The sequence below is a fragment of the Polistes fuscatus genome, unplaced genomic scaffold (assembly GCF_010416935.1).
Source record: "Polistes fuscatus isolate 324 unplaced genomic scaffold, CU_Pfus_HIC Scaffold6, whole genome shotgun sequence".
Classification (NCBI taxonomy): Eukaryota; Metazoa; Arthropoda; class Insecta; order Hymenoptera; family Vespidae; genus Polistes; species Polistes fuscatus.
The window spans coordinates 12,831,071-12,903,159 of NW_025113140.1; the positions used below are offsets into that span (position 1 = coordinate 12,831,071).

At 32.1% G+C, this 72,089-nt stretch overlaps 1 protein-coding gene across 3 annotated transcripts; it reads right to left on the reverse strand.

The window, feature by feature from the left end:
- Positions 1-551: 551 nt before the first annotated feature.
- LOC122523166 lies at positions 552-55,560 on the reverse strand. Of its 3 annotated transcripts, XM_043644796.1 has the most exons (7): positions 54,580-55,279; positions 35,897-36,080; positions 34,272-34,357; positions 10,737-10,960; positions 4,307-4,447; positions 4,061-4,198; positions 552-2,840 (listed from the first exon to the last, which is right to left on the reverse strand). In XM_043644796.1, the coding sequence occupies exons 4-7, from the start codon at positions 10,935-10,937 to the stop codon at positions 2,625-2,627; spliced, it is 696 nt and encodes a 231-aa protein (XP_043500731.1). In that variant the 5' UTR covers positions 10,938-10,960; positions 34,272-34,357; positions 35,897-36,080; positions 54,580-55,279; the 3' UTR covers positions 552-2,624. The 3 variants fall into 3 exon arrangements, with proteins under 3 accessions (XP_043500731.1, XP_043500732.1, XP_043500730.1); XM_043644797.1 differs by lacking the exons at positions 35,897-36,080; positions 54,580-55,279 and adding an exon at positions 55,292-55,560; XM_043644795.1 differs by lacking the exon at positions 35,897-36,080.
- Positions 55,561-72,089: the final 16,529 nt, after the last annotated feature.

Consider the following 72,089-nt stretch of genomic DNA (forward strand, 5'->3'; position numbering starts at 1 on the left):
CGAACTTTCTCTCTCTCGAACTTTCTACATCGAATCTAAAGAAAATTGTTTGATTGTTTTTTAATTTACTTGGAAATATCATAAATACGATTAAATGATTGTGAGGTACGAACAAATTTGTACTGTTAAAGTAATAATTAAATAAAGTTTGAATAAATAATACACAATTTCATCTATTTTTCTATCAAAAGAAAAATCACGAGTTATTTTTATTTTTATTTAGATCCGATGCTTAGAAACATCCATCGAGATATTAAATAACATTTCTTATGTTAAATAAAATAATAGAAAAAAAAAAAGGGAAAAAGACAACGATTTGTTTCGCGAAATGAAATTTGCGTATAGTATGAATAGAAAAGAAAAAGTACTAATAAATTGGTAATTGTTCAATTGAAAATAATATACCAAATGTAGAGTTTCCAATGAAAAAGGAATAAAATTTTTCTGTGTGTTCGATAAGAATCCGAAATTGAAAAAATAATTTACTACGACGCGACGAGAAAAATTAAAAGATCTTCAACATTCTCATTTCATTTCGTTTTCTCTTTCCCTTTTTATGCATACAAGTATGATAACTTGTTTGACAATTCTCTCAGAGACCTAACCGTCACTCATTCTCTCATATCATCTTTTTTCTTTTATTGTTAAACGTATTTCTATAATACCCTAGGACAATTCGAAAGCTCAGTTAGACACTTTAAATAGAAATAGTATAAGATCATTACAAAAATAAAATAAATAATCTGAATAAATACAAATATAATAATATATATATTGTGTGGATGGAGGGGGGAGAAGAAAGGGTGTTAATGTTAGTTAATAAATTATTATTATTAATATTATTATTATCATTAATGTTATTACTATTATGTAGGATTATTGGAATATGTGTATGTGTATGTATGATTTATGTTTGTAATATGAATGAAGGATGTTGTATAGATGTGTTACTTGTACGTATTTTTGTATGTTTGTATAGATATGCGAGGGCGAAGTCATGACACGTATTTAATAATTAATAATGATAAAGATAAATAAGCGAGTTCGATTAAGAAAAAAAAAAAGAAAAAATAAGATTAATTCGACAAAACGATCAACGATTTACGATCATAATGGCATTCATATATTATGCCACTCGCGATTGGCATTTAAAGGGTCAATTAATTTCCTATCGTTTCATTCTGTTACACTCATTTCTTTATAATATGATGGTGTATATCGATTAAAAATTAAACAAACACACTAGAAAAGAAAATAATAAAAATAAAAAAATAAAAAGAATTAATGATATATATTACACGCATTCACGTTGACGAGTATCAAAATTTATAAGAATATTTAACAAAAAAAACTAAGAAAAAGAAAATAAAAATAGCCCAGCTGGACGTACGTGAATTTCGTAAAAATAAAAAATTAGTATTAAAACGTCGTCCTCTTATATTTAAATAAAATCGAATTCGAATGTTTTCTCGGCTTTGATCTCGTTCCGCTTTTTTTCCTAATCGCGAAATAACGAAATTCATTTGAAGATTATTCCCAATTTCGAAATGGCGTTATTAAAAACCCTTCCGAATTTATTGATTGATTTTATTTTCTTCTTCCTCAAACAAGCATGCATTTCATCGTCTACGATAGGTTACGAAAACGTAACGAAAGTTTATGGGAAACCGAATCGAAACTCGTCGAAAATGGTTCATTTCCCTTCGCGTTTTCTTTTTCAAGGCAAAAAATCTTTGGAATCGTAACCGAGAAAAATTCCGACGTGCATTTTAAATGATTAAAAATACTGAATATAATTATGATATTATAAAATTACAAAAAAGAAAAAAAAATATTATTAAATGAAAATCCGCAAAAAAAAGAAAGAAATAAAAAAAAGAAAAAATAAAACAAAAGTTCGATAGATTCTTTTGCGTGGAAGAATAATTTAAGAAAAAAAAAAAGTAAAATACACCGTATTAAAAAAAAAAGATAGATAATATAAAGTTCGATAAATTAACGAACCTAACGTTACGTTCTTTATTCACGTCTATTATCATTCTCTCCTAAATTTCTACGAGTTAATTTTAATAATTAACTATTAACTAACAACGGCGGCGAAAACCGACGAACTCTACGATCTGCCCCGAGGATTAATCTTTCTTTTTTTTTATTTGTTTTGTTTGAAATCCTTATCCAAATACTAATTGGAAAACTTGAATAAGATGATAATAACGAACAAGAATTGCCTTTCAAACGTTTACGATTCTTGTCATGTTCATATTCAAATCTATTGATGAATATAATTCGGACAAAAAAAAATCAATCCAAAGGGTCAAATATAAAATCATTTTATATTTGATAATTAACTAGCATCCTCGTGTTTCCCATTGGAAAAGTTAAATCCTTAGTCTCGCACCGATTTGATTTTCTCCTTGGATAACGGAACTTATTAATATTATCATCATTATTATTATTATTATTATTATTATTATTATTATTATTATTATTATGATTATTCTTTTTTTTTTTTAATAATGAAGAGTCTGATTAAGGGAATATCTTTGCGAGATAAAGTCAGTGAGTTTTTTCGAATGGGCGAGTCGTCGCCTCGTATCCCTTCTTCGGCTTCCGCCTTGCCGTCCTCATGATGGTGGTAAAGTAGTGCGAAGGTATTCGCATAATTGATTGACGAATTCGAGACAATTAATATAGTCCCGTAATATCAAAAAATCGCGCAAATTACGGAAAGTAGCGGAAGATGCTGTCTTGCGAAATTCATCCGCCATTACGTCCCTTGTGACGTCTTCACCCAAGGGAACGGCACGTTCCACCAAAGCGGCTTGTACTTCGCACAGGACCTGTGAAAATAACAACGATAACAACATTTTTATATTATTTTGATATTATAACGAATTTATAAATGATAAGATTATTTTGCAGATAATTTAGACAACGTTTAGATTGATTAAATATATTTATATGCTTATGACAATAATTTACGGTTTGTTTCGACGTATGGCAAATCATGGTTTCGAAGATTTTTTTGGATGGAACATTGAGATAAAAAAAAGTCGTATGATATCTGGACAATTAATAAACCCTCGAAAAATTTTTCCATACAAAACAGTTTGTCAAATATCATTCAACCTACTCTTACTCAACGTTGACATATTCATATATATATATATCTCCGTTGTCAATGCGACCATTTAAAAATAAACTTTTACCAAAAAAAAAAAGACGAAGAAAAGAATCCTTTTGCGATAGGTAAGCACTGAGAGGGTTTGTAATGCAATTAAAAACTTTTAAATCATCAGCATAATGCAGAAACTTTAAGTTTTGAAATACATTATTCACAGGAACTATGAGAAACATCATAAATTACTTAAATTTCTTTACAATATAAATCCTTAAATTTAACAATTTCAGATCTAGAAGATAACAAAACTAATCATCCAAGACAATAAAAAACCTGTCCTGGATACAAAAATAACAAATAAAAAGCAAAAAATAAACACGCATTGGTACAGTATTATATATAAACTCGTTTATAACGGAATTTACTCGGAGTCAACGATTCGAAGGGTGTAAAAAAAAAAACGAAAGGGGGAGGGGGAGGTGGTTCGATCGAAGTTATTTTTTTGTACACGCGATAACTACGGAATTGAGGTCGTTGGATATTATCGAACAGTACAGAGGAGAGAAAAAAAAGAAAAAGAAAAAAAAAGAAAAAGACAAGACAAAACGAAAAGGTGGAGAAAATTGATGTGGAACACTCGGTGTTCTGAACACCGGTGATCTGACGAGAAATGTTTTGCGGTTCTTTAGAGATTCTGTACTCGGGGGACGAGGGAGGGGGGTTTACGTAAAATTGCTCGTAAAACTACTGGTTAAATGCTTTTTATATCGTTCATAAATCGGTTAGCAAATAGTGATAGCAGCAACGTTATATTTCAAACCATGATCGTTTGTTAACCATTGTGAAAGTCGAGTACAAGAACGTTTAATTATTAAAAGGAAATTATGATTATTTTGGAGTAAAAAATAAAATAATTCTTTCTTTTTTTCAAAAACTCACCGCACGTAGTTTCAATTCGGCCTCCCTAAAGTATTTGTAAAACGGTAGCTTGTAGTCTTCTTGATCCCATACTATTTGTTCTAAAGCTACTGCGAATATTTGCAGAAATCTATACGCTTTCAATAACATTTCGTCCATCTGCATTATGAAAAACAAAAGAAGAAAACAATAACAATTAAATTATCATAATTTTTTTTCAAACGTTTTTAATCACGATATAAATAAAATAATCGATGAGAAACTTACGCTTAAGCCTTTCAAATATTCGATATCCAATTGTTCCCCTAATCGTTTAGGTATTCTCGGAAAATTGGGCAACCAATCGTAATACATTTCCTTCCACTGCGAGTGCAAATTCTCAAAATCGGATTTGAAACATTCTTGGACCTGCAATTATCAACAAATATTTTTTATTAAAATTTAAAAGTCATTGAATTCTAACGATTAATATATACAACGTTTTCTATGTATTCTCCTCCTTGTTTGTCTACATTATTCTACATACTTTTTCTACCTTTTACGAGAATGTAGGATAAATAATACAAAAATACGCATATGCATATCAGTTGAACGCTTTGGTAACGTTTAGTCAGCGATTACTTCGATAACCCTCGTTCCAGGTATCGGAGAACACGGAGATGAGTGAAGAAGTGAAGAGGGAAGGGGTGGGTGGATGGGGGAACAGAGGGGGAAAGGAAGAGGATTATAGGACACGTGAATGAGTAAGCCTTACTCTCGTAACTAAACACGAACAAAATTATTCGCTGACATTTTGGGGAAATTACTGTGCCGATGCACGCAAATACCCCCGACTATTAGGTTTCTTTAAACAGAAATTACTAGGAAAAACTAGGCGCCGGGTTAAGACACGTTGTCAATTGTCCTAACACGGAAGAGTGGATTATGAATCATTCATTGCGTTAACTAGTCAGCTAGGAAAAAAAAAATTTTATATATAAGGAAGAGAAGAGGGGGAGAGGTGAGGAGGAAGAGGAGGAAGAAGGCATCGAAACCCTCGGATTTGATGGAATAATGCGAGAGATGGTAAAAACGTTCCGCGAATTTTTAACATTAGCGCCGTTCGTTCGTACGATCGTTTAGGAAGCACAAGTGCATCAAAGTGCACATCAAAGCATCAAGGTCGTTTTCCTTTAATGCGATACATTAGCGTACGTTGGATTAATATTCAACGAAATTCGAGGATAACAAATACTAACGCGAATTTGTACGATTCGATATAAAATTCATGAACCCAATGATGAACATAAACTACAACAACGTGAGATAATGTAATCGATTAACGAGGGAAAGGTGAGGACAAATTTAACTATCGAGCGCGTGCGTCCCTTTTCGAAGGATGGAACTCGCGTATTTCTCACGATCGATAATTTCCTGTTTTGTTTCTTTTCTTTTCTTCTCTTTTCATTCTTTTTCTTTTTGATTTTATTTTTTTGGGTGCTCCAAGGTATAATCGATCGGACGTACCTGAGCTCTCACCGTTCCTGCTCTCATCTCTTGTCTCTTCTTTAAAGATCATCTTCTCTCCACGCCCAGATCATTACGAAACAGCTTTCGAATACGATAGAAAAGAGAAGTGCCGTTCCGTCTTTGCCTCCATTCCATTACTTTTAGTTGATACTTTGTTTTTATGCCGCGGAATCTATCGGAGAACAAACATCTAATTCGAAAATATTGATTGCGTCACGCGTTTCTTATTAATTTTTTACGAATCGATTTAAGGGCTCACCCAAAACGATAAGAGAAAAAAGTATCGTGAACTTTTTTTCTGGAAATACTTTCGCGCGTTACGAGTTATTTAATTGACACTTTGTATGGTGTGGGCGCATATATGCGCCCCGACGAAAACAATCCATGCTGATTTAGGACGCATATATGCGCTTATATCAATTTTTTTTCTATCTACCTCACCTTTTGATTCGAAATTCTTTTCTTTTTATCAAAATATTTAGTTCAAATTAGTAATGAAATTATTCTGTTTCCGCGTTCAAAAGGTTAATCCTTTTGATTACTATGAACGGATATTATATATAATATTATAATTGTTTGCGTATTAATAATTCTTTCGACTTTTGTTGTTTCAAAATTATACTGTAAACAAACAAAATTAAATTCAATACACTTTTTGGTGTTATTTTATTATCAACTGTAATTGATATAATTACACGCTAATAATATACAATTGGTTCATAGTCAATTATTCAGTACTTAAAGGGTTTGAAAGATACATTGAAAGGAACCGGAAACTTTGAATCAATTTTTAATAAAAAATATTAAACATTTGTCAAAAATATTGAAAACTTCTTTATCTTTCTCTCTCTTTCTCACACGATTTATGACTAGTTAATACTATTCTATAACGATCCTAAAAAAGGAAAAAAAAGAAAGGAAGAATAAGCCTAACTTTCGAATACATTTCCGAGGAGTTTGCTATAACGGACGTTGTTGCTGTTGCCGACTGTTACACCGGACCGGAGAGAACACAGTGTTCTTTTCCTACGAGACGCGGATAGTCTAGCATGAATGAGAGAAAGAAAGAAAGAAATAAATAAAGAAAGATAGAGAAAGAGAGAGAGAGTAAGGAGAGGGAAAACATAAGGAAGGAAGGTAGACGAGAAGGGAGGAGAAGGAAGGAAGGAAGAAAAAAGGAAAGGAAGAAAGGAATTGTCGCTGCTGCTGCTAACAACCAACCAACCAACCAACTTGCCGGCGAGCAAAATCGTGGCGCGCGGGTTCTTTTGTGACTCGTAAAAGTTCTCTCCTCTGAACGGGCAACCACCGGTGCACGAATAATCGTAAAACCGGGCTGCAAACTGGCAGGAAGTAGGTAGTAGGCTGCCAAGTTAGAGTAGGTAAGAACGAACTGTGTCTTTCTCTTTTACTCTTTCATTGGTCTTCCCTTCTTCCTCCTCGAGATCTATAAGGCGTTCCACTCGTGTATAAGTGTACGTGAAAGAAAAAGATAGATAGATGAACCCGTCAAAATCAATTAACCTTCTAGATCTTTTTTTTCTAGCATCTGTTACCACTCGGTTATTAGGAGTTGTAAAAATTTCGGCAAATGTAGTCGAATATTTTCGACCGAGAAAAAAAAACAAAAAAAAGACAAAATCTTACCGATCGAGATTTGGACCTATTTCGAGAATGAATGAAGAGGAAGAAATAATGTGCGTGCATCTGTGTGTGTGATAGATAGAAAGAGAGGGAATAATAGAATGAGTAGGTGGTGGTGAGACGAGACGAGAGGAAAGTCACGCGCAAAGAGAAAATATGTCAGCGGGAGGGAACCTTACACGACGACAATGACGACGACTACGAGTCGATATGCAAGAAACAGCAGCAGCAGCAACAGCAGCAGCAAGCAACAGGCACCTTGCTGCCATGGGGTATATATGTCGTGGTGTATATATCGAGGAAAGTAGTAGAATACGCTGGCGCGTTGTATATCCGGTCTTGTCTTTAGTATGCAGGCGGTGTATTACTGTGGCGTATGGCTGTGTCCCGTCCGCGGTATGGGAGAGGAGGAGGGGGCAGGCAGCTTCCGATTCTGATTTATTGGAATCCTCCACTTCCGATATTTTATCCGATACCTTCACGTCCTTAAATCCCTTTCTTTCCTTTCCTTTTTTTTTCTATCTCTTTATCGACCGATCGTTTCTATATTATAACGAATTTTGTTATAGATAATTCGATCATTTTTTACTTAAGCATATCGGATTTTATCTTTTGTTTTCTTATACGATAACTCTCTATCTTTTTTCTTCTAAATTCTTATCGGTGGTCAACTGTTTTTGCGTGATTCTCATTAAGTTGTAAGTTGTTTAATTATTTTATTCACTTTTGGTGTCAATATAAAATTGATTAGAAAAAACAATGCTATACAACTGAATATATCAATTGCACTGTTACGGATGCATAACGGATAAAGAAATTCTGACTGAATTTTGCAAAATAGCACGAGTTTTGACATATTAAGAGGTTATGTTACCTATCACGTGACTCTACGACCGTACCGCCAATGTACCGTTGTCACGTGATATATGACTAAACGACAGATATAAAGGGTTTCATTTATTTATAATTTATCTTAATTAATTCGCATTTGCATCTCCAACCATCGTCGCGTCGTAATAATCTAAAGTATTTAATCGAGATCTATTTCTCACTTCCTTTCGTTCAAAAAAAAGAAAAAACGATAACACGAGTTGCCAATGATGACGTCAGTGGACCACCAGACAGTATGTCGCCTGCAACTCGTTATCAGTCAAAGCCGCACCTGCGTCTTTCTACACCGTGAAGCAGTCACCACGGAGAAATAAAGAATGAAAGTTAAGCAAATTGAATCTTCTATTCTACTTCCAACCTCTCTGCTAACGTCCGAAACGAATTCGATATCGAATTATGCGCTGACTTAGAAAACAACGGTGTCGTGTATCGGTCGTACCGATGATGTAACGCGGCTCTTTCGACGCGTTTCGAACCGCCGTCATCCACCCCCCTCAAACCCCCTCGAATCCCACTCCAACCCTTTCTCCATGTCATAATCACACAGCCGGAACCAAGGCCTTCACGTAAGCGCCCTTTGTGGTCGTGCATGAAATGCGCTGACTTTTTTTCGCGGACCCCTGCCCCCTCTACTCTTATTTTTTTGTTCTCTCTCTCTCTCTCTCTTCATACACCTGATCATCTTGAGATCATCCGACTTTCTTGGTATTTCGCGATAATAATCAACAACATTTCTTTCCATTTTCTTAAGCCATTTGAAGAGTACAGAAAGCGCCTAACAATTGCAGTAGCTGGAGAAAGGGAATTATTTTTATTGCTAATGTTTAATTATTTTGATGAGAAGAAAAGAATTTCGAATCAAGATGGGATAGGTAGACGAAAAAATTGACAAGCGCATATATGCGTCCTCAGTCCACACGAATTGTTTTCGTTGGACGCATATATGCGCCGATAGCATTCAAAGGGTCAAGTTAACTGTTTTCTCGTAGTTAACATTTGGAGACTTTGGACGTTGGAAAATCGTTGAGAAACGATTAATAATAATTATCGTGAATTTTTTTAATCAAAAAGTTACGTAAGAAGGCGTATGTTTTTTGGAAAAGAATATAATTCTCGAAGCAGGAAGCGAAGGTGTTGAAAAATAAGATCGATTTCGAACTCGAGGGCTCCGAGAATTGGGTCGGACAGCGTAAGGACGTCCAGTTACAGACCCGGAATCGTGAGGACGCGTGTTCATGATGCATAAATCGAGGGAACCGAGCCTAATGTATGATGAAAAGGTGAAGAGAGAGAGAAAGAGAGAGAGAAAGAGAGAGAGAGAGTATAGTTTCACGTTTGACCGCAGTTTCGTTGTGACTTTGCGGTTTACCCGAATACGCCTATCCTCATTTTTCAGATTTACTTTGTGAAGGAAGATGAGGGGGAAGTGGAGAAAGCTTAAGGAACGAGGTATGTTGTTTGGATAGATAATAAACCACGTTTTTTGGGAAGGATTCTTCCTATTTGTTATTCGATAGGCCTTCTCCTAATTCTTCCTATTATTTTGTTCGTTCGTTCGCGTCAGGTTATAATGAAAATAATATCAAATAACAAAATACTTATTAGTTTGATGAATTTTCAATAAGAACCGTTAGCATTAATTAGTGTAAAAATAATGTAAATTAATGTATATAATCTATATCACTTTGTTGCTTCTCAGCGTTCATATCATACAAATTCAAATATTATCTATATTTTTTGTAACCATCGTTTATTTATCTGATACCTCTTTTGTAAATTTTGCGTTAATTAATTTATTCCGTAATATAAAATAAAAATAAAAATTAACAATACACACTAATCGATTAATCGGTTGACCTAATCGGTTAATTTCTATTAAACTATATTATTATCGAAGTTACGATAAAATTGGAAAGAAATCGATCGAGCTGGCATGAGAAAGATTAATTCAATTCTAACAAAAGATTATCGATAAAAAATGAAATCAAATGATAAGAATCGGAAGAGCAGAAAAACATTGATAGATCCGATAAGTAAAAGTAGAGAGATCTCTTTCGTGTGTTTGCCAACGACACGTAGAATCAACGATCGACGTCGTCCGTACCGCCGGAAGTACTGCCATAACTGCCTTCCGCTCGGTGTTCCCCCTTATCCCTGCTCATGCCCGATCCCACAAGCAGAAGTCACGGTAGTAATTATCGAACCATCGATGAGTTTGATCTTCCGTCGGGGGCCTTTACTTTTTGGGACTAACCGTTCACAAGGAGGAGAAGAATTTTTGTTCTTCCTAACGTTTGAAATGTTATGCGAATAAATGATCAAAACTGTAATACAGGTAAGTCTTTTCTATACACGGTAAATAGAGGTTTCTAAAAAAAAGCTGTGTTATATTAGACACAGAGTTCATTATTTTTGAAGGTAATATAATTTTGTAAATATGTCCAAACAAAAATAAAATCGTGTTATATACAGTGTTATAAAAGTATAACAATTCTGCAAAGGTTTGTAGAATAGATTTGTTTAATTAGTGTTAATTCTTATCGTGTTATAACAAAATATATAGGAGAATATTCTCAATTTATGAAACGTGTCAGATCAAAACCGTATTTTAGGAGGACTACTTGTATACATATATATATAATACGATACTTACGAAATCTTCACGAAACAGCGAGGTGTGCGACAAAGCTGTTTGCGATTGTACGATAATCTGCGATACGAGGTCGAAATCCTTTAATTGTTCGATTTCCGGATCACTGTTGAAATCTTCTGCCGCAAGTCCGCAAGGATTCACCCACATAGGTGGGGAATCCTGTCGTCTTGATTTCAAAGGTGCACCGTTAGTAGTCGTCATGATCACTTGTATTACGATTAATCCTGAAATCAAACGATAATATTGCCATCTATAAAACTCTGAACATTCTAAATAAAATGTATAATAAGATATAATTAATAATTAATTATTAAGACAAATTTTTACAATAAGATCCATAAGATCGTAAAAACGATTATTCTCTCTTTTATTTTTGTTTTTGAAATTCGAGATCATACGATCGATCGAAGACAATTATTTTTCTTTCTTTCCTCTCGAAAAGATAATCATCGAATTAAGTACGCGAAATATTAAAGAAGGAATATGGGGCCCCGGAGAATGCGAAACTCAAGTGCAGCTTCCGGGCGTCGGGGGCCATTTGGGGGATGGGGGGTCGGTGGGGGAAGAAAAAAAAACACAAGAAATCATCTCATATACGCTATTCGAAATCGAAGAGGAGGGTGGTGGTTGGTTGGTTGGTTGGTCATTTTTCGTCGATAGTAAGCGACCTAAATGGTAGATTTCGATCGGTCCCGTCTTATGATCATCCGGCAGTTTCGGAATCACCGTTGCTCGTCGAATTACGTCCCCGCGAATTCCTCGTCGCATTATTTCACGAGTTACGACCCTTGATGAGGGGCCTTGCCTTTTCAACGCTTGGTCCAACGGTGTTTGTCGACCGGCTACGACTAAGACGACGAGGACGACGCTACTTGCATTCTCTTCTTGTCGTTGGTTGTTTTTTTTTCTTCTTTTTTTTTTCTTTGCGTTAATTCATTTTTTCTTTTACTCTGTTTCACCTCGAACGCGGTTCTCTCAAAGATTCGTGATCGAAAAGAAAATCGCGAGAATATGGTTCGAAAGGGTGTCGTACACGCACACGCACACGCGCACGCGAACTCCCCCCACCCCACCCCCCTGTAATATTCCCTCACCATTTACCATCGTACGGTAATTTTTATTTGGCGTAACGAGAAATCGTAATTACGTTATAACGTTGCTTGCTTGCTGCTGTCCACCGAGTGTGTAAGATAATTCTCATTTGCCGAGATAATTTTTCTCCAAATTATCCCCCATACAGACAGACACAGACATATTTCTTTATTTCTTTCTTTCAAACGACTATGAGACAACTCTTATTCTTTCTTAACGGTTCCGCCGATCGTGCAGACACGCGGAAGGATGATTTAGGTGGATATTTTTTTTTCTTTCTCGTAACTTTTTCTTTTTCTCTTTTTCCTTTTTTTTTTATAAAAAGAAAACGTGTCTTGGCGATAGGTAACTTTCCAATTTCCGATCGGAGATGGATATGATGAGAGGTTTTAAAACATGCGCGCGCAAGACGGCCTTGAAACGTTCGGGAGAAACATCCTTCGCTAGACGTAAGTACTCGTACGAAATCAAAATTTAATATTACGTGGACTATGGCACGATGCAACGCGTGCACGAGAATTAAAATGGTGGAGGGGAAGGAACGTAGAATCGCATCGTGCATTTTAAATGAACGATACTACTTTGGAATATGGCATACGTATATATATATATATTGATAATACAACTAAATTTTATTGGTAAATTCGATTTGAAATTCGATTTGAAATTCGATTTGAAATTCGATTTGAAATTCGGGTATTTTATTACGTTAAACAATCACGATTGATTTATACTTTTTCGAGAAAAGTATAAATATTAAAATAAATCCCAACGAAAAAAAGAAAAAAAAACACGAAAAAAAAAGATGATGATCATGCGAATGAGTTATATTACGGTCGCGTGCCGCTGCGTCAAGAAAGATTGCATTGGAATTTTTGTCTTATGACGGATGATAAGTCACACAAGTTTTTTTTTTATCTAAGATAATTGAAAGGAAAAAATGAAAAAAAAAAACAAAACAAATATCTCGCGAAATGGCGTTTCGATCGGCACTTAAATGCGCTGTGCGTAGAATAGTCGCGTGAATTTATTTTCACCGACCCCTTGCCCCCCCCCCGCGTTTTTGATTTAATTTCAAAATATAGATAACTCGTTTTCAAAAAAAAGTTTTACAAAAAAAGTAACGGAAGGAGAAATAATAAAATCATCGTATTTCTTCTTCGATAATTCATCGATGTGAAAAAGAAGTCCAATTAACGTTCCCTTATGATCACGGATAAAATTCTATTAAATGTATATATAGAAATATCTATTTCTTCGTTCGACGTAAAGAAGAAAAAAAAAGATAAAAAAAAAGAAACGTAAAAATAGAATGAGATAAAAGAAGAGAAAAGTTTACGGGAAGAGAAGGACAGAAAAAAAAGGTGAAAGAGTCTTGCAGTATTATATCCAGACTTTCATCCAGAATGTATATATATATATATATATATATATATATGTATGTATTCTTACAGTGAACAAAAAAAAGTATATAAAATTCTACCGGTCTTGGGAATAAGTTCGTAAGGGACAGAAAAGTTGGCTATACTCGTAGGAAAATATTTTTATCGTTCCTCCTAACGACAATTTCGCCAATCGTATATCCTAACTCGTATTAACTCATGAACGTTAAGTAAATACTTTCTCTTTGGTTTAATTACAGGTAATTTTTCTGTTATTTTCTTTTTTTTTTCTTTTATAATTTCCTATAGCCGCGGTACGTTTAATCGTTAAACGATTAGCAACCATCCACTTAACTATTTAACCAAATTAGTCATTGAGAAGAGGAAGGGAACTAACCTAAAGAAAATAAATACGAGAATTTGAGTTTTCCGAATGAAAATTCGGAGAAGAAAAAGAAATAATTTAGATAGAATAAGAATAATCAATGAGAATTGTTCAAAACGTTACTATTCTGTTCTCCCTTTGGAGTACGAATTAAAAGAATGAGTAGTCTCGATGAAGAATTCAATGTTTCCTTTATAATCTGACATGTGTATTAAAATGGACAATAAGGATTAGATATACCGGAAAAAAATCTGTGCTTTGTTAAATTAAAATTAAAAGAAGAGAGTAGAAAACGAAATAAATAAAATAAATACATTTTCAATATAACGAATCTCATTGAATCAAACATAGTAAAACTATATATATATGCAATGATAACAAAAATCAGCTGTTATGAAGCAGATAAAAAAGAGGAGAACATTATCGAACAGAACTTTCCAGTAAACCTAATATAAGAATAAGAATAAGAATAAGAATGAAAATAAAAAAGGAAATAAAAAAGTATTGATACATAGGCAACATACTTGAATGTATGATAAATTTAGATCATTGGAGACAATATCTGAAGACCCACGTTTCTGATTTTAATCTGACGTGCATTTTAAACCCACACAACATGTAAAAAACGGACAACGAGTATAAGAATAATAATAAAAAGAAGAATAGAAAGATAGAAAGGCAACATAGGCAATATACTTGGGTGTGTGATAAATTTGCGAAAAGTTCCATAGATTTGGAATAACTCGAGTTAAGAGTTAGAGAAAAGTGAAAACTTTTTCCAATGTGAGATGATGATCCTCGGGGCCTACCTCAACGGATGAACGACGACGTTCCAACGAAATTCCAAAGAATCCGAGTTTCTTCGAGGTAGAGGAAAACCACCGCCGCCGCCGCCTTCATCGTCACGAAAAAGAGGCAGGTGGGGGGCTGGTAAAAAAAAAGTAAATCGCACATCCATGCTAGCTAACCAGCTAGCCAGCTATCACATCGCGTACGAGCTCGCGAGAATGAGAGAACCACGACGGAGTTGAAGAAGCTGGGCAACAGAAGTTCAGTGGTGCGTGGTGTGCCGGCAAGAAAGACGATGAAAAATGCGCTAATGGCGCACTGTCCTCGCATTGCTCGCGACAATTATACCCCATTAGAGGCCTGGGGCCCCCCTTTCATGGCAACCCCCCTTTCCTAACGTTCCAAGTCCATGCTCGTACCACCGAGCGTTGCGGTAGGTCGCGACGAAAGCTTACAATGCAACCGATGCACCTGTCCAACCATTTCTTTCTTTCAAATATTTTCTTTTTTTTTCCCAAGCCTCCTTTTAATAGTAATCTCGTCAGTTATATTATTTCAACGTAAATAATAGATACGTTTTTTGATTAAGTATTAGGTTAATGTTCGTACGTTTATTCTGTTCAAACTGCATAATAATAATGAAAATTGTTTTTTTGTACAATTTATTTTGGAAATGTTAACTATAAAATCTAGTTCACCCTAATAATATAAATGATTGATAAATGATACAGATTTACATGAAAACTAATGATGATATAAGCACAGATAAATTTTAATAACAAAAATAAATAATTAAATAGATAGTGAAAGAGAAGAGAGAAAGGAAAACGTTTCGAACTAGCTGCCATCGGAACCACCTGTGGGAGTCGCGCACGTTCAACAGGTGAGCTTCCGTGATGTTCTCCTTTCCCTCTCCCCATCCCTCTTCTTTCCATTCAATCCAATTCCTTGTATCAAAATACTCGAATGACCTACTTAACGTCCCATTCAATGGATTCAATAATCTACTCCCGATGATATCGTTTCCTACAACGAACCAATGAACTATATTTCTTCCTAGGAGTGGAATTTCGAGCTTACAAATGTTTATGAGATCTAATCGATCGATTTGAATCGATCATGTTTGAGAAGATCACCCTGGAATCGAAACTGTTTGACCAACTCAACTTTGTAAGAGCAAAGTATATATCAATAAGAAGGACCATAACGAGGTTGATGACTAATACGTTCATCGGCTTACTCGAAAGTGACGTCAAGCATGCCAGAAAGAGAAAGAGAGAAAGAGAGAAATAACACTAAGTGAACAGAGGACGCCACCGTGAATCCGATCAGCCGTTAGTTTTGTTCCTTCGATCTCGTTTATTTTACCGATCGCCATCCGATGCATCATCGGATGCATTGGAAGGATCGATGATTGAAGAAAATAATGAATGGAAAGGAAGAAAGGTGTCGTTAGAATGGAGAGAAAGATGTTGCGAGCTGTTACGTAACAATGCAGCCGATGCATTCTTAACGCGTGATCGATTCGAGCACGGTGCATCGTGCATCGAAGATGCACCGGGTTAGCTCACGGTGAAATCTAGAAAGGGAAAACGTAATGGGAATAACATTTTTAAATCGTTCATTTAATAATTGGATATTTCGATCGACAAATTTCGAGATAATTATTTGTGGATGTTTTTTGGAATCGTATGAGAAAGGAATTCCTAAATAATTAAAAGTTAATGCGAATTTATTTATTCGATTATCGTTAGCAATAGATTTTCATTGTTTCGTTTATTAAAATGATTCTTATCGCGAACGTATTTGTATTCAATGAATTGTAGGTGGTCGAAGGAATAAAATACTGAAACCGCAACGTTATAATATAATCGTATACAAAACGCATACGTATCACGATGGAAAGATTCGAAATCATTTCGGGGAAATCGCCGTTACCGGATACGGATATATTTTTACGCCGGTGACAGATAGAAACTACTGTCGGTACCGACCGGATCGTTTGTAGTCGTTTAAGTATTATATTGTTGCATATTGTTTATGATAAATCGTTTAACATAGTATCGAGAGACATGAATGATTATACCATACTACTCTGGTTCTCGCACAGATAAGAGGGAAGGAAAGAAAATTAATCTTCAGAATATACTTATCGAACGGAAGTAATCGAGATCGAGAGAAGAAGAAGAAAAAGAAAGAAAACAATTAGTAAGATCATTCTCATTATCACGAAAAAAGAAATACTATCTGAAGAAAAGTACGTTTCTGTTTTTTTTTAAAGACAAATAAAAATAGATAATAGATAAAATAAAATAAATTCTTACTGATCCAGATATTTAAAATGGTGTCTATCAAACATCTTCCATGCCGATCCCTTCGTACTTTGTTGTCCAAAGAAGAAGAAGAAGAAGAAGAAGAAGAAGAAGAAGAAGTGTTGATGCACTTTTGGCACAGGTCACGTCGTAAATGTCTTTGAACGGAAACTTTGTCGGAGTTCCCTCGCGTTGAAGAACAACTGCGACTACAACACCGTTGGCAGGTTGTAATATCGTAATAATCAGTACGACGACGATCATTTTCGGAAGATACGAGATTATCGTTCGAACGATACGTTACATTTCGATCGTTTCCATCTTCGATGATTTTCTTCTCCTCCTTCGTTGCATTTCGTAACATTGTTTCCGTTTCATTCGTGGCAACGAAACTTAGACTTTTTCTATTCGACACCCTGTGAGATGTAGTCCTCTGATCGCGATGAAGTATGGCTTCCATTGCTATTAATTTTCTCTCGATGCTGATCACTGTATCCACGACCATGATCGCATCACACTTTAATAACACTCTCGTTGCTCGAGGGCACACACGCGCGTGTCGCGAGATCCGTACGAGTCAGACAGAGACAGGTATATATGTGTGTATGTGTGTGTGAAAGAGGATACGACGGATGACTATCTTGCGATTGTTAACAACTTCGATTCTCTTCGATTCTCTCAATCTTAGTCTTACTTTAGAATTTTCTCTCTCTCTCTCTCTCTCTCTCTCTCTCTCTCTTCCAAGAGCTTCCTCGTAGTATGATTTCTTCTTATTTTCGGACGAATGCGTATCGTACACCACCAGCTCAGATCTACGTAAGCTTATGTTCACGCACTCCTTCCTCCTTTCTTCTCGTTTATCTCAAGATAATAGAATTACAACGGTTACGGTATTAAGAAGAGGAAGAAGAAGAAGAAAAAAAAAAGAAGAGGAAGAGGAAGAAGTAGAAGTAGAAGAAGAAGAAGAAAGCGTGCTCGTGGAATCACAATCCGATCGGTACTGCTCCTGGCACACGCGATGCACTGATTCTTATACGAGGGGGGAGGGTGTGTGGGTCTCTTCTCGAGGGAGGGGGTGGGCACTGGACAAAGTGGCGGGGGTACTCTCCTCAAGAATAAAAAGGAAGAATAAGAATAAGAATAAGAAGAAAGGGTTTTAATCTTTAAGGGTGGTCCTTCCCCGACTCCGAAATCTCCACCTCCTCGTACTTCTTTTCCTGTTATTTATCTTTTCAGTTGCTCCCTCTCCTGATGATCTCAGGTTAGTGTCACCGAGGGTGGGGGGGAGAAAGGTCGTACCCTAGCGAGTATCAGGAGGTGACTGAGGTCTTCGTCGTTCGTCCGGTCGAGCGTGTCGGAGCCGCGTATCACCTCTCGCCGCCTCCTCTTCCTCCTGCTGTGTGTGTCCGAGTTAAAGCACAAGCCGAAGGAAGGAAGAAGGAAAAGGTGTGTGTAGGTAGGTAGGTAGGTAGGTAGGTAGGTAGGTAGGTAGGTATAACACTCTAAGGAAGGACAGAGAAAGAGTAGGAGAAGGCAGTCTCGCCGGACACGACGGACTGGCACAGACAACCAGCCGACGACGACCCAGGGGCAGGCAGCCTGTTCTTCCGTCGTCAGATAGTAGGAGTGAACCTTAGTAAAGGGAATGGAAGTGGAAGGTGGACTTTCTGTCTGTCTTGTCTTGTCTTCCTCGTCTTCTTGCTCGTCTCTTTTCCGTGTCTCTGCGTGTCTGTCTTCTTCTTCTATGTTGAGTTGCTGTTGGGTTCTCCGTTCGTTTCTCAGTTAGAAGAGTCCTTCTCGGTTATGTATGTCTCTATATCTATATATCCGTGAGCTTCTCTTGTCTCTCTCTCTCTTTCTTTCTTTCTTTCTTTCTTTCTTTCTTTCTTTCTCTTTCACCTTGTGCGCCCCGTGCGTATGACTGTAAGTGTATGGTGCTAGCCGCTCGCTTGACCGGTGCCTATATACGATTGTAAAGGCACCGAAGCACGTGGCCCGCACCCCGCTTTCGGTCAATCCTGACGTTACTCCCACCATTTTATCTCTCTCTCTCTCTTTTTCTGTATCTTTCCCCTCTTCCACCCTTCCACAGTTACACTCCGATGCCTTTTTATCTCTTCCTTCGTCTCTTTTGCCTGCCTCCTTCTCAGCAAACGACTCCTTCTTCTTCTTCTTCTTCCTCTTCTTCTTCTTCTTCTTCTTCTTCTCTTCTTCCAGTTGCCCCTTCCATTCCTCTTTCTCAACGAGGTTTCCACTCTTCTTCTCCGCCCACCCCCGCTAATCCTAAAGGATCCTTCCCCTCCACCCTCCGCACGGGCCACCACTCGTGGCTTCTTTACTCCACGACTCATTCATAACTAGCCGTGGCGCGTACCGCACACCCCCCACCATGCCGACTGGGCTTATCCCCACTCTAACGGCGCCCGTAGTAGGAGCATGATCGTCGTCGTCCCCGGTTCGGATGCCGGACTTATGATCGGAGTCGTTCGTCGTGCGCCTAACCGTCCCAGGTCTCTCTCTCTCTCTCTCTCTCTCTCTGTTGGTTTTGTTTTTGCCCACCATGTTCCAAATGCAAGGACATCTTCGATCCCTCCTTCAATCATTAAAAGTTCATTTTCTTTTTTTGGGTTTACACGTTTGCATTTGCTGCTTGTTCCCTTCCGTCATCGCGATGATTTTGTTCTTTTTTTGTTTTCTGTTTTCTTTCCTCTCGGAGGTTTTCTTTTTTTTTTCTTCTAAACCTATCGTGCGTGCATTCCTTCTTCTACCAATCGTATGAGTCAAGTATTATCGCGAGAATACAAACAACATTTGCCTCTTCCTATTTCCTCGTTTTTCTTGTCGAGTTCCTTCCTCAAAGCTTGGATCTTTTTAACGTCACTAGACCATTGCATGATGATTACGAGAAACAAAAAAAGTTAAGAGACTACGATAACGATGACACACGCGAGCGCGTCTAATGCGAAATTATAATACGTTCTTTTTTTCTTCTTTTATTTTCATCTCTCTCTCTCTCTATTTCTCTCTCTCTCTCTCCTTCTGATTCACACGGTTAATTAACATGAATTTATTCTATCGTCTGTCTGTTTCTTGTTTTATTTCAATTACTCGACAGGATAACTTCGATTTATTTCTAATAGCAATTTGATCGTTTGATGAACCTAGATGATATTTCATTTATTCGACAGGAAAACTTTGGTTTATTTCAAATTTGGTTGTTTGATGAACCCAGATGATATTTCAATTACTCGACAGGATTCAGTACAACTTTGGTTTATTTCAAATTGGGTTGTTTGATGAACTTAAATGATTTTTCAATTACTTCTCAGGATTCGGTACAACTTCGATTTATTTCAAATTTGGTTGTTTGATGAACCTAAATGATATTTCAATTACTCGACAGTATTTGATACTTCGGTTTATTTCGAATTTGGTTGTTTGATGAATTTAGATGATATTTCAATTACTCGACAGGACTCGGTACAACTTTGATTTATTTCAAATTTGTTCGTTTGATGAACTTAGATGACGATGATGATTAGCTGAGAAAATTCATTATCTTGTAAGCATTACGATAAGCACAACACGTGCACACGTGTTGGATTAATCGTACGTACGTACGTACGTATCTACGTACGTTTCCGTAGACATAACACCGACGTACGACGCTAATAATAGTGACGATGACGGTAATAGTAATAATTAACGTGTCTCGCAAATTCAATGCGCTCGATAGTGATGTCGATTCGTTCTCAAGTGTCGTCTTCTCGCATCATAGTTGTCTTCATAGTCTTCTTCATTCTCGTCAGAAGATTAATTGAACGACATGTCTTTATGGTAATAGCAAATATACGCGACAGAAACCACGCTTACGATGACAATGGCAATGATAATGATGATTATAATGATGATCATGATGATGATGATGACAACAATAACAACGACGATGATTGTTTATGCCAATTCTTTCCCTAAGTATAGAAAAACATATTCCAAATTCATATTTTTATCATCTTCGATTGCATAATATCGATATCATTCGTCTCAATTTTTAATTTTATATATTTTCTTTATCATATTCATTCATATCAATCATAGTAATTAGAAGAAACAAAGATTTCAATCATTTTCGTTAATGTATTTTCATGTATGTCGAATATTCGATAAAAATTTCGTCAATTCTTTCTATCGTTTATGTTATTCATAAATATTTTTAAAACTTAAAAGATACCTGAAACTTAAAAACACTCTTTTCTTATTAATTGTATATGAAAATAGCCATATCTATTGTTTAGTACCGAAAAAATCCTTTACCGTGTTAATTTTAGGGATAATCTTTCTTGTGTATATAAAAAAGAATTCCGAAGAACAGTCTAGCTAAAAGAATCTACGAACAGTGAATATTATAAGAATTCCTAAAAATAATCCCTAGAAATCGAATAGCACGTAGCAGCAACCAATCGTATAGCAGCATTATCATAAATTATTGAACAAATGATTGTACGTGTCTACGTTCCTATATTACTTCATTTCACTTTCAAAAGATTGATAAGTAAAATATTAATAATCAATATTAAAGACGAACGAATTCTATAACAAATTTTTCACAATTTTTACTATCATTTTTAAAATAAATTACAAATTTCTACAACCAATCGCATAACAGCATTATCAGAAATTATTATAAAAAATGATTAAGCGTGTCTACCTCGTTTTACTTTCAAAAGATTAACAAATAAAATATTATTAACGAATTCTTACGATCATTTCAAATTATTTTAAAAAGATATCCCATCAAAATTTACAATGATTTAAAACCATGTAATCATTATTTAAACTTTCGTCTATTATTTTCCTTATCGAGCGTTTGAAAATCTTATTGGAAGTTCGGATTATCCTTTTCCCCTCCACTAAAACGATGACGTTTCCTTTCATTAACTGTCCCCTCCCTTGCCACCTCCTTTTTCCCACCCTCACCAGTTACGCATCATACATTTACCTCTTCCGAAATTTCCAACGTGAGTTTTGCGAAAAGGAAGCCGATTCATCGAAGCCACGCGACCATAAGCGTATTCACGTTTCTTCCACTTACACACACACACACATACATACATACACGTACAGATCTTAAATTATATATTTAATTACTTTCCATAGGATCTAACCGATGGAAATTTTTTCCTCATATCCGTTGGCTCAATGGAAGAGAAATATTTCGAATGATGATAATTAATACTCGATGATTTGTTTATTAAATTTATTCAATGATATTTTTTACCACGAGAAACATTCACTCGCACGCTTCTATTACAAATGATGATGATTGATAAATAAAAGCATGCCGTACGTTAGGTTCCTTTAATCATTTACCATCATTCCTTTCGTGTTTTATGACTTTCCTTCTGATTAAATGATCTTTAAAAGAGAAAAACAAAGCTAATACGTATAATACGTTTTATGAATAATTTGATAGTATAATTAAAACAATGAATCTCTAACTATCTTTCTCTTTCTTACGCTATTTATAAATGGTATTAAAATAATTATAATAAAAACAAAACACACAGGTGTATTTTTATATTTATAATTAATATACGATAAATATATTCATTCTTACAGTAGTATTGGGTATTACGTATTCAATCTTGTGAATAATCATTTATTTATTACTAAATGGCAAAAATTCATCGAGGAAACGTATAGGAGAATATTATTAATAGTTAATTAGACGGCACCAGTTAGATTACATCAGCTACTTTAGATAGAAACACGTGTTGAATAATCGTAACGAAGAAATAACGGGTTTTCGAATTTGTCTTTTCCTCGATTGGTTGCATCAAACAACGCAACACGCGTTAGATCTTTAACGATTTCATTTCGTTTTCATAGTTGACGCAGGTACGTTTCTCTTTCGAAAGTTATTTAAGAAAAAGATAAAGAAAACAAAATATAGATCCTGGTTTCGATGACAACGTCATTAATCGTATTAAATTCTATAAACGTAAAATCATCGAGTCTATTTTTTCTTTTTCTTTTAAGATAAAATTAATTTAAACAATTTAACACGATTAACTCGTGTTAAGCGAATTTTCGTTCTTGAAGATCCTTTTAATTTTTTTCTTTTTTTTTTCGATCGAACGCAATGATGCAGCAATCTGTTCATAACAAAGTTACGCGAGGAATGGTAGAAGTTGCGAAAATATTTCGAGTTGTGAGAGCTGAATAGGTGTTGACTAACTATTTAGCACACCTTCGACACGTCATCTCAATCGTTTTTCGGGTCAAGTTCAACAGAAACGTATATAAGGAAAGAAAGATAGTAAGAAAACAAAAAAAAAGATCCACACTTTTCTTTTGCACAATTACATTTTGTAAATTAAATGCAAAATCAAAGAACTCTCTGTGTAAACATTGTCAACAACGGGTTGCTCGGATAGGATAATTCGTATAATCGTTATTCTTATTAAATTATTATCAAATTGTATACAAAGCTGAATTCTCGCGTGTTCAGATTCTTATGACTCATGCTACGACAATCTTCTTTTTTTTTTACCTTCTTTCGTATTTTTCAAATTCTATACATAATATTGTTATTCCCGAAGATGATCGTAAGAAATGCGGTTGCTACTTTTTTCTTCTTTTCTTTTTTTTTATCTTAAAAGAAAAAGAAAAAATAAACTCGATGATTTTACGTTTATAGAATTTAATACGATTTTGAAAATACTCGAACACATTTTGTCTTAAGAAAGTGAACATTTGATTAACATTTTAATCGAATGGGTTTCTTACCGATTACGTTTCCAAATTTAGTTTCGTAATCAAATTTATAGGGAGAAAGACTTGTGATTTTTAATTTTAAGTGAATCATAGTTATTTCGATCAGATAACGGTAAATAAATAATATTACAATAGAGGGAGAAAGAGGAACTTTGTTGATGATAATTTTATACAGGAATTATCATGGCTTGACAGTTGCGTCTAAATGAAACATAAAGAAAGGAAAAATAATAAAGAATCTTATCAAGTTGAAAAGATTGAAATATCTTTTTACTAAACAAAATCCGTTTATTGTTCAACATTTACAAAACTAAATGGTTCATATTGTAATTCAACTTAATAACCCATAAAAATTAAAATGCAATTATCTTACTTATCTCAACTCGTAATTCCTATCACAAATTAACTGATTATTACAAATAATAATAATTATTATTATTATATTGATGAACATTCACAAATTTGTGGTTTAGTAATACGAGTTATTTAACAAGACGCATTTACCATTTTTATGACCATTTCTACCATATGTGCATAAACCTAATGTTTCGTTATTATTGTTATTGTTATTATTATGATGAGTACGAATAAATGTGGATATTGTTTAGACATTTATTTCCAAGAAAATGGATTGAAATCACGTGTACGGATACGGCCACGTGTCAAATCGTTCCTGACACTGCGTTTAAAACATGGCAACCTGCGATGCGTGACTATCTACGAAAAAGTGAAAGAAGAAAAATTACTAGCACTTAATTTTCCCAAGCTAATGTATGATTGTTACGAACTAATCACATGGAAGTTCTCAAGCTGATAAAGAATAAAACGAAACTTGTGCTTCGTTGTCACGTTCCATTCGCAAAACGGGAATGAAAAACTGGATGGTAAACAACCGATCTCTGTCATGGGAGAAGGAGAAAAAATTGTACGCAGTTTTAATCGATCTTATTAATCGAAACGTAACGATTTCTTTGAACGAATATTCTCCTCCCCTATGTTTTTGTATTTTTATTTCGCATATTTGTTCATAAGTAGAAATCGTTACTATCTCGTAAGAAAGAAAAAAATAATTACTCAGAAGTCGCGTTCCATTGGTAGGTAAGGTAAGGTACGATCTACGTACAAATAAAATAACATCCGAGACGGAGTACACTATAATATAATAATAAATATCTTCTGCGAAAAAACGTGAGCGTTTACGGAAAGATAGTCGAGATGATAAATATGTACGATGATGAATTATCAAAATTCGAGGTGAAAATCCGTAGTAGAATGATTGAAGTAACAACTTTCCGAGTATATGATATAAAATCCACCGATATTCCATGCAAAATAACAGCCTTGAATATTGGAAGGAAAAGAAGAAAAAAACATACACATAAACACACACAGAAACATACAGGAAAGGAAAAAAAGTCGTACGGTTTTCTAAGATACTTCGTATTTCTATTCTCTCTAATCGGGATACACAACTTATGAGTCAATGACTCAGTTATGCGTGTAATCACACGAAGGATTACGTATTTCGTATTTTATACGTAGAAATTTGAAAAACAAAAATTTAGACAAATCATTTAGCTAGGTTCGCGGTAATCAACGTAACCTTTTCTTCCATTCGAAAAAGTTTCAATACGAATTGATAGTTAAATTGGTGACTAGATTAATGTATGTAGTCGCGTGGCTGGGAAAGAAACGAGGGTAGGAGGGGAAAAAAAGGTAGGAAAGGAAAGGAAAGGAAGGAAGGAAGAAAGGAAGATACGAAAACGAGTTTTTAATTAATGACTCAACTCGATCATGATTTCGCGTTAAAACCAAGCATTTTTCATACTAAGCCCGAAATATATGATACAATTTAGAGGAAGAGGAACGATGTATGACGAATCCTTAATGTTCTTATTTAATTTCACGAGATTGACACGTGAAACATTTTAGTTATGTAAATTAGTCTACTTTTTGTATCCTACAGCATTAAACGCTCGTAATCATCCTTGACTCGTGTAATACTCGTCATCGTAACCGATAATTATTTCGATGGAAATGTATCAAGATAATCCTTAGAATTCGTATGACACGAATTATGAAATTAACGTAACGCGTGTTTCCCAACGAGTGTAGTATTAAACATTCCAACGAGTGCACTCCTTGCTTATTTGTATTGTATTTTCTTTTTGTTCTTGTTTTTTCTTTTTTTCAATTTTAATATCTTTGACTAGAGTTTCGATAAGATTTTCCGAAATTTTGGTAAAAAATTAATAAAGAATGTATCGATGATACTTTCTTTGAGTAGAAACTGCACGGTACGAGCAACCATCAGACGCACGTTCTATCTCGTAAACGTGATGCTCGTTAAAAAGTTAAAGGAAACGTGCAAGATTTACAAGATTGCTGGCATCTTGTAATATTAGTCATTCGAAACAATGACTCACGAGGAGTGTCGACTTTTTCAAGTTCGGCACATTGCTACTCGTTTGTATTTAAATTCTACTAGAACACGACAAATTATTATATTATAAGATATTTCCTAAAATTCACACAACAAAAAATCTTCCAAGAGAAATAAATTGGTTAACAAATCTTTGACTGTTATTCACGTACATATATGCGTTTGGTAAAAGTTGTTCGTTTGCGTATTAATTATTGTTTCTCTTGTCACATGACAATTATATTACATATGTGAAACAAAAACTTTAATTATTAAATATAATTTATTATTAGAATCTGGTCGCATTAATAATAAACTGTTGCGTCCCTACAAAACAATTCAACTAAAAGTATTCAACACTAACACTAAAATGGGGTTAATAAATAACGTGAACTAGACAATCGATAACAACTTTGGGATGAAACACTTAAATGAAAATCAAACGAATATTATGAAAATTGATTAAAAAAATAAATAATAACACGAAATCAAAAGTACTGAAACGTAAGAAAAAGAAAACGAAGTTCGTTGCACTTTCCTGAAAAAGAGAATGCACGGAAAATACTTCTCAGTCCTTTTATTCGAAAGATCATGTTCGGGATGAGATACGTAAATGAAAATCGAACGAATATTATGAAAATTGATAAAAAGAATAAATAATAAAACGAAATCGAAAGTACTAAAACGTAGGAAAAAGAAAATGAAGTTCGTTGCACTTTTCTCAAAAAGAGAATGCACGGAGAATCCTTCTTAGTCCTTTTACTGTTGCTGTTGTCAACTCGTAACCGGTCAGAAATCCTCTCTCTCTCTCTCTCTCTCTCTCTCTCTCTCTCATTTTCTCTTTCAATCAGTATTATGCGATCGAATTCGAAACGCGTATCGATGCATCGCGTATCCTTAGAGAAAAACGACGTTTTAATCGAACGAGAGAACGTCCGCTAAATGGAAAAGGATTTGGAAGTAAAGTAAGAAAGAAAGAAGAAGAAGAATAAGAGGAATAAATATTTGTCGAGATGAGAAAGAGAGAAAGATGAAAGAGACAATTATCGATTCGTGTGGTCCTCGCGATCGCAAGCTTGCAAGAAACGGATAGAGACATCGGGCACATTCCAAAGGTACGAAAGGCACGCGGACGACGTCGATGATGCTAGTAGTCGAGAAGAAAGAAAAAGAAGGGATGAGATAAAGAGGGGATGAGAAAGAGAGAAAAAGAAACAGAGAGAAAGAGAGAGAGAGAGTATCTCTCATTTTATCTCTGCGTTCACCACCACCCTCTCCTCTTTCGGAACCCGGTGGACCACCCAGAAAACAACCGATCCTCCTTCCTTCTTTCTTCCTTCCTTTCTTTCTTGCTTTCTTTCTTTCTTTCTTTCTCGCTCCGAACGATATTTGATGCAAGTATTAAAGCGAGAATGACAAGCTCAAAAGGGGCAAGGAAAAAATATATCTCAAGTAAACGAGTACGATCACGGAAGAATTTCGCGACGTTTTTTCTTTTCTTTTTTTTTTTTTTCTAAATTATGCCAAACAAACATACGAACAAAATGAAAAAATGTATTATCTGCATCCGCATCTGCATCTGCAAATGAATCATTTGAAATGTCCACCTGGTACGTAATTAATGAAAGAATCAATAAAGATTTGTATGAATAATATAAATACAATATTATTCTTAATAATAAATAAATATAAATAATATTAAAAGGAAGTAAAGAAATTAAATGAAGCAATTATGAACTAACTTCAGGGAACGCTAGAAAAATCGTTTAGACAAATCACCCGAATCCCCTAGCAAATAATTTACTTTAAAACTCAAATTTAATTACGTAGACTAAAAAGTTTCTACCCTTCTGATTTACAAGAATAAAATTTTGTTAAATAATAATATGATTACGCTGTAACAAATATATATATATCTGTTTACAATTATCTTTGTAACATTATTCGTAACAATGCGTTGTGTCAATGTTATAATAATAATATGTATAATAATTTTTGTCAATGTTATCACGTCAGCAAAAATTACTTATTAATTCTCGGGCTGAAAAATTGATTGCAAGTATATTATTTTTTATTAATAAAGAAAAGAAAAATTCGTGTGTAAAGTTGTCAGTACTTACTTAGTATGAAAAAACAGTATTGACATCTAGTAGGCTTCGAACGATGACGACGATTATGATGATCGCGCGAGATCATTCGATTGGAATAATCAGTTGGATCGATATACGTCAAATTTTGGTTCTTCGTCGCGAGAGAAAAAATTTGTTAAATAGGTGAGACGAAATATAATAATATATAACAATCGTTCAATACCCATTATTCTTTTTATACCGAAATAACATATCGAAAATACGATGAAAATAATTGACATGCCAGCACGTTGATTTATAAACTTCTCGTCAACCCTAGAACGGGAAGTTATGATCGTTCGAAGGTTAGGATTCGTCGACGTGCGTGAAGGTTTTTTTACGAGGAGGGAAAGACAAAAGACTGCGAACACCTTGTTTTTTCAGATCACGGGGGGTAGCAACGAGATTTCGTACAATCTCAGGTATATATCGGGTGTCCGATTATCTACAATTTATTATATTTAATATTTCAATTAAATGGAACGTAATAAACAAATAGATCGAATATTTTATTTCCATTTTTTCTTAAAGCAAATTCATTCGAAATTATTATGCTCAACGAATTTCTTGATAGTAAATCCAATATCTTGAACAGATTATTTTGAATCGTCTTAAGTATATATAACAAACATCGACAAGGACGTCTGTTTATTGAAAATAAATATTATATGTTTATTTAAATATCATATATTCGAAAATAAATATACTCGTGATTGTAATTTTCAATTTAATTTCTATTATATATCGTCTAACAAAAATTGTACGATCATCGATCATGGTCAACTCGTGTAGTTTATAATTAAAAAAAAAAAGAATACCAATGTACGTACGTGCTAATGGATTGGGATAGTTCATTTTATCGATTGTAGAAAATTAATTCATCCCTTTTGGTCCTATCCCTTTGTGAACAATTGCATGAAATATCTAACGAACCGTTCCTAATCTTAAAAAAAAAACCACTTGAAAACATATATTCATTTAACTTAAATTTTTCGTTATAAACAAACATTTGATTTCGCGCGAAAAATCGTACTATCGATCGTAAAATTGTCGGTTCGAGTAAAAAAATAACCGTTACGAATTAATCTTAAATCTCATCGAAAACTTTTACCAAATTTCGTCACTTTCAACCGCGTATTTTTGACACTACTATTACAAACGTCAATACGAAAGATAATTTTCAGGTGGCAGCACCGATATCTCATCATTATCTCATATATTCTATTTTATTTCGATTACTATTATTCTGTAATTAATTGAAATGATGAGATTTCAGATTTAGTTAAACGATTCGCATATTGTTATCATTTTCCATTCTTTATTTTTCTTAGTTGATATATGAATAATTTTCAAAATATCCACTAAAATACAGAAATCAATTATTCTGCATACTATCTAGATAGAAATGAATATGCACATCCATTAATTTTCATTGACAGATGAATTAGGTTGAAACGAGAGTTATAACTTTCGAATATTAAATGAAAATTTCTTACGTTTATTGTGTTGAAACTTTGCTTTGAAACTGTATAATAAATTGTTGTTATAAAATTTACTTTGGAAATATAAATAAAAAAAAATAAAAAAAACGCACGAACTTATGGTAAACCCTAATAGTTTTAGCATCGAGTAATATCACTGTAAAATATTTAGCTCCACTCGATTAAATCGAATCTCTCCTGTGTGGTTAACCGGAAGTCTGTCCTTGACTCGTTGAGGCTTTGCTTCCGTTATCGGTCAGAAAGTTCGTGCTAATTCAAAGCAGAAGTAGAATCGTAGGTTCGACGACACGAAGAGTTAAACGCTAACACTTTCGAACTAATTTTAGTTGATCTTTCTCTGTTCGTGATCAACATACTCGAACGAAAGAACGAACGAGAGAAAAAAGATGAAAAATGGAATGCACTTTAACATGTTCCCTGCCACGTGTATTTAAAATGCATTTCTACGCCAAGCTGAATTTTAAATTGAGATATTTTCATCTACAAGTTATTGCTGGTAACACTGTCTTATGTGACGTAATGATATTTAAACCAATTTTTCAGTCGTGCACCGACAACGTTACACGCAGCGTGGTTAATTAATTACATGTAAATTATAATAGTGAAACCGCAAAAAAACAGGTGACAACCTTTTGCAATAATTACCCTAGTAAACCATACCTATGGATTGATCGTTTTAACAAAATTCATCGCTACGTGAAAATATAAGTCAAATTTATTCCATTTTGTATTCACTTTTGTATATAAATTTTATTTCAATTATTCTAAGTGAAATAAATAAATAAATAAAAAAGTAAATAAAATATTTATAATTATGAAAATAATATATATATTCTTTCAAAAACAAGAGAAACAAACCAGATATTTATAGAAAATGACTAAATTTGTGTAGAAAATGGTACACGTAGCCTAGAAATGACATCTCCTCATAAGTATAATAGGGGACATTTTAATAAAAACGAGCATTTGACATGTTATTCCTCAACTATAAGTTACTTGCAATTCCTTTTTTTGCTTCTTATATCCGATTAGTTATTATTTTTAGCATGTGATCTACACGATCAGGACGCAGAGTTCTTCGCGAGTATCCAACGAGAAGGATTATTTCTAACGAATATAATAGAGAAGAAAAGATGAAGAATACTATGCCGGTACATTAGGTCATCTTGCCTTGCTTGCTTGCTTGCTTGCTTGCTTGCTGTTACGGGCTTGGCACGCATAATGATCGGCTGGTTGTTTCGTTCTGTCACCAAAGACAGTAGATTCAAAGTGTCGATCCTTTTACAATCGACACCGTATATACCGCACCTTTTTCTTTCTTCGGTACTCATCGAAATGGTATGCCTTAATATCACTGAACTAACGAAATATTTTTCTTCAATTGATAAACCAGTTCGTGTCATCGATAAATGGACCCGTTTATATTGAAAGTGGTGTAAGTTTATTTAAAAAACAAAATTAGATATCACGTAATTCAGTTATACACTTTTTATTTATAACTTATAAGTATCTAATTTCTTAAAAAATGTCAATGCTTTGTCCAATTTAAAATTGGCCGGTTAAAGAAATTACATAAGCATCGATTATGAAAGTGATGTAAGTCCAATTTCCATAGAAAAAAGAAAGAAGAATTTTCTTCATACACCACAGGATTATTATGATATTATAAAACAATGTAGGCAACATAATGAATTTATTTGACATTTAATGAAACGAGAGAATTTCGTTTTACATTTAGTTTTCGTACAGAATTTAAGATTTTAAATTTATCACCCATATGAAAATTGAATTCTCACGACCGATAAATATGAATCAGAAATAATTGTTATAATGATTTGACGTAATAAAACATAATTATATAAATGATCAAATGAGACTTTTTTTTTAAAAAAAGGTTTTATAGTTTTCTGAAAGATCAAACGAATAATTTTGCAATATTTTTCTATTATCCTTATCGTCGTGAGTTAGATGACAAAATCTTTACATCAAGTTTCATTCTATCAATATACGATTCATTTATTATCCATTTGAAGTCTGATGACATAATCTGTGTTATTGCTATTAAGTAAGAATTTATGTACCTCTAATCTGTTTGTTTAGTAAATTATTAAACAATGTTTTATTATAATTCGTATCATTTTTCTTTTTTTTTTTTTTGTTGAAATAAAATCGAATATTAATAATCGTTAGATTAGAAAGATAATATAGGAAAAAGTGATGACAGATACGGAAACTTTTGGCACACGATTGTCGTAGAATATTTTCTTTTAATCAAAAAGGATAACGAGGAAAGATTTTTCTTTATGCAACATATGTTTGTACATAAAACATACTTTACGCGTTACTTATGGTATACCATTGGAAAATAACGAATCTATATAAGAGGAAATAATATTTAATAAATTTCACGATACGTTTATCATCTAATATGAAAAAAAAAAAAACAATATAATCGATGACTTGGAAGTTATTGTTAAAACTATGACTCTTCTTTTAGAGGCCTATATATTTTTATAAGGGTCAATGAAAATAAACCTTTAAGTCTGGACAATATCCTTATATTCAAATTTATTTCCAAGAAAACTATGTGAAAAGTCTTGAAAGAATGATCGTCATCATCATCATCAGCTTCCGTTCGGTTCGTCTGCCGCGGATAGATCATGCGTGCGTCACCCTAACGCGGATACGAGACGGTAACAAAGTAGCACAGATCTCCGGTAAAAACGATACGTTAAGAAGAAGAAGAAGAAAAAAAACAAGAGAAAAAATAGGAAATAAAAATACAACAACAACCGATAACAAAAGTTGAATTCCTAATTTTAGTGGGGGGGGGGCAAACATCTCGATGTTTTTCAATTTTCTTACAACAAACGGCGTTCTAAACAACATCCATTGATTCTATGCAATGAAAACTTGCATTTTCTATTTTTAGACAATGATTTTCTACTGCGTCATTATTTTAGTAGCTTAAGGAATCACCGCTGTTGGTATTGTGTTACGTCAATGCGAGCAGAAAATATTCATAGGATAATTTTAGTTGTGAAATGATAATTAACAATATAAATGTTAAGGGGGAAGCAAAAGTTCGTGCATTTTTTAAATTATTATTTCCAAAAGAAATTTTACAAAACAAGAAAAAAAAGAAAAGAACAATCCATTATTATGCAGTATCGAAGTAAAGTTTTAATGCAATAAAATGCACGAACTTTTGCTTGCACCATAACAATAATCAATAAAACTCGTCTCGAATTCGTGAACTATGAAAAAAGGGCAATTGTATAGTTAAGATGAAAAAAAGATATATATATATAGGAATACAAAATTTTTCTAAGCAAAATGCGGCTTACAATTGTGTCGTTTTTCTAACGTTCCAATCGTTTTTAATGATTCGTTTGATGGGATAGAAGAGGAGGAGGGGAGGAATAAGAGGAGGAGGAGAAAGATTGACGAAGAGATCAATCGACATCAAGGCAAACGACTCGCGATCAAAACATTGTTAATTGGCCTGGCACGCACATAGTACTCTCTAATCAACGAGCTTGACTTTGATGTCACGTACTATAATGGCCTTTCGCCATTTCTTCCATCATGGATGCTTCACAACAGGATTTCTTTATCGTAACCTATCGTAAAAATGCAACGGGTTTAAACTTAATCCTGATCATGCAACAAAATTCTAATTTTTTCGATCAGGTTGGCTGAGTTACATGCAATAGTATTGTTACCGTTAATTTCATCAATTTTTAATTAGAATTAACGTTGCATTTCATTCGTTTGGAATATCGTTCAATCGAATGGAAAGAATAAGTGCATTAATTTATTGGATTGAAATTTGAGTTTTAATCCTTATTTGTCAACTTTTTATATTGATCATTTTCATTAGGTTGTAATTAGTTTCGGTAAATATGCAAAATAATGTTAGTATTGTAAGTATAACGTTATTGTTTGCAATTATTTATTTCTTTTCATAGAAGTATATTACAAATATATATGAGATTATTAATTATTTAATTAATAATTATTTATTAATGATATATTTATTGTCTTGTTACCTCTCACGTGACTTACGACCAATAAGAATTAATTACCATCGTGAATATACTTAACTAATTTTCTTTTCGTCTACGTGCAATAAGTTTCACTTATGTAATTAAATAATAATAAACAACAGGTAAACTCTAACGGGGAAAGAACAAATTCTGAAAGTCTCGAATTGATTCGTATGAGAGAAATCGTTTGATTTCAGTGACGATACTCGCCCACGCGAATTATCATGGTCTAACGTCATAAGTGCTACGTCATGCGTTTCTTGGATTTATCTTTAAACGTTATAAATTACGTGCAATGCGTTTATATTATTCACAAAAAGAAAAAAAATATCACCGTTTCTCTTTCCTTCTTATTCTATAAAGTTAAATCTTGTTACTCGTTACGAAAGAATGAAGAAGAAGAAGAAAAATTCCGAATCATCGAACACCGTACTTTCTTTGTGAAAGTTGTGTTTGAAAACTTGACTCTAAGAGTTAGTCACGATTTTTAGTATCTTCATTTTAAAATCATGTTATTCTTAGAATTTTTATATTCGATTCATTCATTATTTTTCGTATTCCCAATATCGTACAATTGATTCCAAATTTCTACACGTTACTCGAGTAAATCAAACTAATTATATTATCTTATCGAATATTAAAATAAAGATAAAAGACATTCGAGATGAATAAATAATGATCATCGTTTTGACTTACCTCGATAGAAGAATTCAGGATAGTTTTTCTGATAGTTCTTTTAAGGATAACGGAAAGCTTTCCTCTTCTTCAATCAAGTTCGGCGTCTGTAACAATAGAAGGAAAAGAAAAGTTGAGATTAGTTGTTTTCCTCCATACGCAAAAGTTTCGTTTGGGGATAAACCTGAGAGAAGAAAAAACACATATCATTCGGAAAATTTGTTGAAGGATTTATGCAAGCATATTGCAAAATATGTCGTAGATATTATCCTGTAATATTTATACTTTTCATTTCTCACTTCTACCATTTCTTTCTCTTTCTTTGTTTTGTAGAATATACCTTAGATCGCATCGTAGTTAGACGTTATGGTGTACGTCAGGTAAATCAAAGCGAAAGAACGATAAATAAAATACAAGTAAAAAAGAAGCTGTCATCCTTCGAGCAAAACTTGTATTGTCTCCGCTTAATGATACGTTTCGAATCAGCATCGAATCCTAGTTACCAGTATCTCGTGTCCTTCGGCTTGCTACTTTTCTATATTTTCTTTTTTTTTTTTTAAATAAATGATTTAACTTTTACCTTTATAGATAGACACAAATAATTTAATTAACAATGTTTTTATCAATGATCATACGATGTTAGAATAATTCAACGTAAAAATTATTATTTTCCAATAAAAAAAAATTAAATCTAAATATTACAAGGCATAAAGATATATTTTAAATCTTGAATAGTAATTATAATATACCAATTCTGATAATATATAAATTTCTATATATTTCTTAAAGTATCTAACAATATGATAAAAGAAAGTGTCAATTACTTTGAAATATTTGTCAAAATACTATTGACACATATACATGTTTGTTAATATAAATGCAAATAATATTCTATTCTGTCATTAAAACTATTAAATATAATTTATTATAAAAAATATGATTAATAAAATCAATCAACGAAACAAACACCCTACTAATAAACTATTCCAATCCTAATTAAACACTTCAACTATTAATATTTAACAATCAAAAGGGTTAAAAAGAGACAAACGTATAGGGTGAGAAATAAAAAGGTCAGAAAAAGATAGAGTAAATCTGATAGAAACATTCGTCTCGCTTCGAAGAAGAAATTCAACGTGAGCGTGGTTCGAAGTAGTATCAGGATACGATAAGAAATATACATCTGGTTCGTTCACTTGGTTCCAGCTAGCATGAAAGATTATCGAAACGAGATAGAGAAGAGTATCCTCTCCTCAACGAGAGAGACTGCACGGCACCTGCTTTCGTTTTCCAAGTAATCGCTCTGGATTTCGCAAGAGTTTGCTATGGCTGTTGGCATTTGTAAATTCTGCATCCGTTCGTGCTCTCCTGACAACGCATACCGAGAACGAACGAAGGTTTATGTATTAACCTATTACACATACACACACATACATATATACATACCAACGTTCGTACATCTTTAAACCATGTATGAACTTATTACATATACACATGTACTAATACATACACATATACATACGTACGTTGGTACATTTTAAAATTATGTATGAATGTATTACATATACATATACATATACATTTTGAAAACACGTATAGAATTAGGTATGTGTGAATAGTCGAGTGTGATAGCATCGGAAACATACCGATACGTAGCATCGTGAAACGACAGAGTTGAGAAAGGGTTGGGTTTTGAGATGCCGTCGGCAATGCGTAGAGATCATTTTCTTCCTATGATTCATCGTGGTGTCTTCGTCCTTCGGGATCGCATTGGCGAGAATCTCGACGGGGGATCGCACGATATCGCGTTACCCTTCTTTTCTCTTGCACCTGCGAGAACTCTCGATCGTATATACAAACACGTATCTTGTGTGTGAACATTCTTCATGAAATTCTACAAACGAATTTTACATTCCTTTTAACCCTACGAATATTCTATATTCTATTCTTTATATATTTAATAATATTTTATAATAATATCAATTCATATATAAAATATATCAAAATGTATACGTCATATTGAGAACTTCCGTTGAGAACGCGAGAGAGAGCGGACGCGTCGAAGAACGATTCCAAAAAAAGAGTAATAAGTGTATACGTCATATTATTATATTATATATATATATTTGATAAATTATTTATAACGTTCGGTGATATTGATACTCGAATCAAGAATTCATGAAATTTACGTTAAACAACTGCTTTTTATTACTTTTCTGTTTCCTGCACACTTAAAAGTAAGAATACAGAATTTATCAGCATCTGTAAAATGTTTCAAGATCACAGATCAATTTTTAGTATTCATAATATATTGTAAAATAATATGACGTGTAATAAATATTTAAATAATCATTTCGTTCATCCTCCTGATGTCAATTTTCGTTAAATAAATATCACGAAATAAAATAATATATAACATATAAATAATATATTTTTTATATTTTTATATTTTCTATCTACTCTTTTCATCTCATTCGAATAAATTATTAACATTTATGCGAATGGGTACGGTCAATCATTCATAAATTCGTTCCATTCAATGACCACATCGTTTCCTTAACTCGAGCCAGTTGTCATAAAGTTCCATTAATTCCTGCAATCAGTATCATCGATGACGCAAAACTCTTTAGTGATTTATGTCATCGGCACGCGCCAACCAATGACAATCGTTCTCATTACCTATACAATCATATTCCTAACATACTATGCAAAAAAAAAACAATAAAGTTTAACGATCAATTAACGAAAAGAAAAACCCAGGATTTTTCCCAATGGAAAAATATTAATGTATCACATGATGTATCACATTGATATATCTCCAGATGATTAGTATCGATTAAATTATGCTATCCAAAGTATCATAATTCTTACGTTACTTCGACGAAGATCATTTTACGTTAGGCCATGTGTTAATACTTTTCAATCGATAAGATAACAACGTTGATCTATCGTTACAACGTGCCGTCACAAATGTGTATCACAATTCTAATACTATCCTAACATCCGTTTAGGTACGTGATATTATCGTACCTTTCTAAAACCAACGATAAGACGAGTTCTTTCTTCTATGTGTATAAATTGTAAATGTATATGTGTAAATTATCTTTTCTCATTCTGTATCGTCAACTACTATACGATTTACGTGTTCTCCTATCTTTACTTTCAACGCGTAACCTACTCACGTTTCTTTTTTCGTACTTCATTCATACTGAAATGAACTTAACTGCACATCTTTGACAAAACGTATCGATTATCTTTAGTATTTTAACGGTGAAACTATTTTCTTTACATTAAATTCAATCAAATCGTTCGAACTCTCTAGCTACAAAATTTGCTGGAAATTTATACTTATAAGTTTATACTTATCATTATAACGTATCATGTTACTGATTTTTTTTAAGATTCAGATAATTATTAATTTGAAATAATGATTTCGTAAATATTCTTCAATCTACAATCAACGCATCTTGCAGTTTTTACTGTTAATTTCGGGAGAAAATTTCAAAAGTATCGAATAAATATTAAGGATGACAATAAAAAATATTATAACAAGTATTATATATTCATTCTATTTATTATAATTTTATTTTTTCAAGAGGGAGTTATAAGTAAGGAACCATTTTTTTCGATATTTTTACACAAAACTGAGAGAAAGAGAAAACGAAAGAATCCGGTATTCCCCGCCAATACTTGTTCGTGAAATATTGACTAAGAAAAAAACGAAAAAACTTTCCTAATTCCTCGGTCAAATAAGGAAAAAAAAGGAAAAAACGACAAATTTCGAACGGGGGTGGGGTGAATGAAACGTAACGCGCGTTTTTTTCGACAAGGAACCAACGAACGAACGAACTCTGTAAGGAGTTGGTGCCCGTCGTCGTTGTAAAGCTGAATCATGCTTGGTACGATTCCAGGAACGTTCCATTCATCTCCGAGCAATGTCTCGGCCAACTCTCGAAGGCGGTAGTAGTGAGTCTTGCTTGCGGAATCGAAGAACCTGCTTGCGGAAGGAACCGTCTTCGTTCTGACCCCATTCCAAAGAGGGTCGTGGCTTTTCAGGCCACGCGCTTACCAATAAAGATTCCATTTCATAATGCTTTTTTTCTCTTTTATTTTTATTTTTTTTGCCCTTTTTCTTTTACTTTTTATACTGAATGAGACAAATATGACAACGGTGTAGATTTTTATAAGTCATCCTTGTTTCAGAATAATCTAATAATCAGTCAAATGTATCTGAAATCAATGAAATTTCGGAATAATTTGATGGAAAGTGCTAATTTATTCTTATATTTCTTTCATCTCTCTTTTTCTTTCTCTCTTGTAAAGTAAATTATAATTGGCAAGTAATGTTTGTAATTGATCACATGTGTTAATCTCTTTCTGTTAAACTTAATTCAAATGTCTGAATAACATTGCGGAAAGTACAAACTCATTCTATTATTTGTTTTATTTATTTATTATTTCTATACTAGAGATAAAGAATGAAATTGGAAGGTAATGTTTCTCAGGATTCGCACCTGCGTCGGTTACTTGTTAAAAGAGTTGAATGAGATGTAACTTAGCACGTTTATTACACTAATGTAAGATTGTATATTCTCAAATAATGTCGTCATGATACTTTAACATTAAAAATACTGATGTGAAATTCAATATATACAAATTCCTACCATGAGCTATGTGATTCTATATTTTCATATAAAATGAAATTTTAGTCAATTGGATAATGAACAATATACAGGGTGTCCCACATAACTCTAGTCACGATTTTTCAAGTACTTGCGATAACCTGACAAAAAAATACTTTAAACAAAAGTTGATCTATTTTTGATTGACTATATATTGCAATAAAAAAAAGTTCGAACAAAATTTTTTTTGAATGTTTCTTAAGGCTACCTTTATTTTTTTAAATATCACTTAGTATTTTTGTCTTAACAGTATTATAGCCCATATAAATACGAATTCAACGATATAGTAAACTATGACCTTTGGATGACCTTGAAAGAAAAAAACAAATTCAACAAAAAATTATTTTACATGTTGCCGGCAAACAAAGGGCAAAAGTGCTTTTAAAAACAAATAACTTACTTGTTGTGTAATTTATTGTTACTTAAACAAAACACAAATAGTTCGCTTTATACAAGGTGCCACTCTGGGTACTTTGCAGCATACAGATTTCCTGCTTCACGTGCATTCCTTTTACATTCGTCAAATATTAGCAACTTGTCAACCTTTTCACTGTTAGTATACATTTTCTACAAGTGAACATTAAACTGTGATTTTCTCTTATGAATATACTTTTAATATTTTTTATACTCATAGCAAGCAGAGCAATGTGATCAATGCCTGACCCGTCAACTTTTCTTTCCCATTTTATGAACCTTTGCAGGACGATTTATAACTCGATAAGGTATTCTATTCGTAGGAAAAAGAACGTACTTTAATTTAATATAAAAATCATTACATCTCTGCTTGCTATAAGTATAAAAAATATTAAAAGTATATTCACGAGAGAAAATCGCAGTTTAATGTTCACTTGTAAAAAATGTATACTAACAGTGAAAATGTTGATAAGTTGCTAATATTTGGCGAATGTAAAAGGAATGCACGTGAAGCAGGAAATCTGTATGCTGCAAAGTACCCAGAGTGGCACCTTGTATAAAGCGAACTATTTGTGTTTTGTTTAAGTAACAATAAATTACATACATAAGTAAGTTGTTTGTTTTTAAAAGCACTTGTGCCCTTTGTTCGCCGGCGACAAGTAAAATAATTTTTTGTTGAAATTTTTATTTTTTTTCTTTCAAGGTCATCCAAAGGTCATAGTTTACTATATCGTTGAATTCGTATTTATATGGGCTATAATACTGTTAATACAAAAATACTAAGTGTTATTTAAAAACATAAAGGTAGCCTTAAGAAACATTCAAAAAAATTTTTGTTGGAACTTTTTTTTATTGCAATGTATAGTCAATCAAAAATAGATCAACTTGTGTGTAAAGTATTTTCTTGTCATGTTATCGAAAGTACTTGAAAAATCGTGACTAGAATTATGTGGGACATCATGTATATCTTATTTTATCTAGAAATAAGAAAGAAGTTGTACATTTTATGCATTTTCTCCGAACGTTAATTTTAATTTTAAACTCTTTTTAACAATCATAGCAAAAGTAAAAAAACATTTTACAAAAATCTAGACATATAAGATATAAGCCATGATTTGTTATAATAAAATATAAATCTAATTATAATTTTAAATCTACAGATATATATATCTAATTTTTAATTATTATTTATAAGAGAATTTGATTGTGTGCTTGCGTGTGCCATTGTGACATTTTAATGTTTTTTTTTAATATCAATGGAAAAATTGAAAAACTAATCAACATTACTTTTCTTCCCACATCTTTACAAATTATAGGACGAGGTCGTTTGACCGGTCATGATTCTTAATTTTGTATAATCCCCGTAATCTCAGGAAACGAGAGAAAATATTTATCTGAATCATTCCTTTAGAATTCGAAATTGTAGAGAAATCTACGGACGAGTTTCCCCTCGTTATTACTTAGCAAGGTGTAGGTACACGCCTATTAGTCACGATCACCGGCTTCTCATTTCGCTTACGTTTACTTTTTTGTTTTTCACTTTTTATTTTCTTCTATTCCTTTATTTATTTATTTCTTTCTTTCTTTCTTTTGTAAGAAAGAACTGCGATTCTGACATAAAATCTTATACCACTGATATTTTCGTGATCAAACTCACGTTTCATTCTTTTATCAAACGTCATTTAAAATGTGTTATTTAATCTACTATAAATCAATTTTTTTTTCATGAATAATAACCCCTAAATATAAACGAACAATGATTAAACTATTTTTTTAAAAGATACTTAATGTATTATCATATTTTAAGAAAATTACTGTTGATAATTGGTATGAAGAATCTATTATTGATTAGAAAATATTGTGTCTCGTAGGGGAAAAAAATTACATAAAAAATAATATTAATTTATTAATCCTTGATTTTAATATTATATGAACTTCATAGTATATTAAAATTAATTTACATAATTGCATTTTCTTACAAATATTGTCTCATATATTTCAACAGTTGAATTCAATTATAAAATATATAATTTTGTTCTAAAACATATGATCGAACAATAACAGACAAAGGTATCGTTATTTTCTGTTTTAATCATCGATTGGTAAACGATGATAATGCTTTATAAATCCAACGACGATACCTTGAAGAATAAAAAGAATAAAATCTCGATTCAAGAAACGAAGGTGAGTTTCCTCGAAGGAGAATCCTTCTAGTCGGATAAAATTACTTTATGATAGTGAAAACCATACAAGCATATCTTTCTTTATAAACTTTTAACGTCTGGACGTCGCACATTAAAAACAATCGCATTCGCATAAATAAATAATAAATTTAATGTTCTTCCCCTGTAAAGAACTAATGTTAAATCACGATAAAGATAAACGAATAAGAAAAAGTATATACGAACTATTACTTAAGTATCTATGCTCGTTGAATATTGATTAGGTTGCTACTACCACCAATCGAACAAATTCGAACAAATTTTTCGATACAAATGAAATGCATTCGAATTAGATTCAAATTTTAAAGCCCATTTTACAAAAGAAAATAATAAATAATGAAATTATCTCACGTTTAGCAACGATATAAATTACAAAATGTTTTGAGATAAGGATTCATATAATTGTCCAAAAAAAAAAAACAAAAGTAATTCAAATTAAAAACGTTCGAAGATAAAGTTTGATCTTCCGTTATAAAACGGGTCAACGTTTTACGTTGACTTCTTTTCAAATGGATTTTCGAAGTGGTCAGTGACGTGTCATCGAAGACACTTACATGTGTTGCTACGTTCTTAAGAACAACAACTCGCGTAGCATAAAAATTAGCATACCGGTTATGAATATTTTTTATTACAAGATTTTACAACGTCTCGTCAATCGGAAACGTCTGTGTTAACTATTTTCTTCTCAACGTAGAAAAATATCATTTAAATTTCACGATAAAAAAAGGCATTGTCACCGTTACCAACGATGACAGAATTCACGTTTTACGTTTATATTTAGGAAACGATACAAACCGAGCTCATGGTCAAGGTAACTATCCGCGTCTGACGATGACTAGCAATTCTGCAATTCTTTTCTTTTTATTTTTTTTCCTCTTCTCTGTATTTTATTATTATTATTATTATTATTATTATTATTATTATTATTTTCATACATTCGTTCAATCATTAATCACGAATACGAAGTAAGTTGAAGTGTAACACTTTTTTATAAATTAATTATTCCAATGGAACATCAATATTAATATGTTAAATTAAAAATAAAAAAAAAACAAAAGTATATATATTATATATAGGAAAAATTAATATGATACTTTTTTTCTTTATCATATATGAACAATATTTAACAAACAACGTTAAATAACAAATATTATCAATATAATATATAATTGCAATATAATACACAATAATTATAATAATGAAAGGAAAAATCAAAGAAACCTTTTCGTATTATCTGATATGTTTGATTTATCTTTCAACGTTATTATCTATAAGATAAATCAGTAAAATAAATATGGTAAATTCATTGAGGATAGAAAAAAAATGATACATGACGATAAAATAATAGACCGATATACTATATTGATATTCTTTTTTTTTTCTGTTATTATGATCATTACGAATGCTAGGTGTGTAAGTTAAAATTTCGATCGATGGATCGAACAGTTTTTTGTTTCGAGATAGAAGCAAGTTGTTGCACGATCGATTTACAAGGACACGCATGCACACACATTCTTTCTTTACACGAACGACCTACTTCATTCTACCGGCTTCGATTCCTTCCTGAAGCACGTCCGTGCAAGTTGCGACCTGTCTTCCTACCCATAAGTTTCCTCCTTTCTCATATACCAGGTGGGCAAACATCGAAAAGAAAATCTTTGCAATTAAAAAATCATTCGATACAAATCTAAGACAATATATATGAATTAGATCAACCCAATGTCACATCTTAACAGATTTTTCTTTAAATAAATATTAAAAATACCTATTTCCAAATAAATGGACCCTATAGAAATTTGTTCAAATGAATAAAAATCTTGAAAATCTATTGTCTAAATGTTGCCAAAATTCCTTTTCAAAGTTTAAGGGGAAACTGATTCCTAAACTTGTATTCACGAAGAAGTTGTTCTCATCAATCGTTCGTTGCAGTTGCATCCGGAACATAAAAGATTCAATGGAATGAAAGAAAAGAAAAAAAAGTAGGACAAATTTTTGTTCGACTGACTAAATATATTCACGATGTGACACTTAATCGGATTAAAAGTAAAATTAATCTTAATAATTAGATCAATCTAAAATTGCATTTAATCGTCAATGCAACAACTCTGGAAGAAATAATGAAATAGTTGAACGTGTGATAGGAATCTTTCGAAGTGCACATGCATCCTCGAACAAAAGTCATTGAAACATTATGCAAACATAAATGCAAGAGAAAGAGATAAAGAAAAAAAAGAGAAATAGAGAGAATGAACAAAAAGTTGTTTTATTCTCGATCGTGGTAAATCCCCGGCCTTGCCACTAACACAATTTCAACGAATAACAAACACCTACGCAACCATAAGCGTACGAGAGTCGAATAATGTTAGAGTAGATCGTGTACGGTTGTGTATGCATCATATGTGTGTATACGTAGAAGTTAGCATACGGCACACTTAACATAGTGACGTATAAAACAACATTTAATATATATATATATATATAAATCGCGTAACTGACCCGTGTTTCGTTACGAGAGAAGAAAAATCAAATCGACGTTTTATTTTAAACTACTATGATGATGATACCGGTCTTTCAACGAGTTATCATTAATTTACATGCTACCTCGCACGTTCCGTGATTTATTATTGGGGAAAAAAAAGAAAAAAGATGAAAATAAATTCATGCCCAATCTTATCGTGCCACGCGACCTCCGATATTAATTATGTTCTTTCTTTTCTTTTCTTTTCTATTCATTTTTTCACAAATGTTTATCATCATTTAGTCAATGAAAATATTTATAGGCTTCTATTGATACAAATTGAACAATTATTATATATAATTAATTAAATTACAATATTATTAATTTAATAATTGTCAATTAATATGTTTCATTAACAAAGTATATAATCACGAATAAAAGATTAATATTAAAAATGAATAAAAAAAAAAACCACTTAAAACAAGACGTTAACATAATTGAAACATCCAAAGTGATTATATGAATCATTTTATCAAACTAATCGTCGAATGATATAACATACAAATAAGTAGTTTATCAAGAACGTTAAAAGAATCGATTCATTTCTTCTTAAGTATCGATACATACGTTAAACTATAATCGATCTGTCGGTATATATTAAACGATCCGATAAAATTGAAATTGATCATCTATCGATGGCTTGAAATAACAGAAAAACTTGGAATGATGTACCGTAGATGACGTTCTTTAAGAGAAACGAAGAGAATACAAAGCACGAGTCGTCATGAGAGTAGCATGAATCAGTCTCGAGCAAGTGTAACGACCGAGTGTGACGTCAAAAGGATTGCACAACCAAAGACGCCGGTAATTCCAACCGTTAGCTCGATCGAGAAATCGATCTCTCGATCGTGCGTGCACGCACGCACGCATTCACTCACTCACTCACTCACTCACTCATTCACGCGCACACACACCAAAAGTGATCTGATCGAGAACACGTATCGATCGTAGAACTCCTAATTTATCCGATTTATCGATCTATCGATCTCGTCCTTACTCAAGGTCAATGTGAAATGATCAATATTAGAAGATTGGTTTTCCATTTATGCAATAAATATATACTAATCTATAAAATGATTCGTAAGTTTCTGAAAACATGCACAACTTTATATTTTGCAATGGATTATCAATCAATAATACTTGTTTTCACAAAAATTTTTGTTATTTTTTAAAAACTATTATATTCAGTTATAATACTTATATTTAAGGATTATAATTGTTTGAAATAATTTTGTAAATATTTTTAAACGACGATGAATGTATTTAACGAAACGAATTTTTACTATTTGTTTTGAATCAACATTTTTGAAATAAATTTGTGATATAATTCAATATTATAATTCATTGATATAATTCAATATCATAATTCATTGATATAATTAAATATCCTTTTCAAGTTATCCTAGCTAGCTTTCGAAATTAAATTTTCCCATATTTCCGGTCCTTAAGAAGCAGGAAAATTAGCGAAAAATTCGCAATTCTTTTCGATAGTTTATTCTTTCCATCTTAAAGATAATATATTGAATCGTTGAATGTACAAGATTATGAAAAAAAAAACAACATGGAAAAGCACATCTTTCGTATTCGTTCTCGAAGAAGAAAAACAAACGTTTCACCAATAAAATTTTGCAACCTACGATCTAAAGCAAATAAATGAATCGTAAAAATTCTATAATGCAATTTTTCCCAATGGATCTTATATTTTTCCAGAGGAAATTCGATTCAACGAGTTAAAAAGAAATAAAATTTTTTTTACGTCATTCTAATTTTCTAAATTATTCATCGGTAAAATATCTTCGATTAATGCAACTCGTTCGTTAACTTTTGTTTCTTTTTTATTTTTCCTTTCGCGTAAAAAGAAAGTTTGTTGCGTATATGGCAAAAGTCTAGTGAAAGTATGGTATAACCCAATAAGTTCAATATGAATCATAAGATTTGCGAACAGATAATCCGGATGTATCCGTTAAAGATGATAATTGATAGAATAAAAACAAAAATGATTAGAATCTATCTATATTATTATAATAATCTTAACAAATATTCGTTTTGTTATACACCGTCAAACTATTTTATCAATACATTAATACATTTTCTTATACAGTAAAATAAATATGTATGTCATTTCCTATTCAGAAATATGAAAGTTAATATTTTTATTTATAATCACCATGAACAGAAACATATCTTATAGTGTTTCAGATGGTAGAATGTAACCAACTAAAAACTGTAGAATTTTAATTACTTTATAATTCAGTATTATACTTATAACTTAATAATTTAATTATTACTATTACTATTATTAATATTATATAATTATTATCTAATGGAAAACTATCTAAACAAAAATAAGTGCGTAGATCAGATTAAGAAGAACAATGTGTAATAACTGATAAAACAATGTTTCCATTCTATTGATTCTACGAAAATCGAGTAACTTCTAGGATGGTTAATAAAGAAAATACTCGTATTAGAAAAAGAGAGAGAGAGAGATAGAAAAAGAATTGTTAATTGGTTAGATGTTATTATTACACACAGACGTAATATGTGATGCGATATTTCTAAGAAGATTTCTTTCTCGTCCACGTAAAACTTCGTGAAAACTTAATAAAGTATGTTTCTCTTGGGGAAATTTAATCTATCATAGGGAAGACATTTCTTAGATTTAGAAAACTGTTACCACGAATATAAGAACGACACGTAAATTTCGTAGAAACAAATATGTATTTTTGGTCTGTCTGCTGTATTTTCTAACGTGAAACAAACGATTATGTCTTATTATCATTCTACAACAAAACTTGTGCAACATTAGTGACTTAGTAGTCACTTTTTTCTTTTCCTACTTCACAATGACGTCTGAATATTATCATTTTCTTCTCAATTCCAATAATCTTCGAGGAAGTTTAGAAGATTTCGCGACGTTATGTGTCACAATATTTATGAACAGAAAAGTTTCCTTTTTAAATGAATGGAAGAGATGGATAGAGAAAGAAACAGATGCGTTATAGATGAGTTATTCACAGATTTACATAATTATTTTCTATCATTTCATTGAAATTTTTTTTCGATTTTTCGATTATGCAAATCTATTTTTAATAATATAGGATTTGGATTATTACATTTGTGCCAGTAATTATAATATTATAATTAATATATTAATAATTAATTATTATATATTATAGTATATGTATATTAATTAAATTATAATAATATAATAAATATTAAATTAATAAATATATATTAAATATAATATGTTTATATATAACAACACTAATTGTAAGTTATACAAAATTTGGAAATGTATTTTATATTTTATTTTATATTACAAGTAATATTAATATAAAATTTATTTCTTAATAATCTTACCGACACACATTTCATTATTCGTATTCTCCGATCTAATATACTCATAGGAACAAAACTAATTATATTTAAACTGTTTAATATTAATTAAATTAAATTTATAAATAAATACGTGATGGATTAGAAGATATCTAAATAATTATAACGAAAAGCGATTGATTGAATTATTCTAGAGATAAATAATAATTGACAAAAAAGTTATAATTGATCAAAAATTAGCGCAAGTCGGGAGAAGATCTTTTCGTTTTCTTTATCTTTCATTTTTTTTTTTATTATTAGTTCGAAAGAATCGTTGTTACGTATCATTTTCCTCGATACTTTCATTGGACGTCATTCGATTCGAAACAAAAGTTATTATTTCAACCTTACGGATGCGATTTACAGGTATGATTTCAGAAAAAAGAAGAAAAAGAATCGTACGTCAATTAACGACTATGTCGCCTTTATTCTCATCATTTTTTTCTTGTTTCTTCCTTTCCCTCCACATCCATTTCTCTCTTAACTATCTTTCTTTTTCTGAATTATGACAAATTTAATATACGTCATTCATAAGTCAGTTATCATTTATTCGATATAATATTTCGTGACTTATCACACGATTATCATAGTAACGTTCGAAGTTTTGTTACGCCATTCGAAAATATATATGTGAATCCGTTATAACAGACAAAAGAAAGATTTATTGTAATGACGTATCGATCATTTTTTAACTAACAATGACGAGATAATGAACGAAGTTGTGCAGAATAATAGAAAAAAATAAATAAGAAAGAAAATTATTATTCATTATTTAATTTATTATTCATTATTTACTAATTATTTTTATTATTCGTTATTTAATTGATTATTATTATTTAATTATCTTTTTATTAGTTACTGTTAATTCATTTCTCATTTAATCTTTAATAGTAAATTAACCCAAGGAAGTATTGCATAATTCTAAATAACGTTTTCAACCGCGAGTTTGTACTCGAGTTCCCCACTTTCGCAGCCAAAGTATACTACACGCATAGATTCACATAAATTCGTATAAATTCGCATCAACGATATTAATGAATATAACACGCCTACCGAAAGATATAGTTCACTGACACACATCAAATCAATTAATACGATGATGTTTATACAATGTGTGTGCGTTTAATCGATTGATCTTTCCCGGACGTGACCCCACTCCCCTACTCCCCCACCCACCTGTTCCTTTTTCTTTCACAGAATCAGAGTATCACACACATATACATACACTTTCTCTCTTCTCACTATGCGTGTGTCTCCCCGTTTCTCTTTCAAGATCGCTTGATCTTGGCCTCCTGACCATGGTCATCGTCGGTTCATTCGTCAAATATTCTTTTTCGATTATTCTTTTTCTCACGTTGTAATCCATTTAATCGTCAACTAATATAAATTATCTTTTTTCCTACTTGTTTATTGAAAAAATGATAATTAAATAATAATTAATTTAATATTGAAAAGATCGCAAAACAAAATAAAAATATTTCGTAAAAATTTGTCCTATTATTTTTCTCATTTTCTTCTTTCTTTTTATTAAGAATCACACGATTTGATTTTGTTATCCAGATAAATCTTTTACTAATTTTGTAAATAAAAGACGAAATAGATCCTATCTAAATAAAAATAAATATAATGCGAAATTAGAGAATCTTTATGGGATGGTCTTTTTATTTCTTAAACAAACTGTAATCAAAACGTTAGTATAGTCATGCACGCTGAGCATCTCGTTTTGCTTCGTTTCATTTGAAAAAACCGCAAAAACGAAAACTGATACCACTTGGTCTTTGACTTTCTTGCTGGTTAAACTTATAGTCTTGAAATTTTGTTAAGTTTGGTAAATCGTACAAAAAAATATTACTTTCTTCTTCTTCTTTTTCTTATTCTTCGTTATCGATCAAGATAAATCTTATATTAAAATTAAATGAAAATTAATGACGTTAATAGACATTTATTTCTAAGATGAAGGATAATTTGAAATACTTTCGGAAAAACCAATGATGATCAAACGTTGATCGTGTCGATCCTATCGATTGCAACGTAATGTCGTATCTACAAGGTAAATGAATTTAGGCTTATAATTTATATATATAGGAAAAGAAACAGGTAGTTCCTAAGCGTATATAGGTATATGCGCGTGTGTGTGTATGTTTGTGTGTAAGCGAATATACCTGGAGCATCGAATTTCAAGTTTTATGATTGTGAATCATTCTACTCACGGTACATGACTCATGAGAAAATTGTGGGTGGAATAGGTAAAAATATTCAAAGTTCACGATCATTCTTTTATCTTAAACCTAAACTTCGAATAGGATATATTGGCACCTAAGTTCCTACAGTTTCTTTTTATAAATCTTTAATAAATTCATTTGTAATAAATGTCATCTGAAAATTAACATAAATAAACTCTAACAAAAAAGAACAAAACAAAACATAAATTTCAGTAGAACAAAACATAATTTTTCGAATGATTTACATAAAATACTATATAATATTATATATTTGTTTAGGTTGCATTTTACATTTGCACGAGTTATCGTTAACAAATATTATAACCGTTAATATTAATATTAACTAAATTAATGGGAACTTACTTGCCAATCTAATATTTTATAAGAAAATAATAATCATTTTCTATTCAATCTTTCATTCGTGTTCATTTTTTTCCTTTTTTCGTTAGAACATTTATAAATTATTGCGATGCAATATTAAAATAGAAGACAAGAATCGTATGTTATAACGAAGCAAAAGTTTTACTCGACTAACAGGTGTATTAGAATGCCGATGAAGTCATCGGCAATTTGATTAAGTAACAACTCCAGCACAACCGCCCCATTACACGGATCATTTTCTTTAGAGCAAGGCCGTACTTCGATCGCTATTTATAATTTTTCCATTTTGCTTTACGATTATTCTCTTACGAGAGACTCACTTCGAACGATCCTTCACTTCGTCACACTCGTAATTTTCTACTGTTTTTTTGTTTCCCCTTTTTTCCATCGAAAAGCATACACACACACACACACATCTACGAACGCCTTTATTGCAAACATTGTGGAGGACGATAAACAAAATAGGATTTTATATTGCACAAGTGATTCGTCAAGAAATATTTTCTATTTTCTTGATTGTTTTGATCTGTTTTTCTTGATTTGTTTTGAAATGAGAAATCAATAAACACTAACGTTTCGTTGCATTTAAGTGATTCATTTGTTAACAAATACTTTCCATCTTCCCAATTCTTTTGTTTTTTTTTTTTTTCAATTACATGGAAACTTGTAGAAAACAATTAACGAACTTAAAAAAGATTTCAAAAAAAGAAACAATAAATATAATGAAAATAATTAGGGAATCTTTTAGAAAAAGAAAAAACAAAATAAACAATAAACCAACGTTACGCTCGATTAAGTAACATTTATGTTAATTAAAGTATAATTCTTCCTTTAAAGATAAACTTGTATATCGGTTTTTAAGTATACCTGTGTTAATAGAAGCAACACTATAGCAAATACTTATTATTATTCTCATTGATACAACTTTATACCGTCAGCAAATCGATTGAAACGATTTACCTGTGCGAAGTAATGCGTTTAAATGAATTATTTATAATTCAAATAGAAAATATATAAATAAGTAAGTGTTAAGATACGTCAAGTTTAACTATCATTCTTAAGTTGAGATGTTTTGAACACGTTGAAAAAGGTTGTCAGTGTCGTGTGAACCGGACACGTTTAGTTGCCTGACTTTAAACGACTAGTTTAATTTAATGTCCTACTTCATCGTTCGTTTTACGTGTTTTCTTATCAACGTGAGCAAAATATGAATTAGTATAATTTATATACGTATATCTACAAACACACGTATACATAATATATATTCATGTATAACGGGATAATATTATTATTCTCATGGAAACCATCGGAATTTCAAAACTCTCTCTCTCTCTCTCTCTCTCTCTCGGATCATCATAAACCCCCCTTTTTCGTATTACTTTCACGTAACTCTCATAAAAAGAAAAAGAAAAAAAAAAACAAGAGAAAATAAAAAAGTAAGGTTATCTCTAGTTCTACTATGATTTTTCTCAATAAAACTGTCGATAAAAATGAATTTCAAGATAATCATAGGATGAAAATAATCTCCAATTAGTTTTCTTCGAATCAACCCTCTAAAACCTTTATCTTTATTCAATAGATTAATAAAAATAAGATGTAAAACTAGGAATTGTGGTAGCGTTGATAGAGACATCTGTACAACGAACGATTAACTTGTTTCTCTACACACAAACACACACACAGCACGTGTTGCAGCCATTTAAAATCCCACGCGAGATGTAGAAAGATACGTTAGTTCTTTATCGCGTATTTACATACACATACGTGAATGAGTTTACACACATATTCACAATAGCAAACTTCTTTACCGATCAAAAGGATCTTCTCTATCGACCGCAGAAAAACACATTTGTGTTCAACGTAATTATTTTCCGTGATATACGCGCGCACGCGTGCGCGCGCGCACGGGCGCGTGTTGGCTAGGGTTATGGCAAATCTCGCATAACTCTTAAGATTTCTTATCGTTTTCATTTTAAATTAAATAAGAAGAGAAAATTTTCTAATCTTAATCTATTTAATTATGAAATTTATTCAATCGCGAGATTTATTATGCAAAACAGTAAATCTTTTTTTTTGTACGATAAGTTTCAATTAGCATGAAACTTTATTATTTATGATAACGTTACAATTTGTTATGTAACAATATCAATGATATTGTCGATTAAACACAATTTTACTTACAAATGAATTCATTTAAGCGATCTTTCCTATTATAATCGATATTTTAATTATTCATATACGAGGTTCTAGAAAATTCTAGATTGTATCGATTCGAATTACGAATACGCGCAATAATAATTTATACTACGATGTAAATCAAACTGGTTTAATATCTACGTATATGCAATAATATATTTAAAAAAAAACTAGTTAATTGTAAACCAAGGATAACACTCACACGCATACGTTTGAATTGAAATTATAAATATTTTGTGTGTTTTTTTTATTTGTTTTTCTAATGAAATTGATACACGTGAAGTTTATGCAATCCAATTTGCGCTTTTCAATGAAAAGATAATTAAAAATTCAATTTTGAAAATGTCAAAAAATATCGTACTACGAAAGATGAATGAAGAAATTGATTAAGAAAATAAAAAAAATAAAGAAAAAATAAAAGAAGATGAAACACGAACGTGCTCGACTTTATTGATTTTACGTTTTACGTCATCTATGAGGGGGGCGAAGTGGGGAAAAGGAATACGTGCCAAGTAATATTTCATTTTCCACTATCAACGATGTTACAATTTTCGTCTTGTAAAAAAGAAGAAAAAAAACTAGAAATGCACACGTGCGTTCATTCGCGAACTAACATAATACTACTCGTTGAACTAAAACACTTCCTTGAACGAAAAATTCGCATCAACGAGGTGGAAATTTCTTCTTGGTTTATTTTTATACGTGTTAATTAACTATTCTTGACCTTTTCATTTTTTCTCTTCGATCTTATCGAAAGATCATAGGTCGTTATTGTTGTTGACTCCTTACGAACTCATGAAAAATTTCGATATACAATTAAATAATACAAAAAATGAACGAAAGAATTAACAGATAAAATAAATCGACCGAAAAATAAATGTGTTAATTACTTTTATCGTATAGTTTATTTCATACAATTAAAGTGAATTTGATTTTTATAATTCTTTTAAAAAGAAAAAGAACAAAATAAACATAAAATGAAATATAAAAAAGGATTAGAATTATCTATGGTATCGTAAAACGATTTCATTTGGAAGATAAGAGACGAAAATTTCTATGATTAAAATTAAGAATAGTTACCTTGAAGATATATATATATATATATATAGGTACATTACAATTTTACATACGGTAATTCGAAATTTACTTTTGAAATAAATTGCTATAATTATCATGGCAGTATTCGTGACCAAACCTAACTGTTTTAGCAAACTATTATTACATGATATGATCTAAGACACGAAATCGTGACCTAAATTTTCAGATTACCGATCGAACATATTTTTTGTTCTCTTTCTTTTCACTTCGAAAAATCGTAAAAGGATAATTTGTTTTTGTTCGAAGTAAAAAGAAAAAAAAAAGAAAAAAATACTAAAAAGAAACAGAAGAAAGAATTATGATGGTACGTGTGTTTTTTTAGTGTCATCAATGTATACTTCTAGGTAGACGAACAAAGTGTGGAAAATTGTTGTTATTATTATCATGATAATAACGATCGAAGATAGGTATGAAACAAGCTGGAACATTTCCGAAATCGATATAACGACGATGCTCAGGGTCATTGCTAATAAGAAACTTGAGGAAAAACTAGAGCCAATTTGTACGCATCTAATAAAACGTGACTGATTAGCGATCGATGCAACAAAAACAAATAATATCTACAGGAAATAGAATTTGATAATATTGATCATTGAACAAGTATTTTCTCTTACATAATAATCTTATAGTAGACAAACATTACTGCAACATAATGTTAAACGTTAACTAGGAAGCAAGCAGTACACAATTAAAATCGTATTCATCTCGATTGTTCGTTAATTGTTATTTAAAATAATTGTACGTGAATTGTTATTTAAGATTAGGATTTGAAAAGAATTAAAAAATTCTTGCACATCTTCGAATGAAAATTCAACGTTTCTTCCAAAGGTTTGTTAAAAATGTTGAACGTAAAGATAAAACATTACGAACTAGAATCATAAATCAAAACCATTCCATTTAAAAATGATTCATCCAAATTGTTCGGCAATATGAAACAATTCCAAAATTGTTAAAAATTCATTCTGAAAGCTCAATTGTTATTCTAATTATTCAAAAATCTTTCACACACATGAAAATCCAACATTTCTTTCGAAGGTTTGTTAAAAATGTTATGAACATAAAGATAAAATATTACTAATTGAAATAGTGAATAAAAATCATTCCTATTTATAATTGATGCATCTCAAGATTGTTCGATAATATGAAACAATTTAATAATTCTTATTTAGATTTAAGATTAAGATCTAAAAAAGAAAGACAAAAAATATAACGACTTACTTTTATTATCCAACAAATCTTAGCCACACAATTTCGAAAGTGTGAAAGATCCAACGTTTCTATCAAAGATTTTCCTGCAAATCTCTTTTCAAATCGTAGACTTTCTCGAGCTGCCGACGGGCTTAAGTAACACGAAAGTCACGAACAGACTGCCGGTGTGTCTCTCTCCGAATATTTCTTACGAACAACCCGATATCTGTTCAAGGCCGAAATAACGGTGCTGCCGATGATAAGCGTAAATCCGTCGATGATACTCCTGTTTTGTTTATTTTCTCGAACTATACCTTCTTCTTATTTTTCTCTTTCTTCCCTCCCCCGCTTCTACTTCTTCCTTCTCTCTTCTTCACACGACGACGAATGTTTCAACATTTACGAAAGTAAAAAAACAACGTTAACTACAATTAAACTATGTACGATTTTCTTTTTTTTCATCAATAAATTCGAAATATATTCAGCAAGAAAGAATTTACATTACGAAGTTAAACGAAAAATTCGGTAACTAAATAAACATGGGGTGGGGGATGGAGTAGAGTAGAGGGGCAATTAAAAAAAATAAAATGATTATAGTAATCGCGAGGAGTGGAACGACTCCGTTCGAATATATCGCTTGTACTAGTTCGATAGTAACTCGGAGGAAGAGTATTAGCTTAGTTGTGTTAGCTATATAGGTGACTCCGACACGTTCTCTTGTGTATTACATATATATACTTACGTGCATATGCGAATGCATATATATATATAGATTCGTCGTGTTAATGTTGAGCTTGGTTATATGTACACGTTTATGTGATATATATATATATATGAGTAGGGCGCTTGCGCCAATCGTGGGCGACCTTTATTTACATAGAAACTAGCGCGCGCGCGGGCGTATTATATGCATGAGTTATATTATACAACAATAACGATCATGAAGAAGCACGTGCGGTAACACAACTGAGAATAATCGCACGCGTTTTCTTCTTCTTCTTATTATTATTATTATTATTATTTTTTTTTTCTTTTTATTATTCCCCCTTCCTCCTCCACCACCTTCTTCTTCTTCTTCTTCTTAATATTATTATTATTATTTTTCTTTTTATTATTCCCCCCTCGTCCTCTCCACCTTCTTCTTCTTCTTCTTCTTCTTCTTCTTCCTCTTCTTCCACCTTTTCTTTAATTAATTTCTTCTTTAATTCTTCCCATGATTTTTATGATTATTTCCAAACGATTCTAACGTATAATAGTTGACACATTTTTTATACTTTTTTTAGACATTTTTTAATACATTTTTATGCGTCTTCATTTTGTTATTATTTATCATGGATAAATGGAATGAATTTTCACTAACGTTCTCGATGCACTTGTATGTATTCACATAATTCTAAGAAACATTGTGTGTAGTATATTATTTATTGATGATATACGTGCACAGCGTGGATACATTTATGAAAAATGTAATTCTCAAATGATTATAATATATTACAACGGTGATATATTTATTTAATATACGTTTAGTAAATTTATATTGATGTATGAAACACTAAACCAGGTGTAACCACGTATAACATAATCGCGAACGTACGAAAGTAGTCGACACTTAGGACGCGAATGATAAACTTCTGATGAGAATTATGCCATAAACAAGAGACGTTATATTTGCACGAAGTTGAACTAACATAAGAGGAGGCATGCCGGCATGATTACGTAATGTCTGGCTCTTCGTTTAAGTGTTTACTAACCGATCTGAAAACATGCCTAATGTTATCTTATCGACGTACCATAGTTTGCGGTTATGTCAAATTAATGCAATTTTATTGCATCTCAAGGACAATTTAATATATTAATTTTGTCTCGCTGCACATGTGATATATATATGAATTTTTTTTAATTATTTTTCGTTTGTTTTACAAAAATATTATAGGTTGAATTTATCGATCGTATAAATTAGGATTATATTCTTACGGTGTGGTAGTATAGTTCGTTCGTTCGTTCGTTCGTTCGGTTAATCTAAAATTAGTCGAAGTTTAAAATCGTTTCCGTATACCCAAAGCCCACACTTACTTCAAGTGAATCTATTTCTAATGTTAGAATACGACTACACGCAAGTATTTTCGTTGGAATTTCATCTTAACTATCATCATTTCATAGTTTCTACGAAGTACCAAAGTGATGCTTTAAAGATAAAACATATTTCTTTGATATTTAACAATAATTCAAACTAGTAATACAGATTTTTGTTTTGTTTCTTATATCGGACAAATTAATTGGATTTTTTTTTTGTATTAGGACAAGGATTTGAACAAAAAAGAAATCTGTAAATCGTCGTTCCAGTTGAGATGACACGATGAGATTAAAATGGGGAATCACTCGGTGTTTCATTCGACAGGGAAAACCCAACCAGTTGTTAATTATTATCGAATGGATAAACAAGTGAATTAACTAATTGTTGGTTAATTATATTTAAAATATGTATACATCGTAAATGTGGTATCAAGTTCATTATTGCATCATATTTGAACTCAATATTAAAAACGTCAAATCATCGTCTAAAGTTTTCTATTACTGAAACGTGATTAGATAATACGTTTACTATAGAACGCTAATAAACTTAGTCGGTGTAAATGAGAATGGTCTACTTAAAAGGTATTATAACTAATCGGAATTTTTTAACAGTAAACCTATCATGTGAGGTCAAATGACAAAATGTTGTAATTCGTAAAAATGCAGTCATTTGTAAGAATTCTATAATTTGTAAGAAATTGTAATGGAAATGCATGAAACGTGTATCATTCATATCTAAATTAAAAGAGATTAATTTGTTCATTATTCAATTGGCAAACAATATTTCATTTTATATAAGAATGAATGATTTTTATTTTAAGCAGTCATTTGACCACTCACGGTAAAAGTATACATGAAGGATTGACAAGTTTAGTGTTAAAAAATACTAGAATCTTGTACTCGTTTTAAGTTCAAAAAACGTATAAAATAAACATTATATATTTTTAAGTAAAAGAAATTATTTTGTTCACTATCCAATTGGCTACAATTTCATTCTATATTAGGATAGTGTAGAAAGTTTCGGTAAATTTAGAATCTCGTATTCGTTTCGAGCTTAAAAAACGCATAAAATGAACATTATTCATTTCTAAATAAAAGAAAATATTTTTTTTTAATTTACTATCAATTTGATTAAAATTTCATTATATATTAGTATATATAATTTTAATTTTAAACAATCATATAATCATTTAATCATTCACGTATACAGTTTAGTTTCAAAAGATAAATTTCTTATTTGTTCTGAGTTAAAAAAAATGTATAAAATGAACATTATTCATTTCTAAATATAAGAATATATGTTTTTAGTTCGTTATCCAATTGATTAAAATTTCATTCTATATTAGGATATATAATTTTTATTTTAAACGATCAGTTGACAACTTACAATACAGTTTAACGTTAAAAGATGCTTCGTAAGTCTCGTTATTATCTCGAATACTCATTCCGAGTTCAAACTTCGCGGAAATTACGCGAAGTTACGTCGTAACTCGACAAAGTGGTGACGAGTAAAAGCAACAGCTCCTATGAATTTTCATGATTTACACGAATCGTCGTCGTATTACGCAGAACCGGTCTATCTGTTCCACGATTTACCTTCCATGCTTCTTAAAGTAAACGTTTTCAAAACAACTTACGAATAAAATTCGAACAAACTATGTAATACTATTATAATGAAGTTACAATTTTTACTTTAAACAAGTATTAAATTGAAGTAAATCAATAAATTTGGATAATAATGATCTAATGTATATACAAACGAATAATTTAATTATTCGAACACATACTCGAATAATAGTAATGTAAATTTACAATATTCGTACACTCGTTTGTATTACTTTGATATGAAATTAAAAAGAAATAAAAAAAAAAATAGAACAATTATGGTATCGATAGAAAGTAAAAGTTAAAATGATCAATGACTATTGCAATTATTCAAGGATAATAATTACGAGTACAATGATAGTATTCTTTCCGCGTTCCTGAACGTACACGCATCAAAATAAACCAACTATTTTCTATTGTCTCCTATACTATCCAACTTATCTCGAAGGATCTTATAATTTCAAGGCTATCTGGAAAAAAAACTTCAACGTGGAAAAATTTAATCAATTATCGTTTAATCGTATGTGAGAAAATGTAGATAAGTAGATAAGATTGATAGATAAATAAATAGATACATAATATATCGCAATTTCTTAGTTTTAAGTATGTTTGCGAGATCGATAAACTACTTGTTGCAGTCTCCGAGTGAATATAAAGGCTGGTGGATGGTTCACAGTGTGCGGACCAATGGTAGAACCGGTACTCCCGTTGCCACGCCCTACGTCTCACTGAACGATCGCTACCTGGACCGGGAGAGATGCTGTGAGGGTAGATTTAAAATTGTCCCATTTCCAACGAACCGTAGCAATCCTTTTATTGACAATACTAAATCGTTATGACGATTCTTATTACGTGAAAAATTTACGAACCAACAAAAAAAATATGTTACAATTTTACTTCGTTTTTTTAAAACGTACCATTGTATGATACAGAATAATAATAATAATAATAATAATAATAATAATAATAATAATAATAAGTTGAGCGATTTTATTTCTAAAAGGTATTCGTTATTTTTTTTTTAATATCTGATATACTTAATAAATAATAGAAATATTTCGATGTAAAATATATTTTCTATTAAGGATGTTTGGGATTATTCGCGAAAGAGTAAAAAATCGAAATTTATGAACACTATTACCATAATTATTCTGTAACTAACTGTATCGTACTGTATTATAACTATACTGTAACTAGAATCGTTAAAGTTTCGTATAATTCAAATATGTTCAATACATATTTTTTCTTACAAATATTATTAATCTTTTTAATATTACCAACAACACTTGTACAAATAAATTATATAGAATAAAAATTGTACGATCGATGAAACGAATATTAACTGAATAAAATAATTTTGTTGAAATAAGTGAATAAATAAAAATTTCTAAAAATTCGTAAGTACTCGATCCAAATTTACGAGCACTATTACCAAATAATAAAACTTGTACCAATAAATAAATCTACAATATAATAAATAATTGTACGAATTCGATGAAAGAATATTTTTAATCAAATCAAATAATATAAAATAATATAAAATAATCGTGTTAAAATAAATCACAATCGTGTTTAAACAGAAACAAGTAAATTAATACGTAACGAAAAAATAAAAAATTCTAGAAAATTTGCTAGTACATGATCGAAATGTCCAAGTTTGATATATCAAACGTAATTCGTTCGATAGCAAGCATAAGAGCGACGAGTCGTGACAAGTTCTTGGAAAAGATTAGGCGTCGTTAACGGCCTTCGCCGGACGTCAAGTTGCCGCCTCCTACCGCCGCCATTTTGGTACCGTCTATTCGCTGACGCTAATACCAGAGTCAAAACAAAGATCTATTCATCCTTTTTTTCTACGAAAACAAAGATCTATTCATCCTTTTTTTCTAACGAATCATGATCATAAATATTTAAACCAAAGAACAAGATATAATAAATGTTCATTTAAATTGATTAACGTACAAAAATTAACCAATGACGAATGCAATTGCGATTAATTTTTGAAGAGGGGAGGGGAATATTTGAAAACGCGCATGCGCGAGTGTTTTTTCTTTCTTTTTTAATCTAGAAAAAAATATTTACAACGAGTATGACGCGTATATACTTACGGTAAAACATCGGGATCGCGACTTGCCGTGGAGAAAAAAAGTTGGAACAAAAAAAAAGATAAAAGTGCGTAAATCCTTTTATGGGTATCTTTGACGGTCGGTAGTGCATGAACATGGTAGTGATGGTGGTAATGGTAGTAGTAGTAGTAGTAGTAAAGTCGAACAACACAAGAGGCGAATCCACTTCCCCTCCGACGATCCGTACGATTCCCACCAAGTAGCCAGATTCTCCTCTTGCCCTCCTCCTCCTTGTAAGGTCCCCCCCATAACCGCCACCCTACCGCACCGGAACCGCCCGAGAAGAATCCACGGAACGTGGGAAGGGATGGATCTGCCCTACCTCTGCACCCAACAAGTCTTTACCTCTCTGCCAACAAGTTAGGTAGAACCTTGTACTACACGATGTACAATTTGTCGTCATCGTCTCGGCTCAGGTGGTGGTATCCCATGTCGACGTTTACCTTACATTAGATGAAACATAACGATATTACATTATTATTTCTATTTATTGTCGTAACAAAATGAAATAATCGTTAATTAAACATATGAGTAATCTTTATTTTTGAAATAAAATTCGATGCAACTTATCCCTTTCCACTTCAAATTATATTTCAATTTTATTATCGGCAGATCCGAACCACACTATTTAAATGTTTTATTTGAAATTTACTTTAAATACAAAAATAATATTAATCTTTCTATTTATCGTGGAAACAAATATATATTTAGAAAATGAAATAATCGTTAATTAAAAAATTCGTTGCAACTTATAGAACCCTTTGTCACTCAAAATTATATTTCAATTTTGTTATCGATAACTGCAAACGCTATTAAATGTTTTATTTGAAATTTACTTTAACTACAAAAATAAGGCATTTCAACACCGAATGAATTCTGTTAAAAATTGAAATAACAAACATTAGATAGTGTTTAATAAACTCATTTATTTGTAAATCTTGACTTTATGGTTAGACCACTTTCATAATTACGGGGCAAGATTATTCACGTAATCGAATGGATAAAAGAATAATTTGAATGATCGATGGTATTAAAAGGAGAAAAAAAAAAGGAAAAAGAATATTCCGAGGTCGACGTGACGCAGGATAATAAAAGACGGTAGTGACGTATAACACGTGAAGGAAAAAAAAAGAAAGAAAGAAAGAAAGAAAGAGAGGCGCTAACGGCTTGCGTTTTTGCGCCGTCGCCTAGTTAATTAGAAGAATTAATTATCATATTTAAGTAGGATAATTAATATGCGCGACCGAGACGCCTTCCTCCGGATGTAGACGCGGTGTCGAAGATGTCGCGATTTTCGGCACCGCGAGAGCCTAAACGCCACACCTTCGTTCCTCGACCACCTACCGTGCGCGCTATACCTAACTTCCTTTTTTCTTTCGTCGGCAAAATCGTTCCAAGAGAAACTAAAAGAATACAAAAACGAAAAGAAGAAGAAGAAAAGGAGAAGATACGAGCGTCCAAAACGAAATGGCGACATTACAAAAGCAAGCAAGCAAGCAAGCAAGCAAACTCGTTGCATTATTCCGTTCATGTGATTGGTTCATTCAATAAATTTACCGATGCACGTGTATTTGAATAATCATTAAATTAATATACTACGATTAACGTTAATACAAATTATTCATAACAATCTAAAGCTTATTTTTAATGTTTTATTATAATTAACTTTTTCAGTTTTATATATATAATTGTTATTACGATCAACAACAAGAAAAAGAAGAAAAGTAATATTCAAATAATTCAAATACGTTTAATTTAATATCCTACGATTAACGATAATAAAAATAATTAATAACGAACTAAGACTATCATTTTATTCCCCACCCCCCTCTTCGTGATAATAATTTTTTTATTACAATTAACTTCAACAAAAACAACAAAAATATAAAAATAGACCTAGGCAATTTTCAATAATTCAACCGTTTATTTATTCTCTCTCTCTCTCTCTCTCTCTCAAAATAATAATTTATTCAAAATAAATGGTTCAATTTTGATTTCATTTATATATATATATTCACTTTTGATATTAACATTTATTTATTTTCAATAATAATTTATTGAAAATATATGGTTAAATTATTTAAAATTCATAATATAAAAAATCATTATCGAAGATAATAAAATAGAAGATATAATAATAGAACGATTTAATTTTAAATACGAAATATTGGCAAGGTCGATTTCGTTTGATGATCGATTTCGATCGTGATCGTGATCGTGATCGTGATTCGATATATCGATGATGATTATTACTACTGCTATGACAACGACGAGTTCCGTGCGTCATGGACGAGGTAAGAATGGACGACGACGAACGATTGAAGACTCGATCGTTTCCCGACACAGGAAGTCTGGCCCAAAGAGGAAGTTTCTTTCCTACGTCAGCAGACACGACACACGTTCATTTTCTGTCGTTGTCTTTGTGTCGTTGTCATTGTCGTTGTGTGATTGTGAACACTCGCGACAAAGGGAAGCCGACAAATGATTTCGATTGACACTGAAATGATTTTTATCGATCCAAATAACTTTTCTTAAATCGTATAAATGTCGTAACTAGATTTTGTTTTTACCTAGGAATCAGAAAAACAATTCATTATCAGCATTATAATAATTATATTAGGAATGTTACTGTATACTATTTCTTTTCATTTTTATTCTTTCACCTTTTTATTAAAAAATAAAGAAAGCGAACGTTGCTGTTGGAATCATTTTCATAAATCACACAAATTTCATCTATCGAAATAACTTAACAAATTGTATATTATATCGAAACGACATTTTGTTTTCCCTGAGAAAAAAAAAGCAAAAAACAATTCATTATGAGCATAATAATAATTATATTAGGTATATTACCGTGTACCATATTTCTTTCCGAGTTCCCTTCTTTTCTTTTCTTTTCTTTTTTCTTTTTATTTTCCTTTTTCTTATTTCTTCTTTCGCCCTTTTATTGAAAGAGAGAGAGAGAGAAGTCAGCAACAAATTGGAACCTCCCGTTGCCCTTCCTTCCAGTAATTGGCAAGAGATGCAACTGGACGTTTTTCTCGGTCCGGCCCCGATCCGTAATTGCGTCCGATCCGACGAACGAACACGCTGCATACATGTTGCATAGACTGTTAGACCGAGTAATAGTAGCCATCTTTGATGACTCTAAGACCCGATCGAGAATTTTCTAAACGTTTCTTCCTCTCTTTCCTCCCTCTTCTTCTTCTTCATCTTCTTTCTCTCTTTCTCACGGGGTGTCATTGACCCCCCATCTCATGTCGAACTTACGTAATCATAGATTCCCATCATGAAGGAATAAACATTTTTATTTTGTTGCTTTTAATGTTATGTAACCATAGTTAGAGGATTACATGCGACGATTTTTAATAAACGTTAGTTCGTAGTTCTGCAACATGAGGAAGAAGAGGACGAGGTTCAAATATTGTAGGATAAAAACAAAAAGGGAAAGATGAAGGGAGAAGGAGAGAGAGAAAGAGAGAGAAAATTTAGCCGGAAGTTAGTGGCCGTTGTTGCGCCCTGTCATCTCACGGCTCGTAAAAGCTGCTCCTTCTTCACTTCTTTTATCCTCCCGTTCTATCTATTTGGTTGCTTATTTCTTTACTTTCGTATTGCAGAGCTCGATGACAGGTGAAGGTAAAGATGAGAAGGGCTGGCGATCGGGTGCGGTCCATCCGACCGGATATAATTGCTCTCGTCGTTGATTGACTCTCCTGGCTGAGTTTCTTTTGTGAAAGAACTCTCACGCCGCACGGTAGTAGACATAGAAAAATATATTATTTCTTTTTTTTTCTTTCTTTTTTTTTCTTTTTCTCAATTTATTTCACCATCTTTCTATATTTTTATCTTGATTCTTTCGCGTATTATTTTCGAAATATTCGAATTAAATAATAATGAGCGCGTATATGCGTCCAACGAGTAGTATACAGACATTTTCTCTCTTTCCATCTTTCTATCATTTTTCATTCATGTATTATTTCGAAATTTTTGGAGCAAGTATTAACAAACTCGTTGTGTATTAACCCTTGTTAGTGCAATGAGCGTATATATGCGCTCCTCCACCTTCCTTGGTTCGATATTATTTTCCTTTTTGTTCTTTTATTTCATCAAAATAACCATTTCGTTCTCGGTGATTGCAATCGTTAAACGAGTTCTGTATTCGAAGGGTTAAATAATTCATTATCGATTAAAAATATTTTTTTTCGATTTTGTATCCAAGGATAAATAAATTATCGAAAAATAAGGAAAATTAAATTTTCATTAACATTAAACGTACCATGATCTGTAATTTATCAAAAAAAATTCGATGAAAATGCATAAAATGTTGTACATTATTCACTTGTAAATAAAATAATGTATATTGTTCACTATATAATTGGCTAACAATTTCATATTATTTCTGTATCACAGGATTTCTATATTATAAAAAAATATCATATCATTTCTATGTTAAGATTTATGGTTTCTTTTTTTAAAATAATCATTCGATCACTCGCAATAGGAATAGGTATACATATAATTAAATCTCGGTAAGTTTAGTATTAAGTACAAGAAAAATAAGAATATTGTCGACAATTTTTGAATACCGAATTATTATTTCAAAAGATCTCGAACGAAAACGATCAAAGAAAGAAGAAATCGGTGTCGGCAATCCAATCGCGATGACAAAAATTTAGGGGAGTCCATGGTAAAGGTATCACGCACGTGATCCGTGTATCGTGATCTACGTATATCATTAGCAGGTAGCTTGTTAGACGGTAGGTTTGTGGATAATGGCAGCCATCACACACGCGACTGTTATTAACCCTCTCTTTCTCTTCTTCTTCTTCTTCTTATTCTTATTTTCCCTTTTTTTCCTTTATCTTTATCTTTATCTTTCTCACTCGCTCACTCGCTCATTCTCATTCTCATCCCTTTTATCGCGAATAAAAGCACCCCAATACACCGGCAGACAAGACATAAATCATTATTCATAATAGGCTTTGACGACAAAAAACTTGTACCGACATAACTTGGCTACGCTAAATGATCAACAACAACCATCGGCTTATGGTACCCCAGCTCTTCTCACCGGATGAAACCACTACCGATTCTACGGAAAACGACCTGAAGAAATAACATCTCGCAATTAGAGAAAATCTCTTGCCGCGTAACAGAAAATATATAAACGATCTAAGTGCAACACTATATCTGCGAAAAGGTACACGGTATTTTATTGTATTCGAATATATTCAACTGTCTCTCTGCGTGCAATCGAAAAGAATTTATCAACATTTTCGTAAACGTGAACGAAAAAAATTCGTGCATATTTTAAAATTTAATTCATTTCCAAAATAAATTCTACACAATTCATTATTCAGTTTCGACAGAATAAACGTACGAACGTTTTGGTTTATCCTAATATTTATCTATCATTTATGTTCAATGAAATCTTGTTAACTAATGATTAATACCAATCTAAATTATCGTTTAACAAGAATAAAGAAAAAAAATCAAGTATCGGATAAAGTATTCTTTTCAAATATACGTTACTATTCATACTTTTTTTTTATAAAGTAACGTATAAAAAAATTGAAAGAAAAAGAAAAAAGTGATTTTTGATTTAAAAAAAAACTGGTGTGTGTACTTATGTACGCACGTAAGAAGTTATACTTCTTTGCCGTACCAAAACGGGTATAACCTCAATAACCTCAAAAATAACTTCAAAAAAAAACTTCAAAGAAAAAAAATAACTTAAAAAAAAAAAATAATTATTATTATATATATATAAGAAAGAATAAAAAAAAGAAAAAGAAAATATCAAAATATAGATATCAGTCCACACTAAATATAACAGAGATATATCGAATTACTTCACGCGTCAACAGCCATTGTGCGGTTATAGCATTAGTTCTCGCTCGATCATTTAAGTAAAGCAGCGCTGAGTACGATTAGTATTTGGATGGGTGACCTGCTTGAGAAAAAAAGGGGAAGAAGAAGAGAAGACAACTTCATGCCGTAAATTTGAAATCGCTTTGCCGCGCGTCGTAAATACTGACAAACTTCATGGTGTCGTTTTTCCAGACGCTTGGAACAAAATCACTCCCCATTACATTTTCCCCAACGCGCCGAAAGAAGTATAACTTCAAAAATAGATAAATATATTATACTAAGAAACGTTATAATTCTCACTTACAATGGATATAATTACTGTTAAAATGAAAATGACATAAGAATTAATGACAAAAATAAGAGAAAACAAGTATCGAAAAAGTTTCCAACTAAAGAACAAACGAAACGAAATGTGAATCGACTTTTCGGTATCTCCGAACGAACAGAAACACGTTTCGAAGTTACGTGCAACGTTCGATGCAACCTTCCTCCTTTCGTACTTTTTTGTCCCCTGATGGTCATCCCCCTCCCCTTTAAGTAGGTAGATAACTACACTGGGAGTCGTAAGATTTGGGGACGCGAAACCGATGAAAACGGGGGCCAAGGGACGCGTTTGATGCCTGCGAAGAAACACGTCTTCATTTTAGCGACCAGGAAGCTCTCGACATTCCAAGCAAAGGTTAAACAAAGAAAGATAGAAAATAAAAGATGAACAATAAAAATAAAGGATCACATGATCAGGATTACACTCGTTGACGTATACGCGAAAGGAGAAACGAGATCGATGTCCTGCAGGACGTCGTCCTCCACCTTCCGTTTCTGTTTCTGGTGCCGGTGGTGCTGGGTGCTGCTGGTGATAGTTCGTTTTCCTCTTCGTCGTGTGGGTTCGAGCGTGCCGGACATAGCACCGCGTCCCCATGATCGTCGGGTTTTGCCGTTGCGCGACCCGAGTTTTTCGTTAGAGTCTTCTCTGGCGGCAACTGAAGGCCTGCCAACCTGGGAGTGCATTACACGCAATTAGACGCTAGGGTGGCCCCGAGGTATGCCCGACAAACGACCCTCCTTTCTCCGACCCTTCCTCTCCTTTTCCTTCTACCCCTTCTCTTTCTTTCTTTCTTTCTCTTTCTCGAGGACGAGAGAGCCTTCGGAAATGGCTCTTGTTTGTTTCTCTCTCTCTCTCTCTCTTTCTCTTTCTCTCTCTTTCTCTTTCTCTTTCTCTTTCTTTCTTTCAAAAGGTAACTTTGATACTCGAACGAACAGCAACATTGTATACCTTGCTTTCCTAACTCCCGAGTAAACTCGTCCAAGACGATTACGTTTGTACATACCAACCAGTGTTGATTCTCTCTCTTTCCCTCTATCTTTCATTCCTTCTCTCTCTTACCTCCGTGTGCGGTCCATCTTTCAGTAACTTTTGTTCGAGATGCTTCGGAAAGATCGATTGAAGGTTTATATGTTTTTTCAAGGTGCAGAACATATATTCGAATAATTCATCAAAGTTTGAATTTCAATGTTTCAATCTATCTATTTGTTCTTTTTTACCGATCTAAGCCTTGACGTTATTAATAATTAATAAAATGGGATTTCATATGAGAGATTATTTATTCTTATTTTATTCTAGAGAATTTATGAAAGAGAAAATTATTTTGCAGATAATTTAGACAATGTTTTAGACTGATTAAATACATCTATATATCGATGAAAATAATTTACGTTTTGAGATATTCTATTTAATGCAATTTACGAGGTGTGATGAGTCTCGATTTAAGTATAGCAAATCATAGTTTCGAAAATATTTTTGATGGAACATTCAGAGAGAAAAAATACGTATGATATGTTACAATCTAGGATTAATAAACCCTCGACAAATTTTCCATACAAACTGTTCCATACAACAATATTCATATATGAGCCGTTCATTGCACACATCGATTAACTCCACTTTTTGAAAAATCTTAAATTTATGTGTCAAAGCACTTGATATAGTCATAACTTTTTATATTTATAATAACTTTCCTGAGTAATAAAGATTAACACCATTAAACGGCAAAATTTTTCTGGCCATTGAAAAATAAGTAATTTATTTCAACATTACTGACGATTATTTTTTGGCTATTCTTTTTTATTAATTTTATACACCGTTAAATGAAAGCTATATCTGTATTTATACATTCTACATTATATATGTAAATCTATATTATAACAGGAATTTTAAAAAACAATGTACATTATTTCATCGCGTTTCTCGACTTTTTGTTTTATGGAGTTAATCAATGTGTGCACTGAACGACTCATATATATGTATTTGAGAATATCGCCATAATCGTGACAATTCAACGACATAGCTTGATTACTATGTTTTTCAACAAGTCTTCAAAATTTCTGTTGTACTTTTCCAATCCTATAAATTATCACATTGAATAAATATAAAATCATATACATATGGATTGAATATACATGGGAAATCGTATCTATATGAATTGAATATATATTATATATATGGAAAATCATATATACATATGGATTAAATATATATCATTTTCTAAATTTGTAATCACATTTTTTAACACATCGTTATTTAATTCCCTATTTCAAATGAATACTTTTTCCAGTTTATTTTTACATAATCCAATAAAAACCTTATTGTTTTACAAATCGTTATCCTTTTTCTGTTTACTCTTCTCTTCTTCGTTTCATAATTCATTGATAAAAAGAATAAAAAAAAGTAAATAAGTAACTCGAGATAGATTCACCTTCCGTTCTCTTGCTGGTGGTCACTTCCGCAAGTACGAAAGAAGAACGTGGGGTATGTACAGTCGTAGTCTCTCGGGTCACGCAAAAATGTTCAGGGCATTACACGAGTACGTGCTTGTACACATGTTTCCCCCATCCCCCACCCCACCCCACCATACCCTCCTCCTACCCTTACCCCTACCCCTATCCCTTCTTCTGTAATGCGACTAACACGGGGAGAGTCAATGGAGGAAAAAGAGAAAGAGAGTATTGTCGAAGAAAGGTTTGAGGAAGGAGGCGGGAGGGAGCAGGGCACACGACGTGCCAATAAAAAAAAAAAAGAAAAAAGAAGAAAAAAACTAAGAAAGGATAAGAAGAATGGTAGGTGCCGTAGGCACAAATACAAGAAACCTATAGGAAATTATCTAAGAATAAGAAAACTCGTGGTGGCACCGTTTAGAGAACAGGATGCGTTGCACTAAGCATCCAACTTAAGAGTGTAATTACCATCGCAGATGTAATTAATTTAGCCGAAGAACTTGGCATTCATTTAAACTCCCCCCTTACACCCCTCTACACCTGTTTAGATACCTTCTATTTCTCTTGCTTCTTTCTTTCTTTCTATCTTTGATGAGTGATTTTGTTGTTGTTCTTTTAACTCCAGTGATGCATGCCGTAGATTTCTTCTTCTTCTTTTTTACAGTTCCATTTTCAAGACCAACCACCCAACCCCCTATGAACGATTCTTCGATCGTTCGAATAGAAAATGTTTTACGTGTTTGATGCATCTGAAAGTTGCATCTATTTGATAATGAATATAAAAAAAAAAGAAAATAATCTATAAGTCGTAAAAAATGTTTTCTAATAGAAACGTTAGGGGTTGGGTTAAGATGATTGGTTCATTCGTTAGATGTGACAGCTCCGTGAAATTATTGAAATTTTAGGATGGAAATAGTGCATGAATTATTATATTATGGATACAATAGGTTATTCGTGTATTGTAATAGATTAAAAAAAAAAAAAATAAAATAAAAAAGAAACTAAAGTGTCGGGTTTTTGTTTGACCGTAGCATATACCATTTGCATTCACCGATGCGTAAGAATATGAAAAAAAAGAAAAAGAGAAAAAAGAGGGGCGCACAATCGTTGACAGAGTTCTTTTTTTTTCTTTCCGAATGATTGATCGGTAGATTGTTTCTCGTCATTGATGGTAGTGACGATTGTTAAATCTCCGATTGTCCGAGGTTGCGTGCCGTAAAAGTTTTTTTCTATGGGTCCATCTAGAGAAAGGGAAAGCAGATCAAAAAACAGCCGAAAAAATGATTTTTAAACATATTCACCCATATTGACACGTTAATGCTTCGGCCAGGATTTAAAAAGGTCACCAATAATAATAGATTCCTTATATAGTAAACCTTTAAAAGCTTTGCATGGTCATTGTAATGAATAAAGAAACGATAAAATCATTTTATTGTCCCAACGATACGAGTGGACGTAAAGAAAATACAGACCGATAGAGAAACCAAGAATAAAAGAAAAAGGAAAAGAAAAAAAATAATAAATTAGATTTGTCATCCTTTTATATATATATAGATGTCCACTTCCCTACTTTTAACCAAATTCCCCATAGATAAAATTCACAATCTGATATACAATAGAACTTTACTTTTCCATTCAATAAAAATGGGCTGATCATTTTTAAGCTGACACATCTTTGATAACCAAATCCGACTTGTTCTGACATTAATCAGACAGTTTGAAATAAATTATCCTTTCTAATCGTAATTATTGTCTCACACGACAGGGATTCGAAGGACACTCGTGTCCCTTCAGTAAGGACGTTGCACCTAGTACCACAAGGAGCAATTACAGGATCGGCAGAGTCCATTGGCACCGGTTGGTGGTCCAATTAGCACAGCATCCGATGAACGAAGGAACGAAGGAACGAACTTGGGGTGGTTGAGTGCAATTGCCTTGAGAACCACCATATAAATTTCTTAGTACGAACGCCAATGTGTATAGGACTCTTATCTTCTCTCTCTCTCTCTCTCTCTTTCTCTATCTCTCTTTCTCTCTCACTCACAGTCGGATTAACTGTGCACACCCATTGCGAGTTGTGCAATGGTTTCTTGCCGATGTCTCACGGATTTCTCACCGCGAGCACACACTTGCTGAAAGGGTTATTAAACGCCTTCCTTTTAGACTTCTGACCGATGATTGCACCGACGACAGTTACTATCTGGAAACTGCCGGTCCCTGTTAAACGTCGCTTTTGCCGGAAATAGTATTATACGGTTAACCGTTTCCCTCTTGGCAAGGTGCATCATCGCTTTAAGGATTATTAAATCCAACACTGAGAAATTAATCTTCTGTTCTCAGGTCTCTTTAACGTAACTCTTAATTTTTAATTGATCGTTCGATAACTTGCTTAAGTATATATATATTTAATTCATTTTTCTTTATTGTTGATTTTTATTCTTTTTTATTAATGTTTAAATCTATGAATTGATCATTTTCTAAGAATTGATTAAATAATTATCACACATTTGTTATAATATTTTTATACATTTGTTATTTGTTATATATATGATTAAACGACAATAAATGTATTCAATATTCTCTTGATTGTTAAGATAAGAACTGAAAAACGAAAAATAATCTATTTTTTCTATGCAATAATATAGTATAGTCTTTTTTTTACAATCACAAAACACCTAAGAACAAAAAGTTGACTGTTGTGCTATTTAAAATAAGCTGTTAGCCCAGACTGATTCACATCTTTTTATTCGCTTTATTTTTTATGTATATCTTCTTCAGAAGGATTATGCAACGGTCGCGATATAATAATAATAAAATACAATAGAAGAGTTAAAATGGGAAGTCTGTTATTAAACAGTTACCTTATATAAAAGCACTACTTTACTATCTAAATGATTTAAAATTATCAGCCGTATATAAAAAAAATTCGTATGCTTTACGTAAAGATTCCATATAAGGATTAAATTATAATTTTTCTTAGGAATATATTGTACATATATACTTAAACATTAACATTTCACTTAAATATAAATGACTATTAAAACAATTATTTAAATCAAACAGTGAGCAAGTAAGCTACTCGAGCGAGCTACT

Excerpts from the sequence above, each read along its gene's own strand:
- LOC122523166 (XM_043644797.1), bottom strand. The coding sequence starts at position 10,937 with ATGACGACTACTAACGGTGCACCTTTGAAATCAAGACGACAGGATTCC. Across the intron at positions 4,448-10,736 it reads CGCTGTTTCGTGAAGATTTC|GTCCAAGAATGTTTCAAATC; the intron begins GTAAGTATCGTA and ends TGATAATTGCAG. Across the intron at positions 4,199-4,306 it reads AATATTTGAAAGGCTTAAGC|ATGGACGAAATGTTATTGAA; the intron begins GTAAGTTTCTCA and ends TTCATAATGCAG.